Consider the following 72,089-nt stretch of genomic DNA (forward strand, 5'->3'; position numbering starts at 1 on the left):
TCTCCATTTTGCACATGCATCTTCTTAAATCACTTGATTTGATCCAGTTGGCTCTACAACATGATTGTGTTGTTGTTAATCCTCTTTGTGGAGGTAACAGTCCAAATTCAGTTAATATTCTGCTCATATTTTCAATTTGCACCGTTCAATAAATGGATAGCTATGGTTCTTTCCGACCTCTCTCCTGCACATTCCTGTACTGCTTTCCCTTTGTTCTTCCCCCACTTGCTACCCATTTCACAACTTTTAACACCTTTAATCTGGTTAAAAAATAGAGTCACACACAACACACATAATCAGCAGAAAAAGCAATGGCTCCCTTCACTTCTTGGGCTCCATGTTTGCACGGAGGTGTGCATCGCAAACCATTGCACAGAGACAGTGAGCGGCGGCAAAATGCTGCTGTTACCTCCGGTGAATGCTGCTTAACCCTATTGAGCTATGGCAACGCAAAACAACACATGTGCTATAAAGAATGCAAGTCATTGCATTATCAGTGTTCATTTAAAAGCATTTGAAAGTATTAGCTACACCTGAATTTGAACCCAGTATCATCAGGGCTTAAAAAGAAATGTGTCAGTGCATTTACATCTGCTGCCACAGAGTCAGTTCACCAGCAGATGTGTTTCATACACTAAATACTAACTCTCAGACTTTAGCAGGGTGGTGCATGTTTGTGCATTGCTTAGCTACTTGCAAATATAGAAAGTATTGAAAATCTGTATCTCGCCTGCGCAAACACTTTGCCAACCTCCGCACAATGCCGTTTAACCTCACTGCACTATGCCAACACACAGCAACTCATGTAGTACAAAGAATTCATGTCATTGCCATAACAATGTTTAATTAAAATTATTTAAAAGTATTAGCCACGATGGTGCAGAGGTTAGCATTTCCACCTCACAGCAAGAGGTTCTCCTGTTCGATCTTCGGCTGGGGTGCCTTCTGTGTGGAGTCTGCATGTCCTCCCTGTGGTCGCATGGGTTTCCTCCAGGTGCTACGGTTTCCTCCCACATCCCAAAGATATGCTGTAGGTGGATTGGACACTCAAAATTGGCCCTAGGTGTGAGTCCGTGTGTGTGTGTACCTTCTGTGGAAGGTTGGGCACCGGGCTGGCAACTCGACACCGTAAAACTCCACTGCCAGTCATGAGCAGACAGGTGATCCACTGTGGTGCCCCCCTAACCAGGAAAAGCCAAAAGAAGAAGATACATCTAGAATTGAACCCAGTATCATCTGGGCCCAGAAAGAAATGTATCAATGCATTAACATGTGCTTTCACAGAGTCAGCTAAGCAGCAGGTATGTTTCATAGACTCAGTACTAACTGTCAGACTTTAGTAATGCAGCTCGTGTTTGCTCACTGGTTAGCTATGTTCAAACATGTATCTCACATGTGCATACACTTTGCCAACTGTCGCACAAACCCCTCTGCTCGCCACGCTATGAGAAAGTAAATAATATTATTATGTATTACTTTGTTTGCTGTCCGTTTTCTGTCTGTGATATGAAATTACATGTGAAAACATAACAAACTGAAGGCCCAATCTAACAATATGTCACATATTTACAATGCAGCCATGTGTTGCCTCCTCCTCCTCCTAAGCACTGCAACCTTGGTGTCTCAGTACTTTTTCCATACATGTATCACCTACACTATAGAAAGTAATATCAAATGTTGTGTGATATCAAAGCACATCAATCTGGTAACATGCAGAATTAGAGCTATTGACCCATAAGCCTAAAAATCCTTATCTGCAAGGCTAGGGAAGTAATCAGTATGGACCTTAGCCGCAAGGACATATTTGATGTTCAACACACTTGTCCCAACCCATTTTGTTTTTGTAAAAGGTAGATATTGCTTATTAAACCTAGTGCACTTTGTTGATACTGACCTCAACAGGACATACCGCCTATGTTGAGTTATCCAAGGTCTTTGACACTACTCCCCATTCATGTCTTATAGTTAAAATATCTCATCTGGGAATTAAGCCATACATTACTAGATGGATAGACAACTGGTTCATTGACAGAATACACACTCTCAAAGTTGGGGACTGCATTTCCACCACTAGCCCAATTACCAGTTGAATACCAAGGAGAGCTGTACTGGGCTGTTAATGGTTTGGAAACTATTTATCTGAAGCCCAGGCAATGGTACATAGCCTGTGGTGTACCAAGTTTGCAGATGACTATTAACTGGGTGCACTCATAAAGAGTCCCCCAATGATGGTAACATATTAACATATTACAGAAGGGGTTGAGACAGACAAATGATTGATGCCAAATTCACAGACTGAACCTTAGAGCAAACAATGCTTCATTGTCCCCTTGGCAATGAAGTACCACTGCTAATTATGATATACATATCACCTCTCTAAGCTCAAGCACAGTGTTGTGAGACTTGATAACACATATTGAAAGAATACTTTAATCACTATGTGTCCATATTGGTGAGACACACATTCTGCCTTGCGCATCTCATACATATAGACATCACATCGAAGACCATCTACCCTTATCAGACCACTAATTGAGTACTATGCTTCCTTCTGTCTTTACCTCACCGGACACCTGCAGCAACTGGAAAAAACACAGAGGTTTGTGACTGGGAGAATCAAGGGCTCCAAGCTGGACATACATGGAAAGACGGAAAGATCTGTCACTGTACTCACTATCATGCAGGATGCTGAGAAGTGATTTATGCCTGGCCTATAGAGCAACCTCAGACTCTGCCCTGCTGGAAATACTGGACATCTGCAAATGAAATTGGACAATAATAATTTACTCCGGGGTTCTCAAACTAGCCTGTAACATAATCAGAACATGCTGGGGAGACTTATGTATCACCCAGCAATTGACAGTCTTCTGTAATAGGCTCCTGCTGCATGTGACACAGTGCTCCTCAATGACCTTGATCAAGTGCAACCTTGACAACTGGTTGGGTGATTGTAAAGTCACCTTTGGGAGTGGCATTTATGTCCCTCATAGACAGGGCCAGTTGGTGCTGCTGACAAAATTGCTGTGCCAACAATGACCATCTGACTGTGCTCAATAACAGTAGTTGTGTTTTTACACATCTAGGCTTGTAAACACCCTAGGACAATTAGGCTAGTAACCTCCTATGAATCTATGAAGATATGAACCTATGCAGGCCTCCCAACATATTCTCTCTCACATAGCCTGCTGATGTCATCCACTGTATGTTGACCTGCACTATTGTAAAAGTCAAACTTGTGCCATGATGCTTGCATAAAGTACTGTGTTCTGTATTCTGTGAACTTAAATAGGCAGGTGTTCTGTTCTCACTGCAGTCAACTGGGTGTGTGTGTCTAGACAGAAGAGCAGAAGTGTGTATCCTACAGTTAATGCTACAATGCCATGGATTGACAGTGTTTTGCTACTTGAATGTGCCTACACATCCATTTCGTAAAGGCCTCCCAGCATCACCTCTCCCATATGGCCTGCAGATGTCATCTACTATAAGTTGACCTGCACTCTTATAAAATTCAGGCTTGTGTCATGGCACTTGCATAAAGTACTGTGTTCTGTATCCTGTTTATGTAGATAGGTAGGGGTTCTATTCTCACTGCATTCAACTATGTGTGCGTGTGTGTGTGTGTGGGTGTTTGTGTGTGTGTGTGTGTGTGTGTGTGTGTGTGTGTGTGTGTGTGTGTGTGTGTGTGTGTGTGTGTGTGTGTGTGTGTGTGTGTGCACTTTTGCTTGATATTACACCAGCATGTGGGACAGTGTTATTATCATTTTCTCCTTGACAGAAACTGCTGATGTCATCAGGTGTAAAGTCGTGTCTGAGACACTCCAAGTCAGACTTGTGCCATGGTGCTTGTGTAAAGTGCTGAGCTCTTTAGTCTGTGTACTTAGATAGGTAGGGGTTCTATTCTCACTGCAGTCAACTGTATGTGTGTGCACTCTCTTGCTTGACATTACAGAGAACATTTTACACCAGCATGTGGAACACTGTTATTGTCATATTCTCCTCAACACACATTGCTGATATCATTAGCTATATCAGATTTGTGGATATGCAGTACTCCCACCAGGGCAGGGTCAGAGACTGGCCTGGAGGCCTGGAAGAAGTCACCTCATTCTATAAGAGACAGTTTACAGTGACATGGCTTTTAATTTATCCACATATATCATGGTATGGTTTGTAGGCCTTGTGTTTTCCTGATGAGAAAGGCCTATGATCTCTCCAGATGTTACATGTGTCTGGTGAGGTACATACAAAAGAGAACATTATACTCTATTAGTGTTCTGATGGGGTTTGAATGCAGTGCTGTCATGCAGTCCTAAGATCTGAATATGATGTCGTGACTTAGGATGTGCACAATGTAGGCTTTCAATACCAGTTTGGACACTTGATGGTTGAAGTTCAGATTACTATCTGCAAGTGTTCCCAGTGCTTGCATCACTGGGTTTCAGCATAGCAGGACTGTTGTCAATGCTGTAATTAGCATGGAATTCCACTTTTTAAAGGGCAAAATAAAGGCATATTTCTGCATTTATTTGTAGATTGTGTTGCTTTGTCCCCGATGATTCATTTGTGTTAGCTCATCCTGTAGTATGTTATCATCATTGGTGGACTCAATGATTGCACCCAATATGCCAGAATTAACAAACTTGTTAAGCCAAAGACCATGTACTTTAGCCTGATCTGTTGAGAAATAGGGTCCAGATACTGATGAAGAGTTTTACTCAAAAGCTTTGTCGTGTAATAAAGACAACTGTCGTGGACTTTCAGCTGTTTTTGCTTTTTTGAGAAATAGGGTCCAAACAGTGAAGAGCCAAGGACAGATCCCTGTGGTTAGCCAATGGTGACAGCTCTACTGGTACAGGCTGATTCACCAACTTTCACAGTATGTGTTCTGTCAGTGAGCCAGTTGGTTACACATCTAGTGATGTAAGGTTTAATCCCCAGCTGTGAGGGTTTTTAGTGATACCTGCATGGGAAATTGTGTCAAAACCCTAGGCCAGGTCAAAATAGGCAGTATGCACTGACTTACCTTCATCCAGGTCTATCACACAGAATCAATGGGATGTGACAACATCACAGATCACCTATGGCTTGACTCATACACCTTCCTGATACGATTGAATATACACTTCAACACACCCTCCACATGGCTATGTTCCTGTAGAAGGGTGTACATCAACATGCATCCATCTAAGTTGGGGGGACAGCACTTGATGCTTGTATGTATAGAGACATCCTAACTCTCCTCAACTGTGTGGTAGACCAACATGTCATCATGGTCCTGTTCTAAATGGACACTAGTAATATCCCAGTTGTGTGCAACAGACCTATGTGAGTTGTTAATACTACAACATGGCTGTTACATCTGATAGATGTCCTCAAAGGGGTCATCAAGGGCATGTGTGATGACAACAACATCATCTTTTGGAACCTAACCAGGTTGAGGCATTTGACACAAATCCACACTGAGGTATTCAATCAACACTGTCATATGTGGTTATAAACAGCTATATCACCAAGTGGGTAGACCAGTGTATCACATACGTGGCATCTCACTACGTTGAAATGTGTGACGTGACCTGTATCTTAGTTGCAGTGATCAGGTCCACACATGAGGGCTGTCTCCTAGGCCCTTTCCTGTCCAGTATTTAACTGATGGATATCACAGATGGCATACACATCCTGTGTCCAAACAGCTGCTCGAAAATCAGGAGAGAACCACAAGTAAATGCTAGAAGTTGTGACAAAAGCGCTAATTAAACAATTCAAACTTATCATTTATTAAATTTGTTTTTCAAACCTATTGGGAGTTTGCACTTGTTCTACAGCGTTTTGCTCACAGCTCTTCCTGTTTGTTTTGTTAGTGTAACAGCTGCCTGAAAGTCTACAGAGTGTGGGCAATCATTGACTCCAACTGTGATATTAGTATATTACAGACAGTATCAACACATACCAAAGATTGCTGCCACAGCCATGACAACATTTGCAATGACAAGAAAACATAAGGGGATTTGTTACATCAGGAAACAAATACACAAGCCAAGTATAATGTGGACATTACACCCTATCACCAGACCAATAGGAATGTGACCTATGTCCTGTGATAGATGGTAAGTGGTACATTCACCACCATGTGGTCACAGTGCTGACTACTCCCTTGTATGTAACACAAATAATCCATATGTGAAGAACATCCACATCAGAGGCCAAAATGCCTTCATAGTTCCCAGCCTTCATCAAACCAATAAATGAGTATGATGCACCCTTCTTCATGTACCTCCCTACACATCCTCCAGTGATGTGTAACTGAAGTGTACCACCTTTGTCACAGTGACCTGTCACACAGCTTATTGGCCATACTTAGTTATTCTTTTGTGGCATAAACATGACTGTCTGATGGTGTGTAACAATAGTCAAGTTATTACACCAGATGCATATGTGTGCTACCTGTTCTGCTGATGCACATGCTACATACATAGGTTGTTTGACATTAATGGCAAGGATATCATTCATGACAATGTGGCTTGTGCCATATATATATATATATATATATATATATATATATATATATATATATATATATAGTTACACTTCATAATCTGGAATTACTGAAATCTCGAAATTCAGTAACCGAGACCATGAAGTCTAAAACCAGAATGCTGAAAGTGCATAAGAGCGAATTTGAATATCTCAAATCCACACTTATGCATTTCTGGTGCATCGAGTGTGGTGTTATGGTGCCTGAAATTGCAGCTGAGTGAGAGTTTGTGTGTGTTTTTGTAAGTTGTATGTGTGGGTAAAGGTAGAGAGGTGTAAGTGTGAGTGTGAGTGTATGTGTGATGTGTATTTGTGTGCGAGTGAGTGGAGGATGGTGTGGTGTGAGGTTTTTTTTTTCATGTTATGCGTGACCTCGGAGTTGGCATATATAACTGGGGGGTGTGGGGGCGCAGGGAGGCTTGTCCCTCTTCTTATCTGTAATGTAGGGTTGTCTTGTTTGTGTGCTGTGGGTGGAATGGTGTGTGTGTTATGTGGCGCATGGTGTATGTATGTTCGTGATTGTGATTTTCGGTTTTATAAATGGTTCGACTTTATAGTCTCAGGTTACTGAAATTCGGGATTTCAGTAATTCGAGATTATGTAGTGAAACTATATATATATATATATATATATATATATATATATATATATATGTGTGTGTGTGTGTATGTATATATGTATATATATATATATATATATATATATATATATATATATATATATATGTGTGTGTGTGTGTGTGTGTGTGTGTGTATGCCATGCACACCAGTCAAGTAGCCTGTATTGTCATAATGTCGCATACAGGTATAGCAGTGTCCCTCCTAACACCTCCAGCAGATGTTACAGTTCCAGGACAGTGTGCATGTTTACCCTTATAGAGTGTGGATGTATCATAACAGTTGTTCAAGTGTGTTTACGCAGAATCATCTCTTTATCACTCTAAATCACATATATTATGTCAGAGACATGGGATTACTGTTGGTATTATTCTGATATTGTCCATGATTGTGGTTGCTTCTTTTAATGTTTTCTATGACCATTTACCTGTGATCCACTTGCTGGAGACCTCTGCTGAGATTACACTCATATTCAGGCAAATCAGTTTGCACAGTTTCAGAATATGCACCCTACCTCAATTGTATGTCACATCCCTGATAAATGTCCCCTACATTATTCATGTAAGAATGCTTATCTCACACAGACATCCTCTGCATTGTTATGTCACCTTGTATGACAGTTACATAACACAAATTTTCACTGTGCAGCCCCTAATGTACCATATAGATATATGATTGCTGTTGCTGCTACAAACATCTTCCATTGACATGCCCTCATTTACTGTGCATTAGCTGTTTCACCTGTCCTCTTTCCCTGTGTTCATTTCTCCAATTTATCTGTGTGTCCCTATTTAATACACACACTTCCCCTGTGCGTTTATTTTACATGGCAGTCCATGTACTCTGGCAGACCATTTACACAGCTTCAGGACAGAATGCCAGGAATGGGATACCACAATACTCTGCACTGTAGATACACCATCCTGTACTGTGTTTGGACCATACACTTGGCATTCATACCTCTCAGCTGTCCAGATATTCATAGGATGTCCACGTGTTCCTTATCAAATTTGTGGCTTTCTGCCATATCACTGGATGATCTCAAGACTGATGTAACTCAGCATTAGACACATTTGAGTTCATACCTCTCAACTGTCCTGATTTTTGCAGAATTTCCACATTTTATCTCATATTTTTGACCTTTATCTTATAACAGTTTGGTTTTCTTGCAAATCATTGGCATGTCATTGCAGATTGAAGTCAGAAAATAATGACAGACATTTGAGTTTCAAACTTCATGCTCTTCAGAAAATCTATGCTAATGCAATACCTATTATTCTATCAACTTTCTAAGTTTGGTGGAGTAATAATAAAAATCTGCCCTTATTTTGGGGACTTTGTCCCCCCATTATTTATGGCTTTGTCCATATTTTTTGCTCTAAGAGGTTGAGAGGTATGTTTGAGTTTCATACTTCAACACCTTCGGAACATGTACTTCTACTACATTTCAATGAGGCATCTATGTCAGATATGTTCCTATTTCTGGGTAATTGTCCTCGCATTATGTTTGCCTTTGGGCAGATGCGCTGAACTAAGAGATTGAGAGCTAGCTGGGAAGCTCCAGTGATCATCGTGGCATTCCATGCAAACCATGGACCATAGGTGCTCTGCTATAAACATTACTATCCATGTTTGGTTACATGGTTTCCTGGCTGGCTAAACTGTTGTCAGCCACGAAACCTCACTTAGATACACTGTGAGGCATAAATATGCATTACACAGTGGTGTGCACTGCTGCTTGCTTCACACCACCATGCACACATGTTAACTCTCTGTAGGCTTCACGTGAGCCTACACAGAGTTTATTGAATCCCGGGGTTGGTATGGTGAATCAAATTGAAAGCTAATTTGGATTCAGGTTCGAATGGAGCTGCTATTTGCATATTTATTTTATTTATTATTTATTGACATTTGTTTTACTGGGAAAGTTTAACTGGTCCCAAAGTACCCATTTTCATGGAGGCCTGGGTAGAAAAGCTCCAGATACAGAAAAAAATACAAAAGATATACAAAATTAAAAATCAAAATACAATATACATATATTTAAAGGTGACCATTATTATTTAGATTTAGTCAATAATACAGGCATTAAATTAAAATGATGTTTAGAGAGATGTAGGTTAGAGAAAAAAAGGGTATTTTTCCGTTAACGGGGCAGCAGTCGTACATAGACAAGTACCGCAAATTTTTCCTAATTACATCTTCACATTGTCAACAGATGTGTTTCATCTGGAGAATATTGCAGTGGAACCCAGCATTCCTGGAAATTCACAAATCACAGTAAACAAAGACACCTAAAAGGACGACTTTACTGAACAACTCATTTTGCACCATTCCATTTGCTCATAACAAACCCACCGTAAAATCTCTCGCTAACCTCTTTAAAGAAGCCACATGTATTTCCCCATTTTCAGTTTACAGGAAGTTAGTCTTAAAAGAAAGTGAATCTGGTGTTTACTGCCATTTTAAAGACACAGTGAACTATTTCCAAAGTACAGCGATACCAGTGCCAAAGTCTGTGGTTTTACTTAGAAGACAGGATGTGTAACATTGTAGAAAATGATTCGGTCACATAATTTTGAATGTGAATGATTTACTTTACCCAGGGTTAAAAGTAACACAACAGGGAGTCCTTAAAAGTAAAAAAAGTGACCACTGCTAGTTTCTGAAGTTACAGTGTGCCATTACAGTCCCAGCTGTAAATGAGTTAGGACTTAGGATTAAATGTCAGTAGACGCATGCAGTAATACAGTGTAATGTTCATAGCAGTGTAAAATGACTGAAGCGGAGACAGCAGGAGTGTGTTAAAATGCAGGCTTTCGGTCTCATAAGCAGTCACAGATGGTGTTTCGTAAATAAAATATTTCGAGCCAACATTTCTGTTTAGCGACAACTGCTGCCCCGTTAATGGAAAGTTGCCAAAAAAAGTTTAGGGAAGAAAAAGTTGGCTAAATTTAACTTGTAGGTAATGAGTATGAGGCAATGAGGTAGGGTTGTATAGTGATGATCGGACATGCTAAGTCTGGATAAGTGGGTGGGATCTAGTAATAACAGGGGTACGAAGGGAAAGAATAAAGTAGGTAAGAGTCAATAGATAGATGTATAGACAGATAGGTAAACAGATAGGTAGGTAGTTGAGTAAATGATATTAAATGGTTAGTGGAGAAGAATGGAAGGAGTAAGATTTGGGTTTAATGGTACCAGCATGGACTTGTACATGATCGGAGGCAAGTTTTGAATGCAAATTCTTTTTGTGAGTGCTTAAAGATAAGAAGGTTTGGGTTAGATCTAATAGGGAGAGGTGGGAGAATTTCATTTTTTTTTTAGCTACACAGTAGGAATACAGGCTTTGCCTGCATGATCTGTTTGGTTTATGAATTGAAAGTTGTCGTTTATCCTCGGAATGAAGAGGTCTTTTGGGGGCATAGGAGTGGAGGATAGAACCCAGAGCAAGACAGGCTGCTGGTTTATGAACAATACAGTGGGTTGAAACCAGTTGTAAGTCAAATCATGGGGAAGCTCAAGCCATTTAAGAGACTGAAGAGCTGTGCAGTTATGGGTGTAGTGTGATGCATTAGTTTTGAACTTGGCAATTTTATTGTAGCAGTTTTCAAATGTAGCTATTAGTAAGCACTGTATTTTGGTGATCATAAAGTAGTGAAAGTAGGAGGTATGAAATGGTGAGGGTGGTTCTGGTAGATTTATTTAGAAAACGTTTATGCCTGAACAGTATACCAAGTTTCTAATGTTTTTTCTTGTTGATAATTCTTCTATAAATAAAGATCAAATTTCAAATTTTGTCTTATCATAACACCTAATAGCTTAGTATGTGGGACAACTTCAGTTATTGTGCTATCCATGAAGAGAATTTTGAAAGTGTTTAATTTAAGAAGTTTATTTTTTTAGAATTAAGTGACAGCTGGGAGTTGATAAGCCAAGTTTCAATAGAAGAGAAAGCTTCTTATGTGATTTGTTGAAGGTGTAACAGAGAGTTTGAAGAGCAGATAATTGTGAAATCATCTGCATAATGAATGACAGATCCCTGATGGGAGAAAGTATAGCAGTTAGTAATGAAAATGTTAAAGAGGAGGGAACCAAGAAGAAAGCCTTTGGGAGAACCAGTTTCATTAGTTATATAAGGTGAGGGAGAGAGCTTTGCCATTTAACTGATTGTTATCTGTTAGATAGGTAACTGGTGAATCATTGGAGGGTGGGAAGGCGATAGACCAAGGATTGATAGTTGATGTAGTAGTTTTGGATGAAAGACAGTACTGAAAGCCTTGGACAGGTCAAGGCCTAGTTAGGAGACACATTTAGCAGAATCCCTGGCCTTGTTTATTGTGTCCATGAATGATAATAACACTATGGTTAAGTTGTTTATTGTGTCCATGAATGATAATAACACTATGGTTAAGTTGTTTATTGTGTCCATGAATGATAATAACACTATGGTTAAGTTGTTTATTGTGTCCATGAATGATAATAACACTATGGTTAAGTTGTTTATTGTGTCCATGAATGATAATAACACTATGGTTAAGTTGTTTATTGTGTCCATGAATGATAATAGCACTGTGGTTAAGCGGTGAGCTCACCTTAAAGCATGCTGGGTAGGGGACAGCAACTCATTTTGAAAGAGATGACTAAGACACTGGGATTTTTGAGAGACAGGGCAGAATGGCTATGGGGCAAAAGTTAGGTCTGTAGAGTTCCCACTTTTGTGCAGATGTAGGATTCAAGTAAAGATCTATTGATAAGGATGTTAAGGGGATAGGCTATGACATCAGCAAACAGTGAAAGGTATTCTGGTGGGAGGTTATCTGCTGAGGTAGATCAAGGTTTTAACTTGACTATTAGTGATTTTTATGAATGTGATATGGACTATTTGTAGGGTAAAGGAGGTGGAACTGGAGGAAGTGGCTTGATTAAACACAGGTGGTATAGAGCTGAGTGTTGGTGAGCCAATAGAGGTGAAAGGTGAAGAGTTGGTGGGTAAACTTAGGAGGGAACATACAATGAGTGGGGTTGGATGAGGTAGATGTGTTGTAGGAGGGATGGTGAGCAGTTCATGTGGTTAAGGTGGATATACATTCAATTCAATGGGTATTGAACAGGCATGCACTCTGAAGGAATGTGCTTTCAGGAGATGGACTGGGTTCTTTTTTATCCTGGGTTAAGTAGTGAATTCATTAAAGAACATAATTTTTGGCATTATGCTTGTGATTGGTCTGTATGAGTGTACAGTATTTCTTTTTTGTCCTGAATGACTTCTTTTTCTCTTGGTTATGGAGTTGTCTGAAGATTTGTAAGTTTATATTGATTTTATGCTTTTGCCAGTCTTTTCATGCCCTCTCTCTGTCAATCATAAGGTGCTTACACAAGTTTGAAAGCCATGGAGACTGATTGACTGGTTCTTTTGGGAGGAGAGGAGATAGGCTATTGAGGGTATTTATAAATACTGATTTAAAATAATCTACTATTAAAGGGAGAGTTTTCAATGTACACAAGTCCATTGCTGTTAATAAATCGATGAATGGCGGTTGACTACATTTACAAAGATTGGATGTTGTTTTATAATTATGTTCTTTGGCCATGTGAGTAATATCTCTATAGGCAGAAACTGGCAGGGGGTCACTTAAGGTGCCTGGGAATTTCCAGCTGTAATGATTTTCCTTGGGTTGGAGGCTAGAATCAGGTCAAGGATGGAACCTTGTATACTATGTTATATCTAGTTGGTAGATTAATAGATTGGATGAAGTTAAATAAATTCATAGTGTTGGTCGGGAAGTTTGAGGTTAGGTTAAGCCATTTATATTAGCATCACCTAGTACTGATAGTTTCATTTTTGAAAGCATTTGATATCCATGCCAGAATATATTTTAGAATGGGTAGATTGTTACCTGGAGGTATGTAAAGTACTACAACACATATGTTTTTTGTTTTATTTATTTGAAGGAAGGTCATAAGAATTTCTGCATTTGCAAATTTTGGCATGATGTTTGAGAAAGAGGTCTGAATGTAGAGGTTATGGTAAAGTCCACCTGCTTTTTTGCGCTGTCTGCTCTAATTACATCATAGCCATGTGGAAGAAACTCAGATTTTTTTATGTTATTTAATTATTAAAAAAGAAAAAGGAACAATCAATAAAATAAGTAAACATTGTTTTTCAGGCTAATGGTTATCATCATGCTTATTAATGTTTTTATTTGTGTTTTTTTTTTAATTTTATGGTTTAGTTATAAAATAATTGGTATGCATATCTTCTTGTTGCTTGTATGATTGAATGTCTTAGAGGAACCTCTTCAAAGTGTACCTCCCTCCTTTCTCCACTAGGTGACAGCTTACTCTAGATATAGACAACCAGATATAAACCTTTTCTGCTCCATATATTTTCTCTGCCTAGAACGTGTCTCTGCCCTTCTCTATTGAAACAGTGATACTTCCACCACACACTCATGCTCTTCCTCCAAAACGTGCAACTTACCAAACATAATTTCACAGTTTAACTATAAGAAACCCTAGCTAGTAAACAGAATACCTGCACCCAAGCTGTAGCTATCCTCCTCCAGTCTCTGATTGTTTTTCTGCTCCTTTCCCACCTCTCTTGGCTCTTCCCACTCCGTTCGCCCTGCGGGCTCACTCCACTCCACTACCCTGCCCCCAAATCTCACCCACCCCAGTACTCCTACATTTATTCCTCTCCCCACTAATCCCTCCCTATCCCACAACCAATCCTTAACCACCTCCTCCCCCTTCCTATTACCCACCTGACCCCACCCCTTCCTCCAACCCACCTGACCCCACCCCTTCCTCCAACCCACCTGACTCACTACCACTCACCCCACCCACCTAATATCTCTTCATCCTTCTCTATCACATCTAACTCCACTACCATGCCCACCTTTCCCTTCTCATTCCTTATCTCTATAACCTTGCCCTTATTTCTACTTACTCTTTACCATACCACCTCCTTCACTGATATCTATTTAATCCTTCCCCCATCTCCCACTCACAACATCCCTACATCTCACTTTCATAATATCTCATCCTCTTTAATTCCCCTCCACCCTATCCTTCTCTTAAATGTAAAAGTATTTCCAAACTCTTCTAATTACTTCAAACCCAAACCAAATCTCTATCAGCCTTCTCTAACCAAATACAAACCTAACAAACATATTCACCTTCCCACTTACCTTTGTCTAGCTGGAGACATCCACCCTAATCCCGGACCAAACCTCTCCCCAACAAACCTCCCCAGCACCAAACCCTCAAGTAAAAACCTTAAACTCTTCACCATCAACGCCCAAAGCTTAATAAAAAAATTAACCCTCTTCCATGCCTGGCTCAACCATAACATACCAGACATAGTAGCTATCTCTGAAACCTGGCTAAAACCTCATATAAGTGACTCCGAATTCCTTCTCCCCGGATTTCACTCTCTCCGATCTGACCGCCCAAGTAGAAGAGGTGGTGGTGTAGCTTTAATCTACTCCAACCAATTGTCCATCTCTCTTTTCTTCCTACCTTACTCTCAATCCACTGATTCATTTTGTAACTAGATAATAATATCTAGCCTTTATACTAAAAGCTTGTTTGTTTATTTTTCTGAACAATAACTGTAATTGTCTTTGACTTTTTCTTGTTAAAGGAATCCATTGTTTGTTCTCTAACTCTTTGATATTTTCATGTAATTAACTTTGCTATGTGGAGCTTTTCCCCCGGGCCTCCACTGAAAACGGGCTCTTAAGCCCAGTGGACCTCCCCGGAAATCAAACTGGAATAAATAAATAAATAAATAAATAAATAAATAAATAAATAAATATTTAGTCACATGACAAATGGATCTGATTTAAATAGACGATGTTTTAGGTGTAAATGAAGTCTTGTGAATATGATGAAAGCTCTTAAACTTAAGATTACTATCTTGTGGTTTTCCTTCTACTGTTCTTCACATAAGAGTTTTGTTTTATTATTTATTTATATATTTTTCCGAGCGCTTTTGCTGCAGCATCTATTTATATTTATTACACATGGTATAGCATTGATTTACATTGGCCTTTTTCAGGCTGAGATCAGACAGATATCTGATTAAGTGACTTGATGAACATCTCACTGTAGGTAAATGGATGCTAAGTACCTCAAATCCTTACAAGAAACAGCTTATTAACATCTTGCTTTCCTCATCTCAGTAACCTCACTCCCAGATCCAGGTTCTAATACTTTGTTTACCTTCAAAAAACACATCTCAAATCATCCATCTAACATCCCTTATGCATCTTTCTTTTAAATCCCCCCCATGCACTGAGTCACATCCTTCACCAGCCCATACCCCCATATGAAATGAAGCAACTCTGCTGTTCCTGCTCAACACCTCTAGTGCTCTCCTCTCTCCTATCTCCTCTATTCTCGTCTCTTTCTACCCTTCTTCCTAATCCTACATAAGAAAGTCATGTACTGGATCCACATCTTACCTTACAGCCTCATTTGCTATGCATCCCTCTGTAACTAGGTGCAGTGAAAGTGTTTTGCACCACACTTCATTCTGCACTGGTCTTTTCTACTTCCTTGCCTTTTTGGTAGATCTTAAACCAGTTATTTTCTGCAGCATATTTTGGGCAGAGAAACTGTCACCTTTTCCTCCTTTAAGGAAGTAGGGGAGAAAGCACTACCTCATGATCTCATCTGAATCAGTCAATTTGGAGCAATCTCTTAAATGAGGCAAAGACGCACAGACACTGGGGGCCACCTTGCTTACCACATAGGTTCTATAATATATTAAATAGTAAATGGTATGTTTTATAGTTTCATAGATTAGTACTAGGCTAACTGCCCTTTTAGGCCATTTTAAGCCTAGCAAATTGCAATTGATTGTGAGAATCAAACCTTGCACCTTATGCCTGTATGGTTAACATCATAACCATTATGCCAGCCTCTCAAATTGTTACCAAAGCTGTCATCACTTGTTTCCTTATCATGGCTGAAGATAATCTGTGCTGTCATATGTGTCTCCACTGTTGACTAATTCTGTTTGACCAATTATCTTCATTATATATGCATATTTTCTTCCTCTAGGAGCATAAGGCTGCCATACGCAGTGATCAGTGTACTACATTATAACCAGAGTGATGTGCCTTAAATACTTTAATGACTTAATTCAAAGAATTAGATTTCAGAAGCTTTAGATTTGCTAACTTTTTTATACCCAATATAGTTGCACCCTGCACCTTAGTTACATTAGTATGTTTTGTCACATAATCTAGAAGATGGTTGATCTTTTAGGCATTGCAGCTGTATGTCTGGAGGCTTGAGGAAGAGTGCTGCCACTCCCACTTAATTGCACAGCCCTGAAAGCTGGTTACAAAATTCTTTACAAATTTCTCTAAAACACATTTAGAATGCCTGCACTTGTTGCCTAGAAAGGGAACGAACTCTGATTATGTCCAAGTAATCCAAGTTAATTTAGTGTCTTGGATGCTTAACAACACAGGCAGGCATGATGGGGTGTGCTTACCATGGAAGGAAGGGACCATACTGGGCAGTCCTTTGTTAAACTCTTGTGTTGTCTGGAACTCATAAGAGATGCCATGTAGGGGGCTGGAAGAGAGCTGAGCAAGTCATCTCACACCTTCATTTTTGGATGGTTATGAGTTGAACCTTGCCTCTATGTATGAGGAAAGACAAACCAGAGAAGCCAGTGCCCTTTGACTTGGAAGAATGAATGGTTTAGTTGAGCTTCAGGATGGAGGTTTGATGGTTAGATGAGTGCAACCCCCACAAGAAATGTTTAAAATTATAAAAGCATTCTACTGATGCTTCTGTTATGAACTATTCATCTTTTATGTAAATTGGGGCATTTTATAGCACTCCACTTAGGTGTTTGTTATCGTACACTTATCTGGAGTTGGAGCTGCAGACATCTGCACACTTTGCTTAAAAAAACAAGTTAATGACATCCAGTGCTCTCTAGAAAGACATCTACAGTTGGTTCTTTGGATTGTCTTGTATTCATAGAGTAGTCATGAAGCTGGAACACAGCAGATTTGTTAATTATACAGTACACAGAAGTGTCTGTGTATCATTTACCTTTTGGTGTTTAGTATCACTGTGATATAAATTGCCAAAGTCCAATCTGCTCTGTGTCACCTTTTCTTGCATTCATGTTTCTCTTACAAAGAGGACTGTCCCAGTATTCTCCAAATGGTTTGGCATGATTTATCTTTCTTTGTCATTAGGTACAACTGCTGTTAATGTAACTGTACATGTTAGGCTTGGATGATAAGTCTATAACAAAGTTGACTGGAAGAAAACGTGTGCCTGTATAATAACTACAAACTTAAATTAATGCTCATTTTACAGAAACAGGCTTATTATTCTTGTTCTTATTTCCTGGGAAGGTTACAGGCACACACCACTCCTTACACTTCAATCTCTGGCCTTTCCAGAAATTGCCATCCAGCTTCCCTTTGGAATAGAATTAACTGCCAGCTCGAATATAGACTCTAACTTCCCTTTACTCCAACAGTGTCCCTCATTAGTATATATGTCATTCCCTTGCAGAGACAGAAGGGAAACAGCAAGTGAAGCCCTGACCCCTCCATTTCTGGTGTTTATTATTCTAACTGTTTTGGTCCCTGAATAGTGCTGGTGATCTTTCTGAGGTGAAGCTTAACATTGGCCAATTTCATCAGTTTTCATGATGCTGTAATGCAAACAAAGACAATTGACTTGAGTTATCAACTGGTGACATTGTTGGGGATCCAGTATATATCAGCCTGGGAAGAGATAATTGATAACCCAGGCTGCTCTACTAGGGCAGGTCTGCAGCTCTTTCCTCATGGCGTCTGTATTTCAGCTAAGACTTTTTCTTCTTGCATAGGACCTTTTTAGACTAGGTCAGTCTCCTAAAATTGCCTGCATAGTTAACCATAATCCAATTATATGAAAAGTAGGACAGTTCAATGGAGTGTTTCTTACAGACATTCCTAACAACTGAAAATATTGGTATATGTGAAGTTACTGAAACATGGTTTCAGAACAATGAAAGCACTCCCATGGTGCACTCCTCTACATTCTTCTTACAATAAACAAAACCCAGTATCACATAGTGGCCACCTATTGTACCAGCTCCATAAAAGAAACAGACCATGAAGCATATCTTATCAAACTGACATCCAACATTATGGAACCTAACACTAACCTCTTGGGCAGCTTTAACTATCACTCCATTAACTGGGGAACCTACACAATCACAAATAGTATGCAGAGAGATTCCTGGATTTGGATTTCATTAATGTCAGTTCATTGGACCAACTAGCCCAAATCTCAATGGTAGATTCTAAAGTATTAGACTTGATTCTAACAAATATAGCCTCCCATGCTCAGTACCCAAATCACTAGTCAGATCAAACCATCACACAGTAACATTTATTATAGGTGTAATACCTAAGTCACCTCGAAACCTGCCCTCTTCAGAGACTAATTTAAGGCAGAAATACTCCAGATAACTGATGACTTGATGAAATTCAAACAACTTTCTGATCTAAATGACACTGCCTCACATACTGCAATTTTCTTGAATAAATTCTACTCCCACTTGCAAGCTAGTGTTGAAGCCTCAGTTCCCATAAGAAATAAATATTCTGCCAAATTTAAGAACTAACCTATGTGATGGAATCTCAGTATTAACAAACTATACAGTAAGAGAGAGAAACCTGTAGGCCATAAAAGCAAACTTGACACTCCATCACCTAGAAAAGAGCTCAAAATGATCTAAAAGGAGGTTAGAAATAAAATCAAATTCTCCAAGAGCAAGTACACTTTGTGAATCACCACAGCATGCTGAGGATAATCACAATACTTTCTTCAGTTATGTCAGAATCCTCAGACGTAAGAACCAGCTGTGCTCTGCGTTAATATACGATAACATCACATTCACATCTCCTGAGGAGATTGACAACATATTAGCAGACAACATCAGCTCAAACTTTACTCTCCCCTCTCCCCTCAACTTGCTAACAGCATGCCTACTCCATCCTCTCAAATCATCTCCTTGCAAGTCCTAAGTGTTGTCTGCAAGGCTAAAAATGCTAGTTCCATGGACCCTGAGAAGTGCCAGGTTATTGTTGTGTCAGTGCTTAACACTGCCTGGCTGACTACTCATTACGTCTTTTCAGTCTTGGACTCTCCTTTGGATTTGTGCCAGAAGTATATAGAAATACTGTAGCCATCCCACTTTATAAAGGAGGACCCATGACTGACCCAGGCAAATATAGACCTATCAACCTCACCATCCGTAAGGCAATGGAGCTCATCATAATGGACCTGATAAATAAAGACATAGGCAGTCTTCAAAATGTGTACCCACACCAAACTGGGCTTGCTAAAGGCAGCTCTTACCTCTTGAACCCAGTGGACTTTTTTTGAACAAGGCATTAAGATATTAGATTCAGGTAAATTTGTTCACATGGCATACCTAGACTTGGCTAAAACCTTAGATACCATTCCGCAGTCAGACACCATTTATAAGTTAATCTAGTTAACTAGTTAAACTCGTATGTTACATGCTGGATAGAAAACTGACTCACAGACCAAACCCAGTCTGTTAGTGTTGCAGGCACACTCTCAACTAAAAGAGTAATTATCAACAGTGTCCCATAGGGATCAGTCTGGGAACCATTTCTCTTTGGTATCTACTTCTCTGACATTTAAATAGATACCAAAGACCTGTGTCTAATGAAGTTTGCCAACAACTGCAAACTCAGACCTATAATAAATACTCCAGATGACATATGTATCCCTCAGGATGGCCTAACTCATGCTAATAAGTAGTACTAGGACTACAGCCTCAAATTAACACACAGTCTCACTCACACTGCTGCTAAACATCATAAAAGGCATCTTATCTAACTGCTGCTTAAAAATGTAGCAAAACTCCTCCCCTCCTAACTGCTGCTTAAAAAATGCAGTAAGAGACATCTTTAAGTACCTCTCTCAAATGCTGATTAAAATACAGTAAAAATACAGTAAAAGACCTCTCAAAGTCTTTTCAAAAGACATGCGTTGTCCAGTAATGTAGCACACTTGGGTGAGTCACTCTGACAGCAAAAAGTTAGAAACAGTGTTCAAAACTTTGGCACTCCTGGTTGGTTAAGGTTAGATTCACAAGGAAAACTCTAAAAAGGAGCAAATATGTGTTATGTCTCACCATGACTGGAACTCATTTCATGAGAGTCTGAATTTTACTGGGATGTTTTCTTTAGGAATAATTGTTAAATATTGCACAAAGTTACACTGACAGTGAAGAGTTGGAAACAATGCAACTCACTGGATAATAAATTGGATCATAAATCCCTATGTAACTTGTTGGATAGCAAACTGGATCAAAAAAGAAACCAGGAAATTAGGATGGGCTGCTCTACCCTCTTCAAAAGCCCTCTCACTAGTGTTGTAACCCAAGGTTCAGTCTTTGAGCAACTCCTCTTTGGCATTTTTTTTCTTATACTAGCCATCATAACCTCCACAGAGGACATCAAAATTCTCCAAGAGGACCTTTCCCAAACTAATAGCTGGTGTCAAAAACATGGAATAAATCCAAATACTAAGAAATGGGTAATAGTATCCTTAGGTAAGCAGGAAGTCCCTTGTAGCTATCACATTGGCAGTGTACCCCTGAAAATTGATCCAAAAGTTAGGGACTTGGGATCCTACATAGACAATGAACTGTCCTTTGATCACTGCATATTTGCTATTGCAAGAAAGTGCATTTTCACTACACAGCTTATTACTAAGGGTATGGTGTCTATATCCAAGGGCTGAGATCAGTCCACTGTATTATGCAATCATCAGGATAATCAGCGAATATAGTGCCTACTTTGGTATGTATCTGTCCAAACATTTGACACAACTCAAATTAATGCTTTCTTGCTAAGAAAATTAAGGGCCTGAATTGTAAAAACTATACAGACCATCTCAAAGTCTTGTCCTTATTATTGTCATAAAGGCTAGTAAGAGACAATCTCGACTCCTAGTACAGAACCTCAACAGATCCTATCCTGTCAGACCTATTGCACACTCACAAGTCCAATGAGGGCATGAACACCCTCTCAGAAGATCTTACTCTCTTGTTGGAGGTTAATGGATATGTATCATGAAGAACACTACTTGTTTGGCATTGTTTTCCTCTCCACAGATAACAAAGTACTTCTGTTATACAATTCAATGTAATCTGAATGAATGGATGGAGAACCGTAAATTCACCCCTGGTTTAGCACCCTTTTCCATCATGGATAGGGGGCCACAGGTACATGTCCTACTCATCTTTAGGTTAATGGTACTTAAATCATAAGGGTACAAAATTCATGGGAATGTATTACTAGACGTCTAACAATTCTCACGGACAAATGGCCTATTAATTACCTATGAACCAATGAAAGAGTCAACTGCACTTGTGTGCCCTTGTGAAAGTGCAAAACATGTTTGCGTGCACTCAGATGGGTGAGAGAGTTTTAGTATTCAAGGGACTGTGACACTTGGAGGCACACACTTTCACAAGTGTCCCTGTGTGCCCTTCTCTAGTGTCACCAATGATGGCCTAGTAAGTACATATGTACCTGTGAACCTGTGTCTCGGTAAATGAGTAGGACCGTTGTCTAGGCTACAAATTTTCCACTAGATCAGCAGCCTAGTATGAACCTATAAGCCCCCTTGTAATCATGAGTGTCAGGGACCGGGTGCTCTCACTGGAGGTCGTGCTCATCGCTGTGTCACATCCGCCCTTTCTGATGCACCAGCCTGTGCTAAGAATATATGTTTATGCCTCTGTTGTACTTGTTTTCCACTAGGGGTCAGTGAATTACAGCTTCATGTATGGTCTTCATGCAGCAAATGAGAACTAGCCTCAGAATGTTTGAGCTTCCCCACTTAGCCTGCCTCACTGGGCTTATTCTGTTAACAACAGTGCAAGTGGACACCTTGGCTGTGCACCATTATCACTGCCCAAATAATTATAACTAGTATATTTGTACATGTATGACCACTTTGTGTGTGTTGTGTGTGTGTGTGTGTGTGTGTGTGTGTGTGTGTGTGTGTGTGTGTGTGTGTGTGTGTGTGTGTGTGTGTGTGTGTGTCTGTGTGTCTGTGTGTATCTGTGTATTTCTGTTAGAAGATTTAAGTCAGAAGAGCATATTAATTTATATTAAGAGTACAGCAAGTGGGGAGGTGGTCAAAGACATAGTGAGGTGGTGCCTAGTTACAAGAACAATAAATTTTTAAAGAAAGGAGAGGTTGACTCTCAAACTGTAAGAAGAAGAAAGTGATACCCTTACCCATAATATTTGTGTTACAGTGGTGCTGACCAAGAAAACCCATGACCATAGCTTTAGCAGGAGATGAGGGCTACAGGGTATTAGTGTCAAACCATTCTTTGTAGCTGCATTTCTGTAGTAATTAATATATCAAATTATTTAACAGGTCCCACAGCTAGATCCGATATAAACCTTCAAAGCCACTGAATAACACTATGGTGACAAACGCCGTATTTCACAAACGTCTGTTCTCATGCTTCCTCTTCTTGTTTTGAATCTTCAGTGTCTGTCTGTCTGTGATGTGCCTTCACCCCATCTTCTTGTCCCCGGCATAACTAATTATAGATCCCTCTTTCCCTGCTGCATTTACATGGTTAAAAACAGCAGATAAATAGTGCCTGTCAAGGAGTTTCATACTCTTTACTACGGCCTCTTCTAAACTCTTGTGGCTGTGGAAGGAAAGACGCATGCAGAGTAAACCGAACTTGCTGAATGCAAACTATTTTTTTTGCACATGCTTCTTGGAGCCACATTCTCCATATCATAAAGCTTCCTTGCCTTTAGAAATCCTGACCGATAATGCACACACATGAAGTGTTTAGTCTTATAAATGCAGATGTGCACAATAATCTATACTGTAATAATCTATACTGTAATAAGCTATACTGTAATAAGCTATACTGCTTTAAGATGCCTATACAATCCATACTCAACTGCTTATGTATTGTATTTGCCCTTATGTATGACAGAAGGGTTAGAGTTTTGCACCAATGCACTTTCTTTCCATTTGGCCAAGTGTACATTGCTTACTGTCTGTGTCCTTCATATCACATCTTTGCAATTCTGTTTCCTATTCTTAGGTATGGCTATGATGTTATGTTTGCATAGTGCAGCATAATTGCCTATTTGATTTTTTTTCTGTGCCTAAATTAACATTTGTTATTACTGAACTTGTTACTTTGCTTATTACAAGTAATTAATATCAGTGCTTCCTTTAAATACATTTTCTGCTAATCAAGTTATGCACAATTTATTAACTGATGTGTGAAACTTACATCTGAACAGCAGTTTGTGTTAAACCTGAGAATCAAGGTAACACCATCAGTACAGTCTGCAGCAATGACTTATTGTTTTTATTCTAGCACTTGTTATACTATAATTTTTTAGACAAGTTTCATTCAATTTTAAAAAAAGTGTTAAAAGCTTCGGTAACATGTAGAAAAACGTTACAATAAAATCTGAGTGGTTTCTTTATAGTTTTGGAAGTGCTGATTAGGAAGCATTTCCATTGCAACTAAAACAGCATGATGTTTCATTAACAATATTTGCATATGATAACTGTATTTGAGGTGTATTTGCATCAGCTCATTGAAATTAATTGAAAGTGGGCGGAGGGGGGGCACAGCAACACATCCTGTGCTCCAAGAAGTATGGGAGGTAGGCTTATTTCTCTGAGGCTGAAGGCAAAGCATTTATATTTCTGGACACTGTAAATCCATTGGTCTGAGGGGAAAGGCATTGCCTTAAAGAGAAGCAGCAGTTTTGCTGAGCTAACAGGGAAAACCATTTATACCTCCTCTTCAATAGAGTTGCCTGTGGCTTGCCAGTCAGTTTCATCTCTCCCTCTGCAGCTGTCCTTTTCCCTTTGGTGCTAGGTGAGCAATTTACTTTACTTATATACTTTGTACCAAATACATAGTGGAAGAAAATATTACATGTAATGCTTAATTATTCAGCATGGAATATTCCAGCTGAAACATACTTTTTGCCTGATTTACAGTTAAAATGTGAATCGGGCTTCATGACTTTACAGTATTTTTAAACTTAAAGAAACCTGTAGTTATAATTTATATGCTATGAGGATACAGATATCTCCATTAGGAGTGATTAACTGTAAGTGGTAAGGTCGTAAATGGCTGACTGACTGCAGTGCACATCATTAACCATAAATAGGTCTGTGTAAATAAGTAATATTGATAAAACATTTATGATTGGATAGGAATTGCTGTTACTTTTAATGATTTAGTCAAGTATGCCAAAAATTAATATATTGTTTTAACAGGAAATAATATTAAAATAGATATGCTGCATGTGTGTGTGTTTACAGATATTTGATATAACATGCTTTTAAAAGGGTTTAGTCAAACTTTAATGTTGTATATGTAATTATTTTCTTCATACAGTAATATATAATATTAAAATAGATATACTGTATATGATACTGTATATGTTTTTTGTCTATACAGACACAGTGTAGGTAGTGTGCTGATAGTAAAGGGTTCAGGATAACTTTTAATACTGTATATCTCATTGTGGTTTTCAGACAGTAATATGTAAGTAAATACTTTTCACTTCTAAGCATAAATGATCCATGAATAGATAATATACGGGATGAAATATCTGAAAAAAATGACTAGCATTTTTTATTTTATCCATTCTAGCAATGACTTTATTTTCTTGGATACTACATTTAATAACACTGATTATTTCATATACTGAAAAGATAGCTCACAATTCTATCATCCTGGGAAGTAATACAAAAGGAGTGGCCAATGTCATATTATGTTCGTGAAAGGCCTTGTCTCCTGTAAGTGAGACTGTTTTTGGAGACAGGGATGGAATTCGCTTGCTGGTGACATGTGTACCACCTGTGCAAAAGTGGAATGTTCTTGACATTTCAAGGGGAGAACCCAAGAAGACAGCTGTCGTTCCTTTGGACAAGGCCAAATTTAGCAAGACTTTCATCAAGCAATCTGCTGTTCTTGCACATTGCAGTGTTAGTCTTCAACCCTCCCCCGCACCTCAGTACCAGAGCCAGCAATTTTTGTTCCAAGACAAATCCCATTTTATGCAACAGCATTTCAAGTGTCTGGAATGAAATTAGTTTGACCACTGCTTATAGAAGTAGCTGTCATAAGATACAGTTTGAACATCTGTGGTTGTATTTCTACATACTGTATAGTGTATACAGTTGAACACAGATATTACTGTAAGCTGTTTTAGTTAAATCACTTTTTCTTTTTTCTTTTTTCTTTTCTTTTCTTTGCAGGTAACACACACATATCAAAATGGGGTAAGTATTTTTGAATATATTCTGGTTTTGCAGATTAATGTTAAGCAGTGGGGTCTTTGCATGAGCCTTTGTCACCTCAGCTCTGTTTGATAAACCTAAGGCAAGCTATGACCAGAACCCTGGTGCCATAATTTATCTGTAATTACATCAGACTTATGCTTACTCTGCAGGGATGCTGAGAGGGGGGAGTCAACTGGTATATATACACAGCAGCTGTAGAAACATTCTTAGCCTAAGCTGTTAACATCAGACATGTAACGGCATAAAACAAATGGTATCATCTCAGGTTTCTTGTCTTTTGTTTTATTTAACATGATGGGAAGTAATTAAATGGATAATGACAGAGCACTTCTGGGGAAGATGCAAAAGTTCAGAAGACCAGAATCATTGCAAGAAGAAGCTTTATTAGTTAATGTTATGTGAGAAGAGATACATGGTTAATCTTAGAAACTGACCACTGTAAGGAAAAGGCAAAATGTTACAAGGAAAGAAAGTAAGTATAAGATGGAAAAAATTCTTGACATCTTCGTGTAAGACAGGAGAAAGGGATCAGAGTGCTGCCAGCTGTAGCTAAGTTGTTCAAAGTGACATCTTTAATTGTAGCAATTGGTTCCAAAAGAGGGAGCCATTCTTAAGATTTGCCCAATGAATACAACACTAGGTTTTCTGTGTTATCTTTAGAAACACAAAGACATCTATTTTATTGATTTATTTGCAGACTGAATAGGTGAGGTGTTCCTTTTCAAACTCTAGAAGAGCTAGAGTCATTTTCTTAAAATTAGAAATTAAAATGAAAAGCTGAGTATGTGCCAACAAGATTTCCAAAGAAAGAGAACAAGCTACTCTGTTGAATGGCTTTTATTAAGATTTCAGCAGCTGAGCTGAATCTGATGGTAAAAACTGGTAGCATTTTAAAGTTTATAGCGGTGTACAACAGCACAATGAGAAGGGCAGAGAGGATGCTGTGGTATACAAGAACAGAGTTTAGAATCTAAAGGAATGAAACCAATTTGGCACAAGGTGGAAGGTGGGCATCCTAATCTACAGAACAGCGTGTGCTTATGAAACTTATTCTCAACTAAAACAGAAAGTATGACAAATTTCAGAGGAAGAGGTGAGTCAGGCCCAAAAGGGTACTGTCACAGAAGCTGTTACTAGATTTCAGGTTGAACAAGTCATGAGGACAGTGGAATAGCCATGTTAGATAGATGCAGACATTTCATGGAACAACAAACTTATTTTCAATTTATTTTCACTTTATTCATTGATTAACTGCCTAGGCAAATTTGGTAGTGGTATCCCTTTCCGGGGTAACCTCGGAGCACTGTCTAGTTAAATGACTTATTCAAAGTCACTAAATATGTAAATGGAGACTGAGGGTCTAAAACCAATGAGAACATGATGAACTTCAGTGTCTTTAATCCATTATATAAACTGTCAGTTAAGCATATGTTTTTATGTTTTCTGAGTCTGAGTTCTTGTAATTTTTGTAGGTGCATTGCCAAGGAGAGACAAGTGCCCCCCAGTTCTTTCTCCGTTTTTACTTTTGCTCTGCTAATAACCTTACAGCATGTATGACCACTGGCATCATACTTGCCAAAGGGCCAGAATCTGATGCCACCCCTTGAGAAGCCTCAGTATGGCAGATGTGCAGGGGTTTACTTTTGTGTTTGTTATTCAGAAACAGAAAATGTCCCTAGACATCTCTTTGCATATATAGCACATACATCCAGCATGTTACGACACAGCTGTGGAACATTCCAGCAGGAAAAATAACAGTTCTTTCTAGCTTCAGTCATCATGTTACATGCCTCAGATGATATAATATTACATGCCTTTTGTGTATAGTAGATGAGGGGTACATTCACAGAAAGTCATTAAAAAGCTGTGTGAAGGTTAAATGCCACAACATTGGTATTTGGAAAGTAACCATCAGTTACCATACACTTTTTGTTCACACTTAAGTACTGGTGCATAGTACGTGTTCAGTTTTTGAAAATTAAGCACCTCTGTTAACTATAGTAAATGTAGGTGCGATGTGACAGGGGTAGGTCTGTATATAATAAACATAACATGGTTTTGCACAATAATTTCTCAGTATAGTTAATATTGCTTTTACTGCCCCCTGCACACCAACTCAGTTCACATTTGTTCAGTGCTTGTAACTGAAAACTACTTGAGATGTCTGCAGACATTTTAAAAAGGTATGTTATACATAACCCTTTTATCTCTCTGTCTCTCTGTCTCCCTCTCTCTCTCTCACTTTAATGCACCATTGTGAATGTTTGCTGTTGTCACTGTGAAGCACAAATAAGCACACATGACAATCCACCATGTACAGAAACTTCCCTTTCTGTCTCCCTCCATGTTATATACACAGATGGAATCCTGTCATATTATTTTTGTTAATGGACTGTTTCTATTTCCTGCTATATTTGTCCCTTTCAGTTCATTGTTTCAGACTTGTAGGTCAAGAGCCCATAAAAGCTTCCGTTTGGGACTGGTTTGTGAGGTACTCTTGACTTTGAGGCTGAGATTAACTAATATTGTACCACAGACTGACAATCTTTTTCTGATCTGTTTGTTCCAATGGAGGCGAAGTGTAGTGACATCACAGAAGAGAAGAAGAAGCAAAATCCACTGCATATTCTGTGGTCATATGTCAATCACTCCTTGTAGCTTGCTTGCCTCATTTTATGAGGCCTCCCCTTGAAAACTGCTTAAGATGGAGAGATAAAAGCATTGTTTTTACAATAATCAGATCATTTGTATCTTCAGGTCTCTTTTGTGTCAGCAGCCCCATGGCATCATAGGATTATGCATGAGCCTGCATTATCAGCATGCTATGTGGCAACAGTGATGTTTTTTCCTCAATAATACTGAGGCAGTGAGTGTTGCAGTAACAGGCAGTCCTCTGCAGGTTTCACCAGTGCTGATGTTCCATCTAGAACTGTGTTTTTCAGTTTTTCTTTGTAATATTTCATTGTCCATATTACCATTAATTTTACTTGCCTTCCCTTGTTGTGAACCCCTTTCTGTCTAATCTGATTAGGCTATGTTGCTGTGTTGTTTGTTTCAGTACATGTATTTTGTATCATTTTTCTGTTTTTAATTAAAATCACTTTTCAAACTATTTTGAGGGCAAAACTTTGCCATACATGTTTTCAAGTTTAGCTGACTTCCAGCTGCCTGAAAGAAAATGTATACGACTTGTGGCGTTAATATTGCTTGTATTGAATAAACACAGCTTGTATTGAACCAAGCATTTTGTTCGAGTTTCTGACCTGTATTTAGATTTGCCTAACAAGCTTCGGTTTTGGTTTTAGTTTCTTTGGGCTTGTTTCTCCATCAGTTTATTGTGCCTCAAAGAAAAGACTGCCATACTTGTAATCCCAACCACTCCATGCTCCATTCCCTTTTCCTGTGACATGACAGAACTTTGGTGATAAACAGTGTAGACTATTACCTATTCCATACTTAACCGGACACCACTCCTTAGCTGAGTCTGAAAAAGGTCAATGGAGATTAATGCTGTACCCCGGAAAGCCAGTAAAATAAAATAAAGCAGCAATATGTTTAGAGTATGACAGAATGAACTTTCATGAGTAATCCGTACAGACTTTTCCCTACAACAGTGTCAGGTTAAGTTTATTCTTTCATTGATATTATGTTTCCATTTTCAACGAAAGTAGGAAAATTAGATTGGAAATTTGAAGTTTCTGCTTCTCATATATTCCATTGTCTTTAGTCAGTCAGCTAACCAACATATTTCTTAGGGTTTTCTACTTTTGTTCATGCATTTGCTTGGCTCTCTACAGACAGCACAATAGTAGGCTTCATCAGGCTTCAATTTGAAAAGTTTCTTCACAAGGATCTCCATTTTTTACCATACCTTTAAGATACTTGGGTGATGTGGTGACATAGTGGTCAACTCTGCTTTACTGTTCCAGGACTTGGGGTTTAGTCCTGCTATACATTAAGTGACTGTATGGAGTTTTGCATGTTCTACCTGTACCTGGGTAAACGTTATCCTGGTACCTGGTGCATCAGCTTCCTCCCACCTCCTGAAATCATACTGAGTGATGGATGTGCTAAATTGTCCATACATAGTACACATGTATGTATGCTGTCAGTATTACAAGGTATAGCAGGAAAACATGTGCGCAGGTATATCCGTGTTGCATTTACTCTTGTCCTTGTGACACAAGTCATAACTAGAAAATGTCCGAAAAGAATCAGTTTAGTTCCATGGTTAACAAGTCAATAAATAAATAAATGTATTTGTTTAATTAACTGCTTGTGTGCTAGCTTTTTTTTAACCAGGAAAGTCTGGCAGGGTTATATTGCTCATTTTCAGTATAGGTCATGGAGAAACTCTACAAGAAATAGTAGATGTACACCATAACAAACTTTTTATAAACTACAAAGGAAGGAAAATGTACAAACATAATGAAATTTATTAAAAGAAAATAAACAGGAACTATAATACAAAGATATAAAGTGTAGTAAGTTCTACAAAGTGACATTGGTGTACATTACAGAGCATCACTGCAGCAGTAAATTATTAGTATAAATGTAACAACATTACTAAGCAGTAAAAAGTATCAAACATATGAGAGTTAAAATAATGTAATGTGCTTATATTCATAATGACACGTGAGTTGATAGGAGGACAAGAATACATTTCCTATAAGAAGAATACAGACAACTCACTTTAGTAAGACATAAAAAGCACATAGAGAAGAAATAGTTTAGTAAGTGAGAAGAAGAAATCATGCATTTTTAGGCATATTTATCTTGGAGGTTCAGAACAGTTGCAGATTATAGTGTGATTTAGATGTAGTTTGAGGTTGGTTTGAAAAGCAAGGAGGTTGTTTATCTGATGGTGACATGAATGCTGGTCCATAGCTGAGCACTGCATGCAGAGTCTAAGGAGTCCCCATATGAGTTATTCTACAATTTATATTTTATACAAGATCATTTTAGATATGACACAATGAAAGCAACAGACCTATACCAGATCAAAGTTGACATCTGTTTTCTTTTTTAACAACCAGGTTCTCATCATAGTCTGCACATGACACATGATGCTACTACTAAGAATGTCAACAGACTTTTCTTTACTTTTTATTTCATGTTGCTCATAAGTTAAAAATTCCATATTTAACTTGTAGCATTTGCATACTACATAAGACCCTCTAGACAACAGAGCACATTTTCTTTGTTTTCTTTTTTAATTGGTTTTAAAACAATAAATAAACAAATCAATTATAAAACAAACAAATAACTATTTACATAGGTCTACAGCTGATCAATACATCAAAGTTATACATCAACAAAAATTAATATTATTCAAGCAGGTCTTTAAGTGTATACTAAGATTTGTACAACTGTATAATATTAGAAGTTCATATCTTTATGGTATGCAATTCACTATTGCAAACAAAATTTTCTAGAGGGGGTAACTTTAGTTTTCCAGTTTTTAGTAATTACTTTTCTGGCTATAGCAAGAATAGACCGAAGGAGAGGCACTTGAGTTTTTAGAATTATCTCAGGAATTGGAGCATTAATTAAAATGAAATAGTTAGAAATATTACATCTATTGGGTCTATATCACATCATCGAACTTACTATTTTTCGAATACCTCTTTGTCGTACTCACTTTGTTGCAACCCCTTTTTGTTGAATGATCATTTTAGTGAATATTTTCCAAGGGGAAAGAACCAGTAGGCCAACTACTGATGATCACAAAAAAATCACAGAATTTAAAACCCACTTAGGTGGGAAGCTTCGCTCTCCAATGTGGGGGGCTGTGCCCCCACACCCTCCAAATAAATATACCAACACTGAAATTGCACTACAGTGGGGGAAATGGCAAATTTCCAATCATGACCCACTGAGTTTTTTCCCTGGGAAAATATTTGCTAAAATGATCATTCGACAAAAGGGGTTTTGACAAATTCAGTTCGGTGCAGAGGAATTCGATAAATAGTAAGTTGGACAAAGTGATATAGACTCGACCTATCTGACCATAGAGCTTGAATACATTTATTAATTTCATTCCAAAAAGGGGAGTTGACTTCACATTCATGTATCATATGTGTCCAATCATCTATTATTTCAGAATCACATCTCCAGCATTTAATTCTGTATGATTTATTTAGAACTGTAATTGTGTCAGGATTGACAAAAGCTCTGTGTAAAAATGTCCAAATGAAATTTTTCCAATATAATGAAGATGTAGTTTTATCTGTAGATTTTAATATTAATTTATTGTATTCTTCAGAGAAGTTTTCTTTATTAATTTTTGAGGAGTAGTTCCAATAAGAATTGTATAAATATGTGAAGTCTAACTTAAGAATTTTATAAATATGATTTCTTTTTCATTGCATTATTATTTATTAAGAATTCCAATAATTTGGTGAACAATTTCATATTTAGGTTAAATGTCTTATTTACCTCTGTGTTCACAGTTTCTAAATGATTGTAATATTAGCCAATTCTCAGAATCTTGATTGTATTTGGACCTGAAATTTTCAACATTTATATATATATATATATATATATATATATATATATATATATATATATATCAGTACCATTTAAGAACTGATGCCAATAAATTAAATTACTTTGTTGCTTCAGCACTAGCGTTTTGTTGAAGTTATGGGTTTTTAAACAGTCATTTGTATATGCAATTGAAAACATAGAAAATATTTAGTCTTTAATACAATGGTCAGAATGTGTGAACTTTTGGAAAGAGGAAATTATGTTATTTAAATAGGGAATTTGAGAAGAAGGTATAATACCATTTATAGAAAAACCTTTTAATAACCAGAGAAAACTGTTAGATACTATTTGTTTATGATTGGTTGTTATATATTTTTTATTTGTGAATAATATTTATCGATGTATTTGTTTCCATTTTGAAACATAAGATGAATTTATCCACAACATTATAACTTTTACAATTGTTGAAACAGCATACAATTGAATATCAGGGAATCCTATTTTCCATTACCCCAAACTTCTCTGAGCCAATCAAAGGAAACTCTTGGTTTATTAGTATACCAAAAATGTAAGTAAAATATTATTTATCTTGTTCATCAGTTTTTGGTGGCAATAGTACTAAAGACAGACAAACAATATTTTAGGGAGAATTACCATATTAATAAGTATTAATCATTCTTCCATAGTAAATAAGAATTTGTTCCAATTTGTGGCTCAATTTAAAATTTTATCAACAACTTATTGAAAGTTTGTATGATTTCTTAACTATTAGACACAATGGTTATACCAAGGTGTTTCATTTGGTTGCTATTCCAACTGAAGTTTGAATTTTTTTATATGAATGTTTTAATTTTTTATTCATTAATAGTGTACTTGTTTTATTATGACTAAATTTTAAGTTTAAGATTTTGAACTGACTTATAGAACTAATTATATGTTCCAATGAATTTTCTATATTTCTTATTGTTAGTAAAATATCATCAGCAAAGAGATGAATCTTTAGTTCAAAATCTTCTTTTAGTTTGATACCATTAATTTTCTTATTGGATCTAATACTATTAGCAAAGGGTTCTATAGTTAATGCAAAAGGTAAAGGGGACAATGGACAGCCTTGTTTTGTGCCTTTTTGTAATTTAAAGGAATTAGAAAGAAAATAGCCTATTTTAACATAAGCACAAGAGTTATTGTATAACTTAGAAATTAATGCAATTAGCTCAGGTGAGAAATTATACATTTTAAGTGTTTTAAACAAGTACGACCAATTAACTGAGTAAAAACCCTTATCTAAATCGAGACTAATGAATATTATGACTATTTTCTTTTAGAAAGGAAGATGTAACCTGAACAGTTCTTATAATTTCAGAACTCCTGCAGCATCACAAAAGTACTCATGATTCTAATTAAGCTGCTCCAAGCTGGTCCTCATGACAAGGGGTTTGCAAATGAACAGTTTGTCAACTTCAGTTCATACAAAAAACATTCACATGTGAATCCAACTCACCTCTTCTTTATACATCAATCCCTCAAACCCTTCCAAACCGCTAAAAAAATATAAACTATTTCAAAGTATGTTTACCAGTTAAAGGCTGCAGTACTTAAATAAATAATATTTAATGATTCAGTAAGCACTATTTGTATGAGATGTTTAATATAAAGCAGACTGTCATTTTTTAAAGGAGACATAGCATATAAACTTGCATTAAAAGAATGACAGTTATGTGTGATCCAGGTTTAATTTGTAAAAGTGTGAGTGTTACTCTGATTATTTGATATCATTCCAATAATAACTTTTATTTTATATGTAAAAAGCTATATTTTTATACTTTGCTTATAACATAGCATGTCTTTCCAGGGTGCTATTGCATGCCAAGTATACTATCACTAGCACAGTACTGGACCATGTTAGTAACCCAGAATGTAACTTAACATGCTTCTTTAGTGTCATTTATTGCATCTTGTATTATATTTAATAGTAAATTACTCAACCATGCCAACATATCAGAAAGTGTGCCACCTAACATAAGTTTCATTGTAATAATGATTAACTTTTAATAAGATGAATAGTTTTAAATGTTTTAAATTGTAAGTGAAAATAAGTGACTTTAATTTCATATATAGCTAAAAGAATCAAACTCCAACATTTTAAAAAGGGAACTAATAACCATTTAAAGTAGGGAAATAAATAAATAAATCCTGATGTTATTTCTTCTAGATATGTTCTCTAAGTCTTCTATTTTATCCCAGAATAAGTTGTTTTGTTTAAGAAGAAATTCAGTGTTGTTCCTATTTTCAAGTAATCGTCCATCAAAATCAGACATTGCCTCTTCTATACTTCAGATTTGTGATGATTGTTGTTTAAGAGAGTCACTCAGCACTTCAACTTTTTTTTTACATTCCTCTTTAAAATTGTCCATTTTGCTTTCTAATTTATCTATCTTTACAGATAACTCACTGAGGGTCTATATCAGAAGACTGAAAACTCAAAAGACTGAAAATCAAAGTATCTATAACTCAAAATATCAAAAATATTTTTAATGAGGGCTAAGCCCCCCTGTACCCCTCAAGTGGGGGCTGCACCCCCATATCCCCTGCTAATTATATATATCAGCTCTGAGATTGCACAACAATGGAGAAAGGGCAAATTCCATTTTCAATGTTTTGAGTTTTAGATATTCTAATATTCAACCTTTTTTAACTTTTGATCTTCTGAAGGGGACCCCTCACTGATGTTAGTATAGCCTACATGTCGTTTTCATAGTACTGTCCTGTACACTGGACTTGGCGTGGCTTATTCTGAGACAATCAGTTCTTTCTAGTTGACATGAAAAAGCAATTAAAAGAGTTTTAAACTTGTTCTTTTTGTAGTAAATCTTTCAGTAGATGTTCAACTATAAATCCATCAAGTTTTAAAATGTTCTATTTGCGTTTTTAGTAAAAATAGTGTTAGAGATGCTAAAATGAAGCACAGCTGGAAAAAAAAACAGTGCTGTTAACTGCTTACCATTTTGGCACATTCCCCCAAAGCCTATCTTCAGGGGTAGTCCTAAACCAGTGTTCTGGTCATGTAGCTTCAGAGTCACATATTAATATTATACATGTAAATATTGCAGGAATCAAACTCCACTGTTCAGAATGTAGCTTTTTCCTAGATAATCGCTTTCTTATTTAAGCTATGCTGCCAGCCACCCTAATTAGCATATCTAAGAAACGTTTTGTATATTATCTGAGTCAAACAGAGATGAAGTGATGAAAAATATATTTAATTGTGCTGTAGAACTAACTGTACAGTTTGTTCAGAGCCAAAATAATAGTTTTTTAGTAATTAACTGTGACATGTGGTGGCATTTGACCTTGTAGCTTATGTTAAACATTACCTGGTTACTCATTCATTAAAACATTTATTTTCTCTCTGTTTCTCTCCCCCACCCTTACAGAGATGAGGTAAGTTATCATTAATTTGTTAAACATCTAGAAAAATGGGTTTGATGCAGATTTTTTTTATGATCCATGTGATATTCAGTATGCTGTGTTTCTACTGTCTTTCTCATGGTTATTAGTTAATACCTAAGCAGTTTTGATTTTTATGCAAGAGTTATTGTAGCAAGTAAAGAATAGTGTTCACTATTTCTCATGTTCCCCACTACATAGTTACATTTTAGCAGTTAAGAAACAGAACCCGTTTGGCTTTTTTAGATGAATGCTTTATTTACATTACAGTGGCATACACATTGCTTATTAATTCAGTTTGGGTTTCTTGCATAATATAGTAATAACAAAAGAGTTGGGCTGTTTCTTAGAGGAAGCAAATCATTTTTTATTGCTGCTTGATTTGAAAAATGTGTGTGAGCACATGTGTGGGTGTATATGCAGAAGTGTGTGCATGTCCATCTACATATGTGCTTGTGCATACGTGCGTGTGATGGATGGATGGATGGATGGATGGATGGGGAGTATCCTCAGTTATTTTAACTTCCATTGTCCTTTTGTACCACTTGCCTACAAGCACTATTTAGACTAACACAGCGTACCACTGCCTGTCTCCAAAGTAGCTATGTAATGCATGAAAAACATGAGAGAAATTTCTGTAACACAAATCCGCAGTTTGTCTGTGTCTGTTATAAAATGCAACAGTGGTGTGATGCTTTCATTAGAAAGTGTATCTATTTGTATATTAAATGATGTATGTATTTAGTGGTGTTTAAGCGTCATTGGCATAATGGTTTACATTTAGTTTATACAAACATAAATAAAAAGTATCATATCATCTGCCCAATATGCAAATATGTCTCCTAAAATGACTCTAAATGGAATAATAACATAATTATAATATGACAAAAGAATAAGAAACTAGTAGCTATAAATATGCTGAAGTAACTACATAGCTGTGCCATCTTAACATTGTCATTACAAACATATTTAAGACCGTTACTCGTAAGTAAAGTTAAGTCCTTCAGTAATTACTAGCCTGTAGAATTGATCATTTGATGCTGCTTTTTGCCTTATTTTTATTTTAGGTATCCATAAAGCTGCACTAGGTGAAAACAGTATCTTGTAGGGCTATCCATTACCATTTAAAGAGGTTAAGTGACTTGTTCAAAGTTACACACCTCACAACTAGAAACTTTTAAAGAATAACATGAGGACCCTTTGACAGTATGTAAACCATGCACACTGCAGTGCTTTAACATGTAAATATTTAACATCTATTAGCCTTTCCATGTGCCCCAGTTCCCAATACATATAATAATCACATAACAAAACAGTACCCGCTTACCAATATATTCTAAAAGCTTTGTACTAAAGGAGAATACAATGGTTTCTGTACAGAGCCAAATATTTTCTGTCTTATTATAAAGTTAAAAACAAACTTCAAACAAACGGATAAAACTTTTTAAAAACAAACAAAACGGAAACTATAAACAATAAACAGTGTGTTTTAAGTATTTCCGACTGCTGTCGGCTTTTATAGTTTCCGTTTTGTTATTATAAAGTTATTTAACCCTCAGCAGGAGAATTTACTAGATTATTGATGTTGGGGTGAAGCTGCAGTTTCATGTAGAACTAGAAGAAAAAAATGTTTTGAGCAAAACTGCTTCTGTTTCTTTGCTTGTGGCAGTTCACTATACAACCCATACCTGAGTGTGCAAACAAGTTTGCTAATGGCTGTCCTCCAGGGTCCACTACTAAATTTCAAAATTTTAAAACATCGAACCTGTGAATACCAAAGTCCAGAGCATCGCGATTTTGAAATATCGAAACTAAAAAATATATACATCCAAAACATTAAAAGTTATAATTTCACATTTTTTGCAGGGACGCAAGCCCCCTGCACACCACATGTGGGGGGTTGTGCCCTCTATCCCCCCTTCTACTTAAATATACCAACTCTGCGATCACACTACAGTGAAGAGAATGGTAAGTTCCCGTTCCACACTGTATGGCGATCTCCACTGACAAGGTTTGATATTTCAAAACCTCGATCCTCTGTTCTTCAGTAATCAGAGGTTCAATGTTTTGAAACTTCAAAATTTGGCAGTGGACCCATCCTCCAAATAGAACTATAAGTCAGATAACCTGTTATATCAGTTAAAAGCAGTTTGGCAGCACAGGTCCTAGTCAAAGTACATCAGTACAATAGTAAAGAAGGGCCTATTTCAACTTGGACTCAAACCTAGACCTTCCAGATCACTAATCTACTGGTCTATTGAAGCAGCTAACCTAAATATGTTTATTAGGTGCAATTTTTTTTATTTGTCACCATTTTTTATATTGCACAATACATATTCATCTGCGTTGCTTGTAAGACTTTTTTTCATCATTTTTAACAATGTAGCCAATTACTATAACTCAGCCCTAACAACTCTTTTTCACACTCTACATAACTACAAATCTTTTTCTGTTCTGTCTCATTTTCTATGTCTCTCACTACATCACTTACCTTACATCCTCCGTATTAACTGTGACTATACATTTACAACCTAATTTTTACCTTTACTAGTCTTCTTTTTACTTTATGTTATAAAACTTGAATAACTGTTGTCACCGAATATAACTGAATATAATGCTGCCACTGAATCTACTTTAATCTCCAGTGCAAAAATATTACTTCGTATGTATTCATGTAAATTTTGTAAAGCTTTTGTACCTGGGCCTTTGCTGAAAAAGGGCCTTGCCAAGTCGAACTTTCCCAGTCAACAAAAACAAACAAAAACAAACAAACAAAGTTTCTAAAATTTCTGTTGAATATTGCAAATATTCGTTGTTTGTTAAATAGTAATCTACCACTTATATAAGCTAAAGAATGTTTCTGTAATGATACAGAACACCTCATGTTGCCAGAATGATAAACAATGTAAACAAAACTGCTAAAAGCAGCAAAAACTCTACTGATCACTTTTAAAACCTGAACAAAATACTAAAACACAGTTGTTTTTCAAGGTGGTTGCATCTTTTGCTGCACCTCTGATGTGGGAGTTCTGCCCACAAGTATCTCAGTATATACTTTATCTTCAGCATAATGCAAATTTTATGTTCAACATAATGCAATTTTGGAGAAAATAAAAAGAGAGAGGGGAAATTATTTTTTTTTCTTTTCCAAGTCAGACAAACTCACACTATGGTACAACATCTGTGACAAAGCACAATATTTTTAATGAGAATAGAAGAACATGATCTTACAAAAGTGCACATGAAAAATAAGAGAATTTTCCTCTAGAACTATTTTTAAGGGTTAAGGTGCACTATATCAACAGCATACGTTTTAAGGACAGTATGGAAAGAAAACATTGACAAAGCACATACATCGACTAGTGTGCTCACTGAAATACATATTCATTGGAGATACATGCACATGCATAAACATACCCAGGCAACCCAGTATTCAACATCTGAGCACTCAGATACACCAGAACACACAGAAACAAACTTTTTATGTGGAAGAGAAGCTCCCCCATTCCTCCACTGTGGGGAAGCCCTCTGGCAGTCCCCTAAAAGAAATGAAGCAGATACCCCTAACATCATGATAAGTGCTGCTTCAGACACAGAAATAATTTTCTCATACCACACACACACACACACACACACACACACACACACACACACACACACACACACACATGCAGAAATTGCCAATCATTCAATGTGCACCAATCGCATACACACCCCTTGTCCCCTTTACATCTCAAGCACTCCACACACACACACACACACACACACACACACACACACACACACACGCACACACACACACACACACACACACACACACACACACACACACACACACACACACACACACACACACACACACCACAAGCACTTGACTGCACAGATCACAAGCACTTAAACGCTTCCAGCATAACATACTCGCTACATTTTTTCAATAGTTCTGAAGCCAGTTTTGCTATTATTTTAGAAGCTGAATTGGGATATTCACAATATTAATTATGTGTAAAAATGCTTCATAATATAGCAGTTTCAAACAAATCAGAAATTTGACCCCCTTGGCAAATTTACCAACACATTTTTAAATGAACAAATAAATACAGACTGCATAGCTAGAAAGGCTGTGGTTGTAATTTTGGAGAATTATATGTTTTTATAGTATCTGAAATACAGCTAATATGTAAACCAAATAAGCACAGGTTGAGCCCCATGACATTAAAGTTTAAAATAATGCTTGGCTTGCCAGACAGACACAAAATATAAACATAGCCATACAGACCAAGGAAGCAATTTCTCTGCTTTTTTTTAGTTGTCCGTTGCCTTGCAAGTACTTGTAATTCATGAAATAATATATAGGTGGCTACTGTTAAGATTTATTTTTGATGATAATGGATGTAGGAGCTTATAAGCAAAAATCTGTTTTCCAATGAAGAAAATTGTGAACATACCATTATTATTTGTGATGTATCAGTAAGAGAGCAGTATTTGTAAACAATCTTTGTTGATTCTTCAATAAGTTGCCAAAACTAGTTTTATGTACATCATTTGGAGGCTAGACGTTAGTGTCCATGTTTCACTTAGTGGAATATATGATCAGTTTCTGAAGGAGTTTATTACTCATCCTTCAGATGTTGAATCTATTTTCCAAGGATCATAAGTTGGAAACTGATACATCAAATAATGGTAAAATACACTTTCCTTCAGAAACAAATGTTTTGATTATTTTCTTATTTTTTCTTCTTTATTATCCAGTTAATATTTCTTATATTTTTAAATTGTTTTTGCCACGGTTTTAGAAATAAACATTTATGGGCTAAACACTTAATGCTGACCAAATCTGGAAATTTCTAATTCACGAAGTGCTTCCACTTTTCATATGCATTTTTATCACTAAACCCAGTAATTCTTTGAAGTGGGGCCCTAGCTTTCATATCTGAGAGTGTGGGATTTTTTAACTGTAAAATTTATATAACAATTTTAATAATTTGAAAATCCATTTTAATATGAATGAATATACAGAAGAAGTGAAATAATTCAGATAGTTTAATCCTATTTCCGTTTTCTTTTTATCCTTTATAGCAAAAGAAGAGCAAGGTGTCCGCAACAAGGCGGAACCAGCTGAAGGTAAGTTATTGTTGTTCTGTACAAAGCTGCAATGCATCTAAGTTCTTATCTGACATGAAGTTCAGGTTGCCATTTTATGATATGTGTAGGACATTTTGTAACAGCTTGACTTTTAATCTTAATTTCAAGACAACAACGGGCTGGTTTTGTTTTTTTTAGTTTATTTATGTAGTATCTGTATTGTGTGTCTACACTCTTACAAGGTAATAAGCTTGCCAAAGGAAGGAATAATTGCAAAAAGTATTAAGAACTGACTATTGTATAAATAATCTCTTATCTTTGATCTATGCCTATAACGCATGGGATCAGTGACTGAGTATCAGTTATCAAAAAGCAGGGCGTGAACAATTACCTGAAGTTATGCAATTAATGAAAATGAAACAAAGGCTGAGTGAACATTTCTGGCATCAGATCAATACTGTGATATGACTGTTCATATTTCTATAAACTATGATTTTATACAAGTTGCATTAATCCTCCTTCTAACTCTGTATGGAAAAAACATTGTAAGAGGCAGAAAACATTCACTGATATATATAAAAAAAGGCAGGGAAATTTTCTCATTTTGGATATATATATGTTGAAAAGCCAGAAATGGAATAGATGCATCTGAGCAGAATGGAGGTGATGTGTAAAATGAAAGCCATTTTTGAATTGATTTGTATTTTCTAATGGGAAGGAGTAACTTGGCAATAAGAGAAAGATTTGTACATTATACTAGGCAGGGTAGCTGGGAAAATAATAGGTATTTTCTAGACTGAATGCATTTCAGGAGATGAAGAATATAGTAACATGCCAATTTTCAAGTAACGCTAAGAACCTATAAAAGAGGGGACGAGCAACAAAATCATGTTTGAATGAATGCATCTGTTTAGAAGTTAGATAAATAGGGTTCCAGATAGTTAAGTACTAGACAGTCAATTTACAGATTATTTCAGGCCAAGCCATATTCAAAAGTTCACCTAATCTTAAAGGAGGCCAACACAAAATAGACTGGAGCAAATTTCAGGTTGCCCATCCAGTTATCAGTTTTACCGTGAAAGTGGCAAAGGTGCTGCTCTGCTCAACATGCAGTGGAGGTTTGTTCCAGAGATGAGGGATTCACTGGGATATAAATATGTTGCACAGACTTGTCTTATTTATCTGTTGATAAAAGTTAAGTTTCTTTAACCCCATTTTTGCCAAAGTATTTGTTCTGCAAAGAAATAGGAGATTAAAGAGGGAAGGCTCTTTCCTGTCTGTATAGGTGAGATACAGATCACCATGGAGGAGTCTACAAGACAGAGAATGCAGGAAGATGGCTGCCAGCCTGTCCAAATAACTGAAGATGTATACGTCTTTAATTTTTTTTAGCTAGTAATCTGTGAGGTCTCTCAAAGTGAGTGATGTGTTCAAACATGCTAAAGAGATTTTATTTTCAATAATGGCTCTGATGAGAGATGAGCAAAGGGGAATTAAGATTTTCTTGAATATAGAGAAGATGCCTTTGGAAATTAAATAAAGCCAATAGAAACCTTTTGAAATGGCTATGGAGGCATGATGCTTGAAAGGTAAGGAATTATCAACAGGAGTGCCTCGCTCAATTAAAATAGTGCCTGATAGAAGAGGAATGTTACCTATTTGGTATGAAGTGGAAATGTTTTTGTTTCTCAAGAATGCCACGTGGGATTAACCATGTAGCTGTTGGTATGCAAATTAATTTCTGAGGGAAGTAACATTTTATACACACACACACACACACACACACACACACACACACACACACACACACACACACACACACACGCGCGTGCACACACATACACACAGACACACACACGTGCACTATACATTTTTTATTTTCCTATATAATTTAAAGGAAAAAGGGTACAAGTCAGCCATCAAAATAGGTAAGGGTTTCCAAAGTAATATGTGACTGTCATATTAATAGTTATCCAATTAAAGGTTTCCTGTATGAGGATTTCAGTACATGTGCTGAACCTTTAATTACATTTTTAGCATGTATATTTATACACCAAAGAACAGCTATGTTGTGGGATTAGTAACATGTATAATTAAAAATTTCCACCTATATCTCTACCTGTTAATAATGACATGTATAAATACTTACCCTTACTAATGCACACAAATAGACAGAAATATATACACATAAAGAAACAGGCAAACATACATACGGTATACATGCACATGCACACACACAAATGTACAGATGCACGCACTAACACATGAATGCGCACATACAGACACTGAGTCATATTTGGTTTCTGTACACATAAGAAGATGCACAGAAAACTATATATAGCATGTCTGTGTATGCATGTCTGGCAGGAGGTTTTATGAAAATATGTCAGTTTTAAATGAAGTTCTCATGTTACAAGCCCACTACCCACTTTCTAATATGATTTACATGTTTCTCTGTAGAGCTTAATGCTCCAAGTTGCCAAGTCATTGCTGGAAAAAGAGGAAACAGAAAGAGAGAGCGAAAAGGCATCATACTTGGCTGAACACTGTCCACCCCTGGAAATGGGTTATAGCATGCAGGACCTGCAGGTAAGATGACTGGTAAGGGCACTAGACCCCTCACCCTCTTAGGGAGGCTGATGTATGTTTGAATTTCTAAGGGGAACATGGATGCTATAAACGAGTATCCCCAGATACACTTGATAAAGTTATAAAAGTTACCTAACTTATCTCTGCATCTGAAGCTTGCATGTCCTTCAGTTAAAAAATTAGTCTCACACCTTATTGTACAGAAAACAAATTTATTATTTTGTAGTGGGATTTTTTACTACTAGTTAGGGCTCAAATCATATCCAATAGGCAGATTTAATTTGAGGCCATATGCAAGTCAAGTAACTTTCTGTGCTTTTGATTAATTCCTGAAAAGGGCTGATCTTAATGATATAGTGTGATTGTGTGAGTGTGTGTGTGTCTGTGCATTAGCCCGTGTGCGTGCATGCATGTGCGTGTGTCTATGTCCCTTTGAAAATGGCTTCAATCCTGAATAAAGAGGTTACCGGTGAACAGTCATACTGCATTTCTGTTTTAAGAGGTGTTACGGGACTGATGCTGAAGATCAGCCTACACGGGTTCCTTTTTAACTATGTTTGACTGTTTTCTGCAAATATTTTTCATACACTTATAATTGTTCTATTTAAGAGAGCTTTTAGATCTGTGTATGATTACTTTATGATTGTTTCTAGTTGTATAAAGTAGCTAATATGGTAATTTCCTTGTTGCTTTGTAAGAAAAGAATTGGCTAAATGCTGCATGGGATGAGGAACTTTTTTATTCTGTGTCGAAAGAATTTCATCTTTGAAAGGAACTATCTAGAACTACATTTCATGTGATTTACATGAGAACAGTCAACAAATAATAATAAAAACAGAAGCTAACACATCTACAGTATTTTAGCACATCTCTGGAGACATTTATTGAAGGCAACACAGACTAGACTGATGTATTTATCATGTTACACACAGTAAGACGCTGTCCGGTTCGATTCTCAGCTAGAGCGTTTTCTGCGTGGAGACATGCGTGAATGGGCATACCTTCATTGAAGGTTGTGCATCAGGGCTGGCAACTCGGCACGTAAAAATCTACTGCCAATCATTAGCGGACCGGAGTTCCGCTGTGGCGACCCCTAACTGAGAAAAGCCGAAAGACACAAACAAAACACTTTGTAATACAGTTCCTTAGTTTACTACTAGCATGTACAGCTATGTCTCCATCTGTCCATCCATCAATCTATCCCTAAATATCTCTATTTATCCATCCTTTTTTCATAGCTGCTGTATCCAAATTTGTTGGGAGGTAAAGGGTGGCCGTATGCCAGCAATGGGTGCATGACTGGAAACCACTCCAGATGGAAATGAAGGCCATTGCAAAGCCCACATGTTCACAAACATGCACATCCATTCACACTTGGGGATGGTTTAAAATTGACCCTCAGCCTGCCAGTATGTCTTTAGTATATTGGAAGAAGGAACCAGAAACTGGCATAAATCCATACACATATGGAGAAAACATGTAAAACCAGTCATTCTGTATTGAATGTAAGCCTATGGTTATCATACTGCTATCATGCAGTCGGTGGATACATTGAAGTTAGCAGAGTTTCTAGCTACAGAAAAATAAAATCTATTTTATGAACCAAGTACTGAAGAATGGCTGCTAAAAGGTGGTAGGGGAGTAGGGATCTTTAAGACAGTGATGTCCCATAGGGGACAATGCATCTGGCACTGTGACGACCCTTGTGATGGGGGGGAACTAATACTGCTGCTGCTTTCATTAGCTTCTTGGTTGATGGGTCATCATGTTACTATCTCATTACATGCACATCTTGTGTATGACACAGCTGTGATGAACCAAGCCCTAACTACAGTCTCTTTCATAAGGACCTGAATGACCTGGCAGAGGGACACTCAGTGGTCCCAGCTCGTGCTGCATAGCAGGACATTTTACAGCAGCAGAGAAATGGTATCAGAGGCTGGTGAAGAAAAACAAAAGCTAAGAGTAATTTAGGAAAACAATCTTCAGTTCAAATCCTGTTTTGTACGTTGTTTTTAGAAACAGGTATTTCATATCTTACTTTTAACTACATCTTTGTAAAGAGGAATGAAATATTCAGTGGAGCAGTACGCTGAAGAATATATTAACGTATGAGCCCAAATGTCCCAGGCACTGATTATCTGGAAGGTTATAAGTGTCCAGTGTTATACCCAGGAAATCCATTTCCAGGAATTGGTGCTTATCCCTGGATGAAAACATAAACATAGAGTTGATGGCTATGTCTATTTCTTGTCAGTGAAGACATACTTGTTACTTGTGCCACTGGGGCCAGAACGTTAAAAAGCCCTCCCTAAATGCAGGCCTGTCCCTTTGTAATTGTGTATTGTGCCATGGCTTCTGTTATGTAAAGTATTTTAAACTGAGTTTCATTTTCTTTATAACCATTATCCAGTGCATATTATTCAGTGTGTTTCTGGCCACAGCAATACCATTTCTTATAACTTGTATGAAATTTGCTCTAGACTAAAGATGCGCTGTGTTGTATATTCCTGCTGAAATTAGAATAAGATAACATTAGTGACTGTTACTTGATGTATGTGAGCCAGGAGTAGAAAGTTTAAGGCAAAATGTATGTTTCTATTTGTCTTTCAGGAGCTTTGTAAACAACTTCATGCTAAAATTGATGTTGTTGATGAAGAGAGATATGACATGGAACAGAAAGTGCTGAAGAGCACAAAGGATGTAAGTACTTTTCTGGCACTTTCTTTGGGGGGACTCCGATTTCTGATAAATGCATGCTTATTTAGATTCCACAAGGGGATGCAGGGTGACACTCGCAATAATCTTTGGTTTTAAATTATATGCTGAAACATTTTGACATGACAGGATGTGAGTTGTGTTTATTGCACAAGTGCCCCGGGTGATGCTTCTGGAAGATTTAGATTAGTTGATGTAATTATGTTATAAGCAACTAATCCACAGACACTACAAACTGTATCCTGCTATACCTTACTGCATGATACATTAATCTGTATCCCCTATAAAACACACACAGGTATGTCTTACTGTAATTTTGCAGCTATGTATTTGTAAACTAAATATAACTGGAGGTAACATAGTTGCTAAGGTTATTCTAAGATAACTTAAATGCCATAGTTGCAGAAGCAGCTGTCCCAAATTCACTATCTTTCTTTTCGCTTTGTAATTTTCATTGAAGTATCTGGCAGCATAGCAGTATAGCTGTGATTGTGTGGCTGTGTTGGTTTGGTTTAGTAAAGCTTGTTAGCATTTCAGGTTATGCTGTATTACTGGATTTTACTTTAAACTGAGAAGTGGTTAGGTACAACTACCATCCTTGAGGTGTCACCTTGATTTTCTATGCATTTTCTGGCAATAAGGCAGGCAGGCTTCTTTTGTATTTTGACAATGTCATTGATATTAACCTAGTAGCCTGCTTTTTTTCTGATATCTTACACCACAAACAAGAATGTAGGTGTTATCATCTGGTGTGACAGGAGCAGCATCACCTTAGCTACATGAGGACTTGATCAAAAATAACATAGATGAACAAAGACAGTAAATGTTTTCATCCTTTTTTAATTATGATGATTTTATTCCTCGAAAGAAAATGCTATTGACTGAATACTCTACAGTATTTAACACTCCTTAGTTAGAAATTTGCACAAAAAAAGAAAACCTAGATTACTTTAAAATTTCCTGCCATGTCCCATCCCTAAAATAAGCAAATTAACTAATCACTGTATAAATAATATACAAATTTTGGACAGTAATCATTAAAGTAACATATGTAAACTACATGCTTTGAAGTTTAATATCTGAAAAAGAGAATGTATAGCTTTAATTTGTGACTCTCACGAGTGGACAGTTTTACATTTGTTGCCATCAATTTAACTTTTAGCATATAGCTATATTTTAATAACCTTGATGTGTGCTTAACTTCAGTTTTAATTGTTATGTGCTCAGTATTCAAGTGCATTAAATCATTTTTTTAAACATTTTTTTGCAATGGCAACTCAAAAACATATATACAAAATCAAATTAAATTGTTTAGTATGCCTAAATTAACTGAAGGAAGATAATTAACCAAACCTTTGCACCATCAGGATATATGTCCTTTGATAATTACTTGGCTTATGATATGTCCTATAAATGGCCTTACAGTGACTTTAGAAAAAAACTATGAGTATCAGATATCTGTGCTAGTTTTTCTTCAAATTAATTGGAAACTTATGACCAATGTCAAAATGTGTTAGGTAAGCTAATATTATACGTTTTTTGTATTTTCTGTTTTGCTCTCTTCTTTTAAATTTAACCGAGGAGCTATATTTGTCAGCCAAGATAATTCTATCATATTGCATAGAAATGTATATTTCTTTAGGCAGTGTGACTTATTTGCAGGTCTCTGATTTCTATTTTCTTTCAACCCCATTAAGGTTGAGGAGTTGAACCAGAGGGTGTTTGACCTGAAGGGTAAGTTTAAGAGGCCACCACTGCGTAGGGTGCGTATGTCAGCTGATGCCATGTTGCGGGCTCTGCTGGGTTCCAAGCATAAAGTTAATCTGGACTTGAGAGCTAACCTGAAGCAGGTGAAGAAGGAAGACACAGAGAAAGAGAAGGTACAGTTAACATTTGTGGCTCTGATTACCAATTTATATCATTACTTGGTCACTGATACCAATGTATAAGTAATGCTTGATGTTGTATGTACTGTGTCACATCATTTTTGGCATGTCACTCTCGCCAAATGAAGTGGATGCAGGACTACTAAGAAGTCTATCTATGCTGCTTGGGATATTACTTACCATTAAACCATTCTCCCAAGCATATTTATATATTAAAATTAACAATGTCTGGGACTTATTTTTTGCTGTATTTGATAATGAATGCTCAATAATTTCTTAGTCACCACAAGTGGTGTATCCCTAAATGAAGGTACAGATACCACATCAGTGAAGATACCATTGTACCTTATAACACAAACTATGCAGTCCACCGATGCATATTCCATAAAGTTGCACTTCAGAGCTACTACCAAAGTTAATACATCCTACTGCAGATCAGGGGCACTGTGTTCAGAGAGGTTTGAAATATACTTCATGTTATTTTCATAGAAGGATTTCAAGTAAGAATGGCCAGATATTATGGATCTGTTCCTCATTCTTCCCAAGTTTCCAATATGGATAAGCTCTCTGCTAATCCAGGCACAATGTGGTAGCAATGCCCTTTTCTGTAATTGAAGCTGCTCTGCTTGGCCAACTCTTATTAACTGCATCCTCCTAATTTCTAAGCTTGGAAGTAAATACATGTTGCTCATAAGCAAATTCTTCTTTTTTCTCCCTTTGAGTTTGCCTTGATTTTTTTCCTGTGTCTGATAATATTCCACTAGTCTTTCTGAAAAGAAAAAGTACTTTATGGTGTCTAGATTGAAGTTTATGGCTTCAGTCTAAAAGTTAGACCCCTCCTCTCCCCTTTAATTTCAGCTTTAAATGTATTCTATCTTAAAATCATCTAATTTATTTAAGTATGCACACAATTTCCCCCTTCTGTCCTTCCTTCCATTCTGAAAAGGTTTAACTCCTCAGGCCTTTGTCAAGTACCACCTTATTACACTTCTAGCATTTTCTGGGCTTTCTTGAATAGCCCATTATTATTCTTTCATTATGAGTACCAGAACTGTACACTGTATTCCAGCTGTGTCTGATGACACATCTGTGAAGTGGTGGTTATATCCACTCACCTCTCAAATCAGTCTCCCTGAGGATATATCCTAGTGTCTTACAGCATGATTCTGCCAATAACATTTTAGTTTGTGTCTGACAGTTCATTTTTTGTCACTATCTCCACAACATACTTTTTTGCCTTGTAATGAAATGCTCTGTAATATTTTATATGATGTTCACGTACAAGTATTTGTCTCACTGACAACATTTTAATGGTAAGACAATTGTTCATAACAATTATTTATTTGTCATTTCTCAGGACCTCCGTGATGTGGGTGACTGGCGTAAGAATATTGAGGAGAAAGCCGGCATGGAAGGCAGAAAGAAGATGTTTGAGACCGAGGGTTAGACTTCTTAACGCCATCAATAGCATTTTAATCTTTGTATGGATCACATGTAAGGCAACCCGGCTTGTGTCTCCTTCCAAACCATCAAGTCTTAAGGTTTTAAATCTCTTGTGCCTAAAAGAAACCAATTACCAGCAAATCTGCATATGTTTTCACGTCTGATAAAAGAATACACGGTCTGTACTTTGTCTGCTGCTGTTTTTAGTACTGATGAATATCTCTGCGGCTTTGTGCAGCTTGATACATCTACCTGTCCTGGATACCAATACCAGGCAGCCTACAGTGAAACGTTTACTGCCTTGAACTGTGTATTGATGCATCGTTACCTTGTAAATAAAGTATTTAAAGATGGGTTGAATTTTTAAACCTCTTTCTGAATCAGTGTTTTTGTTCATTTGCACAACTGTATTTTTATGTTTGTGTGGGAGAGATTTGCAGCTCTTGTTTTATTTGTCATAGTAAGTGGCTATTAGTACCAATGTACTCATTTCCCTTTGTATTTGCTTATGCTACCTAGGTCAGAATACTTGAGAAGTACAAAAAGACTTTGAAAATTATGGTAATTCAAATACTCTACACTTTCATAGGTATAAACACAGCTAATACTGTGATAAAACCTCCTCTCTTCCTTCCAAAGATAAGCTATAGCACTTCAAAATGAGTCCATTGATTAAGAAAGCCAGCAGATGAGAGCAGTTTATAATGTTATTTTCCACTGGATAATAGTGGTGCATATTAATCGAAGTAAGCTCCATAGCTAGAGATGAAGTCCTGATGACCTTGGTTCAGTCTGCAGAATGAGTGTTGGAAAGAGAGAGAGGAATAATGAGGCAGAGCCTTTGCACCCCTCTTGGGTGGGGATGGGGTAGAGTTACCAGAGGAGGAAGAGAAAGGAATGATGAGTCAGAGCCTGCTCACCCCTCTTGGGTGGGGATGGGGTAGAGTTACTAGAGGAGGAAGAGAAAGGAATGATGAGTCAGAGCCTGCTCACCCCTCTTGGGTGGGGATGGGGTAGAGTTACCAGAGGAGGAAGAGAAAGGAATGATGAGTCAGAGCCTGCTCACCCATTGGGGTGAGGGTGGCGTTGAGCTAGTTGAGGAGGAGGAGAGAGGAATGATGTGGTGGAGCCTGCTCATCTCTCTGTGGGGGGGGGGGGTAGAAGCTGGATGAGACAGGAATGCTGAGGCAGAGCCTGCTCACACTTCTGTGTGGGAGGGGATGGGGAGGAGCCATGCAAGGAAGAGAAGGAGAGAGGAATAATGAGGTAGGACCTGCTTACCCCTCTCTGGGGGTTGGGTGGGGAGGGAGGAGCTAGATGAGGAGGAGGAGGGGAGGAATGATGAGGCAGAGTCTGCTATTCCTCTTGCATGGGAGGTAGTACCAAGGTGAGGAGGAGGAGAGTGGAATTATGAAGCAGAGCTTGCTCAACCCTCTGTGGGGGTCGGTGGGGAGGAGCTAGTTGAGGGGAGGAGAAGAATAGTGAGGCAGTGCTTGTTCTTCCTTTCCATAGTGGAGGGATTGGTGTATGTGTTCTCCAGGATGCTCACTCCTCAGACAGCAAAGGAGGTGTCTGACTTTAAGGGGGGTAAGGATATATGGTAGAATCATGCATGAAGGCAAACAAGTGGCAGCCTTCACAGAACACCATTGCATACACAAATCTTAGGACCTTATGGGCATGTACTTAGAATGGTTGGGACTTAAAAAGGAATGCCTTCTGATGGCTATCTGGATAACAGCATGCTGCAGCTGTGTTCTAACTCTGTAATAGGTTTCCACCTTTTGTTGTGGCTAAAACTGATTCAAGGCCACATTCCTTGCACATCCCATAACCCCGTCAATCTCCTCCCCCTCCCCGCCAACATTCCTCCCATTTCATGAAATCATCATCATCAACATCACATCAGATGAGGGGAATGGACTTTTTTTCCATTTGTGATGCCTTCTTTCTGCTAATTTACTATGCTTTTCTGTAAAAAAAAAACTAGGTAAATCTGCCAATTTAACAAACTCCAGTAGTCTGCTTTGTTTTTTGAAATAGAATACTGGAGTTTGTACAGTGTTTTCTGGACTACCAGCCAATCAGTTTCATTTCCAGATGGTGTGGAATAAAAATGGATAGGTGGTTATGTTATCATTTGCAGGAAAACAGTGGTAACCAGAAAACAAACTGCTACATCCAGGATTTATTTCATAAGTTGTGATTAGACAAGTACTAATATATATCTGCTGCCCAAGGTTTTAGGTGTTCTGAACACATGCAATAGCTTTAAAGATTTGTTTGTGCAGATTATGAAATGAAAAATCTACAGACTACATTTTGTTATGGTCTATTTTGTCTAGGGTTTCTTTTCACTATGTATAAAAAAGACTGGCACATTCCATTAGAGATATGGTGGCAGTTTCGGACTCCTCCCTTTTTTTGAATTATAAGAGAATGCCAGTGCATACAACAATGGTGACTGAGAGAGTGATGGTGCATTTTGTATTTAGGGAAGGGGCGAAAGCTGGGAATTAAAGCAGACTAGAAAGCAAAAATCAACCATTGAGTTTTACTTATAAAAAGAACTATTGCTGATGTCAGACTGTTGGATGTATCATATCAAAGTTTTTCACTAGTCAGCTGTAAGATGCTAAAGCTGGCATTTTGAAAAGAACTTGCTGCTTTATGTCACAGTACTGTATAAATGTCATGTTCTGGTAGTATTTCAGGCATAGTTTGGGATCTTAATTACACATATGGGACAGACAAGTCTTTATTCCTTTTATCCTTTACTACACTTGAATCCTATTTCTGTCCTATACATCTGATCATTGCATCTGTTTTTATACAAACTATATGTTTCATGATACAGCACACTGAAGAATTTTGTAAAGTTCTACAGATTCACTCCTTCCATTCCCTTCTGGACTTGATGATATCTGTAGTAATAGAAGTGCTACCATATGCTTAAGCAAATGTCCATTGATTTGGACCCATTATGCCTTTTTGTCGCTCCTGGCATTTCCTTACAGACTCCTAGTTTCTAAGTAGGCTCCTGTGACCCCAAAGAGAGGATAACCAGCTAAAAGACCACACAGTTCCATTCCCCCAACGGTGCCTTTTTTCCTACCAGGTAACTAATCAAAACTGGGCCACTATTATCTCAGTTATAACACACCCTGTACACCAGCAAGCCAGTTCCTATGCAGACAAGTTTTAAGAAGTCATGATGAAAAAAAAAAAAAAAACACAAAACTACAATCTCCTCCAACTACAAACTGAAATACAACTCTGACCACTGAAAATTGAACCGACTGTGTAGAAGAAAAACCTGGAAGGTGGCAACACCGAAGTGCTAGAGAGAATAAAATATTTGTTTCATCCAAGTGTTTTTTCTTCTACACAGTCGGTTCAATTTTCAGTGGTCAGAGTTGTATTTAAGTTTTAAGAAGTGTCTGAGAAGGATAGAAGACCCTTGTTTACACTTTATTAGGCAGGCTTCTTGGCCCATCTCCTAAATAGCTGTACCTTTTCTGAAGATCAGTAAATAGTGACAGAAACTTGCTTATGGATTGCTTCATACTGCAAGCATCATTACTGGAAGCCACACAAAGAGATCAGCAAGAATGCTGCCAAGGTTTAACTACTTTATTTATATATTTATTTATGTGTTGGTTTATTCCTTTAGTTAGTTATGCATGTTTGTTTATATATTTATTTGCAAAATTTGGACTACGCCAAACAGAGCATGCTCAGCCACAACTTAGGTATGCAAAAGTACAAAACATGGTAATGAATCTGACAGGCACTACAGACATACGGATCATGTAGGTAGTGGGACAAGCAAAATAAATGAAGTGAAAACAGAAAGATTATTGCAAGCACTTGTATACACATTGGGAGTACCCATACACTGATACTAGAGGAAAAGACAGAATATACTAGGCAGTGACATTTGCTTAAACTGGTGAAAACATAATGTACTATTCCAAGCAGTGTAAGCCAATGGTCTGCGTCTCTCTTAAGGCTTTTGTAAGAAGGCAAGTTAAATTCTGGTAAAATAAATAAGCATACAGGTGTGTAAACAACATGAAATGGTGCATACTTACACTACAGAGACATCTTGAGTAGAACTGCCAAGTATAACTAAAACGCATACTTTCAAATGACAGGTCAGTACTTAACAGGTAAATGTATCAAAAAAATCAGAGCAGCCTCATAACAGAAGAGCAACAGAAATGGCAAGGCTAACAGAGGGAGTGAAAATTTAAAATATTACTGAATTATCGGCTATTCTCTGAGTAAGAAGAAGCAATGACACAACTATAAGACACATAGAAAAGAAGATCCTTTCACCCTTCAGAAGTCCAGCTCTGTGCCTTGTGTAATTTATGGCACCAGATTAGCTTTGTTCCAGTGAGCGTTTTTTCTTCCTTATGCTCAGCTTCTCAACAAGACAAAGATGGTGGTCTACAACATCACATCTGCTACAGGGCAGAAGGCGGCCACATTCTTAACACTTTGTGGTCTTAAGTGAGAATGCAATGACAGCAGCCTGTCAGCACAGGTGTGAGTATGAATCCTGTTGTGCAAGTGACACTGATTAATCTGTTTACATAAAAGTGTGTCACCTGCAAAAAGAAAAGCATGTGATTACTTTCCCAGATATGTAAAGGGGTCCACATTTCCCAGAGTTACTCATAAGGGTGCTGCAAACAGTATGCGTTCCATGGGACCTTGCTCAGTCTTTTACAGTTTATTTATTTGTCTTTGTTTACTGGGAAAGTTCATCTGGGTAATACCCATTTCCAGCGGAGGCCCGGGGAGAAAATCTCCATTTGCTTACATTGCATTATACTAAGTTCCAGTCAGACACAGCAGTTATATTTCTATTTACATTTATACACAGTAGTTACATTTATACATATATATATAGTCTAAGCTTTTACAGAGGTGGAAGTTACTAAAGAGAAAGCACACGTGCAACTTAATGAATTGCACAGGTAACAGTTATGTATAAAAGTTGTTTTGTCATTACAGTAAGAGGTTGAGAATATTATGTTTAAGGAGAGTATTTGGATAGTATTGTACAATGAAAAAGTTTTACCCTGTGATGAGTATGTACAGAACCAGAACTGGTTAAGATGCTGTTTAAGAAGAGCTTTAAAACTACTGAGTTTGCTGGAGAGTTTTATTTGCATGGGGATATTATTCCAGAGTTTAGTAATGCAATGGGTGTAGAATGAGTCTCCTGCAACATTATTTGACTTATTTGTAAATAATAAAAATTTGTTACTAGAGCAGAGGTGCCTTGCTGGACAGTAGGCCAGTAATAAATTATGTAGTGCAAGGCATTTTTCTGGATGATGAATGAGTTTGTGTGCTGTAGTTAGTTGTGAATATGTTAGACAGTTGTGCAGTTCAAGCCAGTTTAATTGCTTTAAGCTAAGACAATGGTGGGTCTTATAAGGGAAGTGGAGTTCCACATTAAAGAACAGTAGCTCTGCACTAAACACGAAGCTTCTAGTGTTTAATGCAGTTCTGCATTCACCACAAGTAGCTCCGTGTTTAGCGATTTTTGATTGGCCCGTATACCGGCATACGGGCCAATCAAAAATCGCTAAACACGGAGCTACTTCTGTTTAATGCGGAACACAAGAAGCTCCGTGTTTAGCGATTTTTGATTGGCCTGTATGCCAGGTATACGGGCCAATCAAAAAAAAAAACAAAGCGGAGGCTGGCCGGGATTTAAACTGGCAGGGCCGGATTTGGGATCAGGCTGCTGATCTCGGGACAGTCCTGCCCAAATAGGGACATCTGGCAACCCTGGTGGCATACAACAGTCAGCAGTAAGAAGGTGGTGGCTAGAGTATTTTTGCAGTATCTGTAAGGAATCCAGTGATCCTATAAAAGGAGCCTAGTTTCTGGTGTGTAGATTTAGTGGTGTGCATTATATGGTGGTAATATTTCAGACTGTCATCTATTATAACACCTAGAAGTTTACTGAGAGTTGCAGTTTCAATAACAGTATTTGCTGACTTTATGGTAAAGATTGCTTTTGATTTTGTGTGATGTGAAAAGCATTAACTTAGTTTTCTTGAGGCTGAGTGGGAGGTTTGATTCTTTGAACCAGGTTTCTACAGAGGAGAAAGATTTTTGTGTAATGTGTTAGAGCTTATTTATTGCTGAGGCCACACATATTAATGCTGAGTCATCTGCATACTGAACTAAACTAGCATGGTGAGTGGAGGTGTGGAGGTCATTAATAAATATTTTAAATAGGAGAGGACACAGGATAGAGTCCTGAGTGACACCTGTAGTAACTGGTTGAAAAGATGAGTAGGATTGCTGCCATTTAACTATCTGTCGCCTTCCAGATGCATAACTAAGGAACCATAACAAGGAGTATTGTGAAAGTCATATTGAGGAGTGTCGAACAAGCAATTGCTGATGTGAGACAGTATAAAATGCATTTGACAAGTCTAAGAACATGGTGGGCACAAACAGACAATAGACTCTCTGTCAGTTTATTATATCGGTAAAATGTAGTAGAGCAGTAGTGGTGCTGTGCTGGGGCCTAAGGCCATGTTGTGTTTCTGAGTGCAGGTTATTTGAGGTTAGGTACTGCATCAGCTGCATATGCATGCATTTCTCTAATATTTTGGAGAGGGGGAGAGAATCACTAACAGTCTGTAGTTATTAAACTTTGCATATGTAATGCCTTTGTGCAGTGGTATGATATAGGATTTTTTCCACAGTGATGGGGCATATGGACACAGAGAAGGCTATGACTTCTGCAGGTATTTTTAAGTAGTGAAAAAAATACAACCATAGTGACAAATCAGGCAGATTGAAAACAACAAATACAAAAGTAATGAAAAAGTCTGCCTGAACGATGATAGTACCACTGGTAAATATGTTTAATAATGCTAGTTTAAAATACTTTCACATAAGCCTTTTTCAGGCATAAAAACAGTCAGATAAAAACACCTTTTATAAAACAATTATTTCATCACATGATTAAAATCAATCAAACCCATCATCAACAATGCAATGAACATTTACAATACATCTTAAGGAAACATACTCAATTAATTTGATTTTGTAACTCTTTTAAAATTGGCTTAATGCTAATGCTGCCATTTAACCCTGGTGGCATTTGAGCTTGAAAACATATTATCCAGTTCAGTTCTTCTTTTTCTGTAATATTTAATAAATCACCACCTCTAATACTTCCATGTATTACTTGAAAATTATGAACTTAGGTGATGTGTTTCATCAGTATTACTAATATGTTTAAAAAGTGCATTAGTCTAAATACTTCTTCCTATATCCAACAAATGATTCCTTATTCACTCTTTAAACATTGTATGTTATTAAACTAAATTAAACATTAACTCTGTAAGTAGATCCTGGAACTCTGTTCCAGCTGATATTACCTTACTTTCCACCTTAGGTCAATTTAAAACTAGACTCAAACAACATTTGTCACTTAACTGGCTATGTCAATGTATTAAGCCTGGCTAACTCTCTCTAGAATGTGTAAAAATCTGTTAACCAGTTTACTGTGTAATTTAATTTAATCCTGATTTGTGCCCAGGATTAACTGTAACCTGTGGAACTTGTTTAACTTGCTTACTTATGTAATCTCTGTAAATAGTCTATTTGTAATATGTAATGCTGGTATTATGTAATGCTGTATCTGATTACCCTTGGAGCTTTTCTCCCCGGGCCTCCGCTGAAAATGGACATACATCCAGTCGGACTATCCCAGTCAACAAATGTAAAATAAAATAAATAAATAAAAATATGCATCACATTTAACACACTTGGCCATATAAACTAAATTCCTGGTGTTACAATCTCCATATGCTCGTAATGTTAACACATTGTGGTATACTGGATGTAAAATGTTTTTTGGAGTATACATTTGTGCAGAATAAACACAATTATGACATTTGAAGGTGCCCTGCTTTGAAATATTGACCATAATAATGGTCTTTGTTTGTTCCTTGTAGCTGAAATGGATAATACATTTTCAAGCTCAAATGCCACCAGGGTTAAATGGTGTTTCTGAGTGTTTTTATGCCTGAAGAACCTTTATGCAAAAGTATTTTAAACTACTGTTAATAAACATCTTTGCCAGTGGTACTATCATGGTTCCAGTTGATTTTTTCATTACTTTTGGATTTGTTGTTTTTAACCTGCCTAATTTACTGCTACAGTTGTATTGCCTTTGATTTGCTTGTTGGTATCTGACAATGTAACATGCATGAATGGTCCTGGCATTATACCCTCTACCAGTAACCTGGATTCTAGACCACTAAAATCAATTTGGGAACTTGTTGACATTACCTCTAACCCTCTTCTTATGGAAGTTGACTTTGGAGCCGCATTAGGAGAGGCAGAAGTGGCACCTGATATTGATATTCTACAGCAATATAGAGGTAAATTGGATTTATTTGAACAGAAAGTGCAAATGTTAAAATGTTTACAATGGCAAAGTCTCAGCTTTGTGGTGTATCTTTAACATAAGATTGTGCCAAGTGGTCTTCAGATACTTAAGATGCCTATCTAGCATGACAAATACCCAGAGCTATTAAAACAATGGCAAGTTATTAATTTGAGTTGCTCATTGCAGTATATGCACTCTGTGAACTTGTTCTTTTAGCCAGTAGAACAAGTGTTAAAATCTGAAGCTGAGCAACTCTATAATGAACTTATTTCTTTGCTAAATATTGAAATGAATATTCATTTAAGTTTTCTGTATGAAACAATGGATTGTATTTTAGCCTTTGAGAACAGACACATTGAAACTAAGAAGTGTAAGCTTAAGAGACATTTCAATGACTTCAAATCTGGCAATGTATTTGTATGGTCCAATACCAGAAGAGGGATACAAATACATCATTAGGACCAATTGTGTGAAGTTTTAAAGCCATCTGCAGTTGCAATGCTCTTCCTTCCAGCAGCAAACAATTGTAGACTCAAATATAGTCTTGACTCTTGATCCAGTGGATTTTCCCCAATTACAACAACCTATTTCCATACTGGAGCTGAGAACTTGAATCAAGAGCTATCAAAACAATATAAGAGGCAAGAAAGCAAGTTGGCATCAGGTAACCAGAAGCCAGATAAGAGACTGACTGATCCAAATATGTTTTGAATGCTATTGAAATTGATGTGTTGAGTAAGAGTCTAACCTTTGTACCAGCGAGGTCTTTGGATATTTTGCAGACCTTGATCACTTAATTTAAAAATATTATTTGGAAACCAGGGTGAGACTGAGCCATATGCAACTAAATGGAGAAGCACTTTTGTACCAGTTATTAAGCCCCTTGATTCAAGCTTTTGAAAAAGCTGTTAAACATGAGGTGTATAAATTGTAAAAGAAAAAGCATAGGACACCATTTCATAATTTGACCTAGGACTAAATGCAAGCAATTAATTCATTAATGAATAATTCTCATATAGTAATTAAAAATGCAGACAAAGGTGGTGGGGTTGTAGTTTTAGATAAAACTTTCTATATAAATAGTATGTTGTATTTGTTAAATAATGAGGACTATGTAGAAATCACCAAAAGAGAAAACAGTGAGGTGATTAAACATGTTAAATGTTTCTTATATTATATGCGTTTACAATGGCAGATTAAAATTGAATTATTGCAATATTTTCAAATGACTACCCCTAGGATTCCACTTATGTACGGAATCCCTAAAATGCATAAATTCTTTACTGAGCCACCAATGAGCCAATAGGTTCTGTACATGAATGAGTTACTGAACCCATCTCTAAATATTTAGATAAACAATTGAAAATTGGTCTAGAAATTTTTTACACTATAATAAGGTTACATTGGATTTCCTACACCAACTGTTTGAATGGTCTTGTAATAAGGATTTAACAAGTTGTTATTTAGTAACAATTGATGTTGATTCCCTATTAACTTCAATACCTAATTCTGAAGGAATTGAGTGTTTTAAAATTCATCTCTTATCCGTACCATCATTTAGCAGGGTGAATATTAATACAGTATGTGAGCTATTAGACATAGTTTTATTAAATAACATTTTTATTTTTGAAAGGTGCCTATATAAACAGCAGAAAGGTGTTGCAATGGGTACACCCATTGCAAGCACAAATGCTTATCTTGTCATGTATATATGGAAAAAGCAGATGTTCTTCATGTTTTACTGTTGCAGTCATCACATTTGGGTTATCTGCCTGCAGGTATCCCTCAGCCGGCCTGAATACCAGAGTCTTGGGATTTCTGCGTCAGATGATGTCACTTCTTCCATGACGTCAGGTCATCAGGGGTATAAAACATGCAGCCAACACCATTACATCAGTCCTTCTTGCCGAGCGGTGCCCGAAGCAGAAGCAGTTTGCAAGTGCCGGTCGTCCGACTCCTGAAATTTTCATTTTTGAGTTTCAGACCTGAAGTCTTTTAAAAGATAAGTACCCCGTTGGGGATCCATTTTTCTTGCTCTAAACGATGTCAGAAAAAAATTGATAATTGTCTTGCCTGTGGAAAGCAAATACCTCATAGAGATTTTCATTCTTACTGTGTCACCTGCTTAGGCCCAGACCACGACGTCCGTCGCTGTCAGTCTTTTGCCTTGTTCAATGCCCAAACTCTTCATTGCCGGGCTATTTTTATAGCTAAATATTTTCACTCTCAATCTCTGTATTCCGAAATGGTGTCGGTGACCCATCTGACTACTGATTTTCCAAAAAAGTGTAAGGATGAAGACAGAGACAGACCACATAGGTCCAAAACTGCCAACGATGCTACCGCTAAACTTGTCGCCAGTCCGCCAGTACTCAGTGAGGCACTTTTGCAGCCCCTGATACCCGCTTCTACAGATTCTCAGGCCTCTACTGAGACTCATTCGGAGTCTGGTATGCCGCGAGATGCTTCTTCGACTATGAAACCTGCGGCTGTCTCTACCTTGGATGGATCCAGAACTGCTGTGCAGGCACTGGCTTCTGAGGGTGTATTCAGGCCTACCGATTTTCATATTAAACCAACAACTTCATCTCAAGCCAAAAATACTGAATTTCTCAGGCCTGAAGTTCGCACTAGGCCTAGGAAACCGATGACTAAAGCGCATTCACAGGCTCATGGGCCTCAAAAGCAAATGATTAGAATGGCTGAAGACCTTATTACCTTAATTAAGGGAAGCCAGACTTCACCTTCCAAGAGACCTAGAACTGATTTTCCTTCTGATTCTTCGATCAGGAATCTGATACCTCTGTTCCTTCTGATTACCAGGAAATTCCCGTATCTCCCTATGAGGATTCTGATGCAGAGGGATTCCAGAAGATTTTTCTTTTGGTGAAACCCTGCATACCCTTAGGAAGCATTTCCTCTGGGAAAGCCAAGGTTACTCTCAGTCCAAAAAGAGACTCAAGGAATTTTTAAACCTGCCTCAGCACAGGCCTCTACTTATCCCTCCTGTTCTGGAGATTGTAGATGATGTTTTCTTGGAATCCAGCCTTACCCCGGATACTTTGCACCCCAGCTCCGGGGAAACCAGACAGGTACTATAGAGTACCTGACTCACAAATTCCTTTCCAAGACTCCTGCTGCAGATCCAGAAACCATTTCCCAAGGGCCAAAAGGCATTAAGGCTACTACTGCCAAGAATCCCACCCCTTCTGACAGGGACTCTAGAGCTTTAGACAGATGGGGTAAGAAGGTATACACCTCTGCTACTCTGGCCATCAGGGCTTTAAATTGCCAGTTTCATATGTTAAAGTATCAGTAGCATATTATGGGGCTTATTAAACAGAAAATGATGTTGGTTCCTGACTGTACTGAACACAAAGATTAACAAGACTTAATGCATTCTGCTGACCAAGTTGGTAAACATACTTTGCAGTGTGGTTTTGATGCTTTAGAGGTATCTTGCAGGGTTGCTGTCAGTGGGTCTGTTCTTAGAAGGCATGCTTGGCTTAAAGAACAAAACCTGCCAGATCATGTCACAGCAAAATTACTAGATGCACCCTTAAACCAGGAGTGCCTGTTTGGCAATAAAGCTGAAGAAGTCCTCAAAAGAATGGAGGAGAAAGCTAAATCTATGCAAACTGTTAAAAATTTTTTACAGGTACAGCCACCTAGATTCAGTAGGCATTGGGCTTCAAAGAACTGGTCCTTTCCAGTCCCTTCCAGGCCTTCTCAGTCCAAACCCAGGGGCAGCAGACCACCAAGACTTCAGTCTCAGATCACGCACAGATCTAAGCAGTGGGGTGCCCCCAAGTCCAAAACAGGGAGTAGTAAGCCACCTCCCTATGGTAAAATTGCACAATGACTTATCCTTGACTCTTCCAAGCCTTGCCCAAGTACTTGCACCCTTAGGAGGAAAACTTGCCCTGCATGCAAAAAACTGGGAATACATTACCCAAGACAAATGGGTTTTAAACATTGTTTCCCTAGGATACAGATTCCACTTCCACTCACCCCCAACCGTAAGTGGATGGCCAGATCTCCCCCCAAACCAGTGGGTGAAGGCCTAAAAGCAAGTACTTTCTCTCCTCAGCATCAAGGCTATTCAGCCTGTCCCAGCAGAACAAAGGGGACAAGGCTTTTATTCCAGACTGTTTCTGGTTCCCAGAAAAGAAAACTCCTGGTGTCCTATCCTGGATCTGTCTATTCTCAACACATTTCTAGTGGTTACAAAATTCAGAATGCTGACTCTCCAGCAGCTGCTTCCTATGCTAGCCAAGGATTCCTGGCTTGCAACCCTGGACTTAAAAGAAGCTTATCTGCACATCCCCATAAGAAAATCTTGCAGGAAACATTCCTCTCAAATGTACCTCATTACGAGGAATGTACCTCATTTGGGATCTTAAAAAAGTTCATGTTCCTCAAAGTTCCACATTGAAAGGGTCTGTCACACATTCAGTGATAGGATTTTTTTTAACTGATATCCATTTTAAATGGAAACGAATCATATTAAATCATTAAAATATATTTTTATAAGTTAACACAACACATTTAACTCTCCTGTGACTTTCCTAGTTGAAGTTGTTAGTAAATCATTAGTAAGTGTTCCACATTTTACCCCATTGTTCCACATTATGATGGCTAGTGTTCCTCATTTTGGAGATGGGAGGTTGAGAGCTATGGCAGGAAATACCTATGCTTCAGAGCAGGCTCTATGCATTATCAGTTCTCTGCACTTCCCTTTGCCTTATCTACTGTGCCCAGGGTATTCACAAAGTGCATAACTCCAGCCATTGCATTTTGCAGGCAGAGAAGTATTCAGATTTACCCATACTTGGATGATTGCCTGATTCAGGCGGAAAGTCAGTATTTGCTATTACACCACCTGGCATTTGTAAAGAGACTTCTAACTTTACTGGGGTACACCATCAATGAAAAGAAATCACAAATAGTACCCAGCCAACAGATTATATTCCTGGGAGCAAGGTTGAACACAATTTCCCAGATGGCATTCCTCACTCCAGAGAAACAAATTTATCTGACAAACTACTTCAATCTACTGGCCACCAAAACACAGCTATCGGCAAAAAAAATACTGCAAGTCCTGGGGTTCATGGCCTCTTGCATTCTGTTAATTCCATATGCAATACTGCATATGAGGAAACTTCAATGGTACCTAAAAAGGCTATGGTGTCAACATTCTCAGGACCTAAAAACTATGATTCCTATCATTCCTTGCCTAAGGACAGATTTCCTTTGGTGGGCAGAGGCCTGCAACCACAACAAGGGACTCTCTTTCACCCTACCCCCTGCCACCCAAACCCTAACAACAGATGCATCAGACTATGCTTGGGGGGCTCACATGGCAGGGCAGTGCATTCAGGGCAAATGGAACCCAAAGCAGATGCACCTGCATATCAATCAAAAAGAAATGTTAGCTGTACAGAATGCTCTGAAAGCCTTCATAAGCCTTATTCTTCCAGGACAAATATTGGTAAAAACAGATAACAAGTGGGTGGAACCCATTCATACCCACTCTGCAGACTAGCCATGGTTCTGTGTAATACAGCCTTGAGCAACCAAGTGCACCTACAAGCTCAATTCCTGCCAGGCAAACTAAATTCACTGGCAGATGACTTGAGCAGAAATCTCATGGACCCACACGAGTGGAAACTGGAACCCAAAATATTCAAGCCTTTGAGGAACAGGTGGGGGACTCCAGAGGTAGACCTGTTTGCTTCCCCTCAGAACTATCAGTTGAACAAATACTGCACCAGAACTCCCCACAGCCAAGCTTGGAAAGTGGATGCCCTGTCCTTTACCTGGGAAAGCCTCTCAGTCTATGCCTTTCCCCCTCTGCCTCTCCTCTCGAAGGTTCTACTAAAGATCAAACAGGACAAGCCAAGGACAATCCTGATTGCACCAGACTGGCCATGCCAGCACTGGTACCCTCTCTTGTGCAGTATGACAGTGCCACAACCATAACACCTGCCTCAGACTCCTTCCCTGCTGTTCCAGCAGGCGGGTCAGATTCTGCACCCTCAGCTACAGACCCTGAACCTTGCCTGGCTAATCCCCTGAACTCATCACCAGCAACCCTCATAAGCAGGTGCTGGATGTCATTCTTGAAGCAAGGAGGCCTAATACTAGAAAATCCTATTCAGAAAAGTGGAAAAGATACTGTTCCTGGAACCACTCTCAGGGGATGGGCACTACTGTGCCCAGCTTACCTCATATACTAGATTAATTAACAGAAATCCTCCACAAGGGCCTATCCTTCTCTTCAATTAAGATTCATGCCTCTGCCATCTCAGCTCATTATAATACTGAGCCACCCCTCTTCTCTCATCCTCAGGTAAAACAGTTCCTTAGAGGAGCCAAAAATTTAAGACCTCCCCCAGGAGAGCTCCCACCCCAGCCTGGGACCTTAACATTGTATCGGAAAAACTCACACTTCCACCCTTTGAACCAGCTGCTACAGCAGAGTTAAAATTCCTTTCATGGAAAACAGCTTTACTTCTAGCCATCACTTCAGCAAGAAGAGTGTCTGAACTGCAGGCCCTTATGGCAGTAGAACCCTTCATTATCTTCCATGCTGACAGGGTTTCCTTCAGGACTAACCCATCTTTTATGCCCAAGGTGGTGTCAAGTGTGGCTTTAAACCAGTCCATTAATTTGCCAACTTTTTTCCCTAATCCTCAGAATAAAGGGGAAAGGATACTGCATTCCCTGGATGTGCACAGGCAGCTTAGAGTCTATCTGGACAGGACTAAGCCTCTCAGAAAATCTGACCAGCTGCTAGTCAGCTTTGCTGCAGGGGCAGAGGGCAAGGCCATTTCAAAGCAAACCATTTCTAAATAAAAAGCACACTGCATCCATTTCTGCTACAAACGCCATGGAAAACCTATCCCACAGGGGATAAGAACACATTCCACTAGGGCTGCATCTACCTCTACTAAATTTTTCAGGGGAGTCCCTACCAGGGGCATCCCTGAAGCTGCAACCTGGAGCTCTGTACACACTTTCACCAAGCATTACCACTTGCCTATCTTTTCTAAATCCAGAGCTGGATTTGCCACAGCAGTTTTACAGAGCCTGTTTGCCAGCCCTATTGTTTCTTAGCTACCTCCACCCTTCCTTAGCTTTGGGAATCAACCCAAATGTGACTACTGCAACAGTGAAACACGAAGAACATAATACAGTTGTGTACACTTACCATAAATGTAGATGTTCGAGTGTATTCACTGTTGCAGTCCTGATTATCCTCCCTCCAGCCCCTTGACTTGTCTTTGCTTTTACCTATCCTTTTTGGTTAGGCATATCTTATACTATGTGTATTTGCTTTTTGCTGGGGGTGTTCCGCACCATATAATTGCTTCCTATTTTGGGGGCACAACATCTGGGGCAAGAAAAACTGATGTAATGGCGTCAGCTGCATGTTTTATACCCCTGACGACCTGACGTCATGGAAGAAGCGACAGCATCTGATGCAGAAATCCCAAGACTCTGGTATTCAGGCTGACTGAGGGCTACCTGCAGGCAGATAACCCAACTGTGATGACTGCAACAGTGAATACACTCAAACATCTGCATTTGTGGTAAGTTTACACAACTGTACTTTTCTGCTAACAGATTAAGTAAATCCACAGTGTGCAGATATTTTGTTTTATAGGTTTGTGGATGAACTTTTCTTAAAATGGCAAGGTGACATATCTTTGAAGAATTCTTTTCAATTATATATCCAGCACAACATGCTTTTCAAGGTTTAAGAAACTTGTATGTGAATCTAGAATAGATTTGCTTGACATCACATTTATGAAGAACCAGCTAGGGAAACTTGATACCATGCTTTACAAGAAGGATGTAAAATGCAACACTTATTTACATAGGACCAGTATGCATCCTCCATTTATATTTACAAATATTGTTACAAATCAGAATAGCTAAATTAAACACTCAGGATGATAATGTGCAGATTCAAATGCAACAGGATTTTGTACAAAGAGGTTATCATTCAGATGGAGTTAAGCAAATTCAACATTGCATTGGGGTAAGCGTGATACATATGCTAGACCCATTTTTTTCATACACTCAAAATGTTATAACTAAAGTAAGGCAAATTGGAGTTCACAGATGTATACTAATGTTTAATAGGAATATGGAAGCCATAAAAAATATAATAAATAAATACTGGCTTCTTTTAACACCAAATACCAGAACTTTAGAATGCATGGGGAATAGTTTGATGTTTGGATAATACGTTTTCGAGCTCAAATGCCACCAGGGTTAAATGGCGGCATTAGCATTAAGCTGATTTTAAAAGAGTTACAAAATCAAATTAATTGAGCATGTTTCTTTAAGATGTATTTTAAATGTTAATTGTATTGTTGATGGGTTTAATTGATTTTAATCATGTGATGGAATAATTGTTTTATAAAAGGTGTTTCTAGTGCCTTTATGCCTGAAGAAGCTTTATGTGAAAGTATTTTAAACTAGCGTTAATAAGCATCTTTACCAGTTGTACAATTGTGGTTCCGGCAGATTTTTTTCACCATCTTTATGTAGTCTGATGGTAGGTGGTCAACAGCTACAGAAGTAGTTTTTAGTTTAAGGAGCAACTTCCTTACAAGTGAGGTAGGCACTGGACTAAAACTGAAGAGCTGTGGGTGGTTTTGGTTGGACAGGGGGAGAGTGAGAGGGGCAGATGTAGTAGTGTCTAAGAGAGATAATATTGATTGTATATCACAGGAATTAAACTGTGTGGGGATACAGTCTGTCTTATCATCTGCTTTTGGAGAGGGACTAGGTGTCTTGCCGGGGTGGAGTAGTTTATTTAGTGATGACTACGTTTGTCTTGTAGATTGGTATAATATGTTTGCTTATCCTGTTTGTAATGGAGTTTTGCAAAGTTTCTAAGATGTCTAAATTGTTGGAGGGCATTTTGAATTCTAGTTTCATACCAGTTTTTACAGGTTGTAACCCTTTTTATCATGATTTTTTTGTTAGCTTTGTCAGCCATGATGCTGCGTTGGACTTTACTCTTTTATTACATACTGGTGCTAGATTATTTAAGGTCTGTAAGAATGCGTTATTAGTGTTCTACAGCAGTATCTAGTGCAAATTCCAGTTATATTTTTTTAGTGTTCCACTGATAATATCTTTGCTAAATTGGCTGTATTTCGTATTTGATAATAGATAATATATTTAACTAGTTATGTTGAGCTCTAATTGCATATGTTGGTATGTGGTTATTTATGCTATCTGAGAGGCAGCCTACTTTTGCCAGTTTGTCTGGTTTGTTTGTAAGAATCCAATCTAATGTTGAGTTTCTACCTGAAGTTTTATTGATTTTAGTAGGTGTGGTTATTAATTGTCTGAAGTTGTACAAGTTTAGGGATTCAGTGGGGGTAGTGGAATTTATGAGTTGCCAGTCTATATTTAAGTCTCCAAGTAGTATATTTTCATGGTTAATTTATTGGGATAGCCAATGCAGGATGCTTTCATCAGTATCAACATTATTTAACCAGGTTTCAGTAGCTATGACTACACCAGGAGTGTATGTGGCAAGATAAGCATGTATGTCATGGATTTTATTGCACATACTTCTTAGTTTCATATTTAGTAAGGTGAGTTTGGATTCTGTTTTTTTCTGAGATGTCTTAAGTGACTGGTTTATTTTGGGGTCGGAAGTTATGGTTTTATTTATTTTTGATGGTGATGGAATGTCAAAGGGTATACTTTTTGTTTTGCTGGTATTAATCACAACTGTCTTGTTGCCTGCCCTTTCAATAAGATAAGCTATGTCCTTTGAAAGTTAGTCTGAATATGGTTGCTTATGGATAAGATAAGCCAGATGTCTGAGTTGCCTGCATGTCAGGGTACTTTAAGGAATTGTCTTAAAGCTGATAAGGAGTTAACAAAATGATAAGTAAGAAGGGTGCAAGCACCGACTCTAAGTATACCAGAGTGTAGGGTCAGTCAGACAGAAGACCTACAGTTTACCTTCTGCAAAGCTTGTGCACTCTAGTACTGCCAGTATTCAAGGACAGGTAAGTACTATCAAACTCACATCAGTAATGCCCAAGCAGTCTGAAAGCCTTTGTCCACATGGGAGTAAAAGGCATGAGGTTAGTTACTCCTGACAGAGTAATTAATGCCTCTCTACTTGACATGAGTCCACAGTGAGTGCTAGACAGAAAGCTGTATTTATCTACCATGTCTTGTACCTGCCTGTAACAAGGTTATTATTGAGTTTGGGGTAAGACAGAGACCGGTCTTAAATGCTGTATAGTAGAGCGAGTTTGGTACGTTGGATGATAGTAGCCACTTTTCACACTGAAGCTGAGAAATAATTTTTAGTGAAAGACGAAAGGGAAGTGCAGGACATCAAACATACTATATCAGTGGGTACCCTGAGATACAAATAATAGTCAGTGGATAACCTAAGATACCAAGAAATACAATCAGTGGAATTCTATTCATTGTGATTAGGCCTCATATTCAAGCACTATTAGTTGGAGATCACACTTCCAGACCTCTCAACTGTCCCCATTTTGGAGTAATGTTCCTATTTTCAGATCTGATTTAGGATGTTTGTATTTTTGGAGGTATGTCCCTATTTTCAGGCTGGATTTACCTCTTACAATTTTCTGAATCCTCCTATTTGTGTGATTTTTGAAGCTATCTAGTATACAGAAAACCCCACTAAATGATCAACATGCTATCATCAGCAATAATTTAATAAAGGACATGCATCTTACGACTCTCTTTTTCTGAAGCAAAAATAAATGATCTTGAGTAGTAGAATTTTGCAATATAGTTCAATAAATTCTACATATTTTATGCTGTCTCTTTAACAGTATGTTTATATTTTTTAATTATTTTGTTTCTCTGTTTTTTAAATATTTTTCTGAGTAATATCTCACATTCCCACTGAAAGTGAGGAGTTATGTGCTATTTGGTATTCAAATTTTATGCTAATTAGATGTCCTGATTTTTTGCTGGATGTTCTGATTTTTCAAGGACCTTTGTTCCTATTTTCAGTGTTTGGTTGACAGGTATGCACAAATCTGTTTCCTAAAAACTAATTTGAAATGGAGTATCTCTATTCATGGTTTAGATACAATGAGGAGGCATCATACATGGGTTCACAGAGGGAAAGGGAAGATTCATAGATTCAGAGATATTCCATGACCACAGAGCCTTATGACCATTCTTGTCTTGTCAGTACCTTTCCTCAGGCAGTGCCTCCTTTCTCCAGGAAGGCCATACTGGTCAATCCTGGAGTAAATTTGTGGATACCTATCTAGTCATCTAGTTTATGTTTAAAGCAAGATAGTAATCTGCACTGCTTAACATGCAGGGGAAGGTTATTCCTGAGATTTGGGAGGTGTGGGTTATAAACCTATCCCTTCATTTTGTTTCTGTTAGTAAAGATTTAAGTCCCTTGTTCTAGTACTAGGGGAGATTTTCTACTTGCAGAGAAACTGGTTGTCCAGAACAACTGGGTCTTTAATGGATTGGTAAGTGAGATCTCCCCTCAAAAGTCTATAAGACACATAATAAAGGAATAGAGCTTTCAGCCTCTCTTGGCAACTCAGAAGCATTAGATCTGTGATATTTTGGTTAGGAACCTTTGGCATCTTTCTAATTGATTTAGTTAGTGAGATGCATCCCAAGCGGGCATTGTACTTAATAACTGGCCTGATCAATGCTGAGTATAAGGAAGTGATTACCTCTTTAGACCTTTATGATATTCCTTTGTCTGCTAGTGGGGTTAAATAAAAGGATTTCTTGATAATCGTTACAATATGGTGAAAAAAGAGGGAGCTCTCAACCCAGGTCCATAGGTCCGTAATTACATTTCCTTTGTCAGAGTTTTGTTGTCGAGACCGTTTGAAGAGAATAGGAGTGATGATACTAGACGTTTTAGCGTTTAGTTAGAACCCACGGTTTATTCACCAACAGTTCGCTAGGGCAAACTCATTCTGGAGTGTTTGGGTGTTAAAGGGTGACATAACAATAACTCATAATTTACAGTCATATACAGACTTTGTTATCCAGAGGTCTTGGTTCTCTGGAGATCTGAGATGTAAATACCAAAAGCAGAGGTCCCAGCACTATCCCCTGCAAGTCACTTTCTTACTTTCTGATGGGGCATCTGCAACTCACAATGTGTGGTTTCTAACTTTCAGACAGTTTGCTATCCATTTTACTACATATGTGTCAATTTATAAAGTATTTAGCTTTTATATAATGCCAACATGGGGAATAGTATCAGAAGCCTTTGTTAGGTCAAGATATGCTGCACGCACTGCATGGTCACCATGTATGGCCTCTGTAACCCTTTAAAAGAAACTTACCAGATTAAATAGATAGGATCTAGTCGTCAAAAAAAAAAAACTGTTGTAGTTCAAGTCTAACAGCATTCTTGATATCACAGTTTATGACATCAGTTATAGTACATTCCATGGTTTTGCAGATGAGGCTTGTAAGACTGAAAGGCCTGTAATTACCTGGGTCAGTTGTAAGACCAATGTTATGGGGGGTGGTACCACTGCAGTGCAACAATCAGCAGAGACAAAAAACAGTAGCTTAACTTAAGTTAAAGCAGGTGTGTGTCTGCAAGGACATGTTTAATACAATTAATGAAACAATTAGGTATATTATCAGGTCCCTTGGAAAAAGTCTTTTGGGCTTGGTTAGTACTTTCCATAAATGATCTAATTTGGGGAGTAAAGGATTCAGATATTTTGGGGCTTAGAATATAAGTCTCAGGTGTTAAGTTGGCACTAAATTTGTTCATAAGAATATTGGCGATTCCAGTTGGATCAGAACTGGAGAGCTATTATGAATAAGAAATGCAGGGTACTGTTTTTTTTCTAACATAACTAAAGAATGATTATCTTTGGTTTCAGAGACTGGCATAAATGCATGGGTTCCTATAGTGGATCTGATAGTGTTCTTCAGTTATTTCAGAATGCTTTTCATATTGTCCTTGAGGAGATGGGTTTTGGATTTATTAGAGAATTTAAGGTGTTTCTTTCTTTTGCTGTAGATTTTATTTATGGTGCTGGACCATCAGGGTGGTTTGTGTTTGAAATTTCCATAATATTTGGCATTGGTAGGGCTGCTAGCTCTATGCATTTTTCTAAATGGGTGTGAATCTTTGTGCTGTATTAAGGTCTTTAGAAGTGCAAACATAAGTGAATTGTGATATTTTGTCACATAGTAGGGTGATGATGGCATGATTGTAGTCCTTACATTCAGTGAAGGTGACAAGTTTATGACCAGACTTCACTGGGGGAGGAACTCCCAGAGGAGTAGTGCAAGAGGTAGCCATATTTTTAAGAATGAGGTCAAGAATGCAATGCCTTCTAGTAGGTTTATTTACCATCTACTCAGGCTATTTTTTTTAAGTCTAGGAATTTTTGGGAATATCTTACATTGGTGTTCTGTAACAAGCATTTCAGTTGATAGTTAATCATATCTAGAATGATCTGTAGTTCAGTGAGTTTATTTTGTGGGACCCAAGAGATCTGCCTGGATCTAATATGCTCACTGAGAAATATGGATACACCACCACAGTTGCCACTGGGCGGGAAAACATGAAAAGTGCAAAACACTGGCAGAGAGAAAGTGCTTCCTTTACATTTAAAGCAAGTTTCAGTAACTACGCAAACATGGATGTTTTCCAAATGCTGGAATGGTTCAAGATCATGTAATTTACTGTTAAGAGTTCTGGGATTAAGGAGAACCACATGAATGCAAGCTGATTTTGGGACTGATATGTTAGTTATGTTGGAATGACAGTTAACTGAACTTCACCTAAAAAAGACATGGGGGGTAGCAAATGCTTTATCCAATATATAAAAACCCTGAAATGAGAGGTGTATATCACTGTTAGTGAAACAAACTGGACTGTTGACCATCTCATCCCTCATACACACTCAGTCCCCCATGAAGAACACCGGCTTTTTAAGCACTTATTGAAGACAATTATATTTTTTATATATCTAAGCATCATTCAAGGTGAAGGAAGAATTCCACTCAGGAGTTGTGTCTTACCTGCATTTGCAACATGCCATAGCACATCACCAAGGGTGGCAGCAATGGCATTTGCTCATCTGAATGTGAAAACAATTCTGTACTGCAAGGAAGCAGGTTATAGTTTAGCATCCCTTCCTATTACAGCATTATTGTCTTTCCTGAAGGTCCTTAGATGACCACTTCATTAATTTTTTGCTGCTCTGGGTTTTCAGTTTTGTGCTTCTTTTTGGACTTTTTTGCAGAGGACAATGACAACTGATAAAGCACCTTCTGTCTATCTAGGAAGCAGAATATTTCCAATTTGTTTAAAGCCTGATGTCTGAGTCTCACGGGTTGTTTCAGTTCTTGAGTTAATCAACTCTGGATTCCACGTCAGTACTGGCAGATGGTGACAGGAAAGAACTT

At 37.8% G+C, this 72,089-nt stretch overlaps 1 protein-coding gene across 1 annotated transcript; it reads left to right on the forward strand.

Moving 5' to 3' along the window:
• Nucleotides 1-23,981: 23,981 nt before the first annotated feature.
• Nucleotides 23,982-49,570, forward strand: LOC122791818 (troponin I, fast skeletal muscle-like). The gene is made up of 8 exons (XM_044059776.1): nt 23,982-24,105; nt 25,500-25,523; nt 35,468-35,474; nt 40,557-40,601; nt 43,023-43,151; nt 45,765-45,854; nt 47,567-47,749; nt 49,113-49,570. Exons 2-8 carry the CDS (start codon nt 25,519-25,521, stop codon nt 49,200-49,202), a joined length of 549 nt encoding a protein of 182 aa, XP_043915711.1. The 5' UTR covers nt 23,982-24,105; nt 25,500-25,518; the 3' UTR covers nt 49,203-49,570.
• The last annotated feature ends 22,519 nt before the right edge of the window (nt 49,571-72,089 follow it).

This window comes from Protopterus annectens, chromosome 17.part0 (assembly GCF_019279795.1).
Source record: "Protopterus annectens isolate FY-2018-M chromosome 17.part0, PAN1.0, whole genome shotgun sequence".
NCBI classification, from domain to species: domain Eukaryota; kingdom Metazoa; phylum Chordata; order Ceratodontiformes; family Protopteridae; genus Protopterus; species Protopterus annectens.

What these genes read in the sequence shown, in the direction of transcription:
- LOC122791818 (XM_044059776.1), top strand. An exon ending in CAAGGCGGAACCAGCTGAAG is followed by an intron (nt 40,602 to 43,022) that starts GTAAGTTATTGT and finishes GTTTCTCTGTAG; the next exon opens with AGCTTAATGCTCCAAGTTGC. An exon ending in ATAGCATGCAGGACCTGCAG is followed by an intron (nt 43,152 to 45,764) that starts GTAAGATGACTG and finishes TTTGTCTTTCAG; the next exon opens with GAGCTTTGTAAACAACTTCA.